Raw genomic sequence first — 72089 nt, 5'->3', positions numbered from 1 at the left:
AGAGCTGTGTTTGTAAAGATCGCTTGCATAGCGCAGAGAACATGATATCTAAGGCCATTCTTTGATAACTAACTTTGGCTTCTGAGTAATCTAAAAAATACCAGTTCATGCTAAGAATAGGGGTGGGAACAGTTGTATTTGGATTTTTTGGCCTTTTGTAGCTGGCAGGAGAAGGCTGAGCAAGAGGAGGTGTTGGCTGAGATGTCAGCAAAAACAGTGATGTCTTATTTGGATATCGCATGCTCCACTTGCAGTTGGCTGGGACCACTGGATAAAGATGCCTAGATTTTACTAATAAATCGATAGTGAAGGAAATTTTCAACCCTGAAAAAATCTACCAAGGAGAAATCAAAAACAATTCTGCACATGTTAAGAAGAACTGATTTGTTGTATTTGCTTCCAGCTGGATATACAGGAAAAGTGTTAAGGAATTGCTTACAATTGCCTAAAAATGGATTGCCTGTCAAATTTACAGGCTCACACAAATGCAGGTAGCATCTCATCCCAAAACTGGATGAAATATAGATAAAATTATGAATAAACCTTTTGAAAGCAATGGCAAAATTACTACTGACAAGAATGAGGCCTGAATTTCATCTGGTTTGTTTCTCTCTTACTTGTTGCAAAGAATTTTGTTAAAATAGCACCTTGCTTGCATGTTCTAAGACCAGCATCTTGAGATTTTGCAGAAGCTGTTGAAATTCCTCACTGAAAGCACCAGAAGTATCACAAACTTATTGTGAACTGTTCAAAGAGATATAAAAGATACGGATGCTGAAAAAGGCAAAAAGATGGATTAATTTAAAAGGAAGGGAAAAGAATCCAGTTGAAGTTCCCTTTTCTGAGAGCAGAAGTATTCAAATTCTGCTTTAAACAGTTGACAATGTGTCTTAAGAAATCTGAGCAAGCGTAAAAAGCAATCCAAAGCAGGAGGAAATTCTGATCAAGTCATACAGTGCCAGAGGGCTAGTAACATATGTTGTTGTGTGATGCCAAATATTTTACGAATTGTTTGTTTGTTGGTTTGTTTGTTTGTTTTAATAAATATTGTACACTGTTACTGACCTTCTGGATTTTGCTCTAACCCTGACAACTGTAGAGCATTTCGTGATATTGGATGACAGAGATCAACAAACTAAGTTCAACTGTATCATTTAAGGATCCATACTTGATATATACTGTTCTGCAGCCCTTTAAGATTCAAATTCATCCATGCAAATGCAAAACAAAGTTGACAATTTCTATTCTCTATTCCACTGCTAGACTGTTCTTGACTGATGAAGTACATCTTGATGATTACCAATAGAAAGATTCCGGATTTTTAAGGCTACAGGGAATTTTGACCCTACATAACCTTTTTGATATCTTCTGTCCACATTAGCCTGTATCTTGTAGCCACCCAGTTCTAATGGAAAGACTCCCAGTGATAGAGAATTGATGATATTTGTTTGCGATTTTTTTCAAATTATTAACTGCCTTCAGTGTTAAGTAGCCTGCATGTTATTTATAGCTTGATTTGGCTATAAGACTTTTGAGGCACAATTCTCTACAAAAAGGGTTAGGAGTGAAATTGTTGGTGAAATAGTACCATGAGACACAGCATGTTATCAACTCCAGACATGGAGGATAGCTTCTATACTCTTTGTAAAATTCATAACAGATTGTTTTGCCTAACAAGAAGTTAACTTAGGCTGCAATATGATTGCCCATTTATTTATGTTTGATTGATTTTGTCTGATTTTAATTAGGATATTTTTTCTTAATGTCTTTTTTTTTTCCCAATGTATACTTTCTTACACAAAATGCAAATTCTGACTGTATTAAAATAGTTTCTGATCACAAACTAGTTATAGCTTAAAAGTAGTTTCTTCTGCTTTAAATTTTACTGTTGCTCTTCTTGAGACTTTCTGGAAATATTAGTATTATTAATCAGCTCAACAGAGTTCAGGGAGCTCTATTAAAATAAAATGGTGTGGTTTTGCATGCATTCCCCTCAGAAATTTTGCCCAGTGAATTCATTTTCACCCTAAACTAAGTTTCTTTTTTAGATCGGGAATAAAACACATATAAAGGAATTTCATTTAGCTCTTTGGACAACATGAAAATTGAGAGTTTTGGGGGTTGGGATTTTTTTATATGTGCATAGCAAGATTTTCTGTTAGGTATGATACTTGATCTGTGATTTAACACTCTGGAATCTCATGGGCAAGAGACGTTGGTATTTCTGCTCATCAAAAAGCAGCATTGAATACTGAGAGGCACAGTGAGCTATTTTAGTGCAATAAACACTTTCTTGGACATTGAAAGTCCACCAGTACCAATTCAGGTCATTTTAACAGTGATCATGAAGAAAGTATTCTCCTACCACCTTTCATGACCCGAAGAAATTATCTGGGATCAGAGCAAAACTCCTGAAAGTATGTCTCTAACTCCACTACAGTGTTAAGACGCTACCTGAAGATAACATTAAGTGAGGTGTTGGGTCCATTCATCATTTCATGGTCCCAGTTTGGTCCCTAAGGGTTCAGTGTCCAACTCAGAGGCCTGAGTTCTCAGGAGCAATTCTTAGATGAGGAACAGCAATATGATGATATATCTATGTTGGTATTGTGGTTTAACCCCAGCCAGGAACTCAGCACCACACAGCCACTCACTCAGTTCCCCCCTGCCCAGTGGGATGGGGGAGACAATTGGAAAGAAAAAGTAAAACTAGTGGGTTGAGATAAGAACAGTTTAATAGGACAGAAAGGAAGAAAATAATAATGATAATAACAACAATAATGAAATGACAATAATATTAATAAAAGGATTGGAATATTCAAAACAAGTGATGCACAATGCAATTGCTCACACTTGCTGACCAATGCCCAGTTAGTTCCCGAGCAGCGATCCACCCCTGCCCAGCCAGCTCCCCTCAGTTCCTATACTAGATGTGACGTCACATGGTATGGAATACCCAATTGGCCACCTTGGGTCAGCTGCCCTGGCTGTGTCCCCTCCCAACATTTTGTGCTCCTCCAGTCTTCTTGCTGGCTGGGCATGAGAAGCTGAAAAATTCGTGACTTAGTCTAAACACTACTTAGCAACAACTGAAAACACCAGTGTGTTATCAACATTCTTCTCACACTCAATCCAAGACATAACATTATACCAGCTATGAGAAAGAAAATTAACTCTATCCCAGCCTAAACCAGGACAATTGGTTAATAAGCTCATGGTCATAGTAAACTCATAGTTCATGGATCTCTGCACCATGCTCTGTATTGTGGACTAAGCAGGTAGACCAACTGTTAACACTGACCAAACTTATTTCTTAGTTTTTTAGGCCTGAAAATCAAACCCTAAACATTATTATCCCCATCTTACATTTGAGATAGGAGCCAGAAATCCAATAAAGAAAGAAAGAAAGAACAATGTGCAAGATTTAAACATTCCTTGAGTACCCACAGTTTTCCTTGACTTCGCATCTGTCACAAGTTGAAGAAACACCCAAGGATGCAAGTCACAATTCTGCTAGGCTGTGAGTTCCCAAGATTTTTATAGCTGAATCTCAGTTATAAATCTATCTATTGCTTTAGTTCTCCCCTTCCTGTCTCCTTTTTGCTCTCTTTCATATAACTGGTTTCATCTGGAGTGTATTTACCTCTCGCTGGAAAGGCCTGTCTCATAGGTTAGGAGATAATTCTTAGGTTACACTTTTCCTAAGCAAGTCCATTACACCTTAGGAGTGACAAAAATGTGCATTATAGAGTATTTCCAATATTATAGTGTAGTATTTCTAACTACAGTAGCTAAAGTAATGCAATCAGTTGAGCTTTTCTACCCAAAAGTAGAAATCCTGTGCCAAACTTACAAGTATTAACATGTCTTTCTCTTTGGTGATGAAAGATCTTCTGAAGACCTAAACTGTCAGAAGATGTGGAGATGGATCTGTCATGTGAGGTAGAAATACGTACACCTTCTAGAAAAAAAAAAAAAGAAAAAAAATAGGCACTTTTGTCTACAATGCATAATGGCACTGTAACTTGCTTTGCATAAAGACAACTGCCTAAGGCACCTAGGAAATACAAAGACTCTTAAGAAGGCTTTGCCTATACTCTGTCTTCATTACAATAAAATGCATTGTTCAGAATTTTTAATGTTAAACTGCTCTGGCAAATCCCCTCACACATATTTTTAGACTGAGTCTAATAAGCTGCTGATCTTTAACAAGGAAATTTTCTCTTTACTCTGTATGTATGAACATTAGCACTTGTCTATACATAAGAGTTTTCTTGGTATAGATTCATTGGTAGCAATGTACCAGCAAGTCTTCTTACTGGAAAGATATTTTTTAAGATCTTAGCTCATTTCTTTCTGCTTAGATTAAGCTCTTAAAGAAAAATGAGGGGTTTGTCAGTATAACTGTAGCTGGGAAGCAAAAAAATATATATATACCTGTATCTGACTGTTGTCACTTTTGAGCATAGACAAGACCTGTTCATAAAAGCAAAAGGACAGAAAATTAGGGAACTTTTCTGTTCTCAGCTACAAAAATGTAAAAGTTAAGCACTTAGTACCAATATTTGTAGATGAGTCATGTTTTCAGAGATGCTGCAGCTCTGGCAAGAGGAATCTTTATGAGGCAATTATAGTAACAAGACATTTCATTTGCACATTGTTATTGCAGAGGTAAAATAGAGCTGGAAAACGGTCTTAACCATTGCTTGTCCTTAACAAGTTTTAGACCTCTTAAATTGTAGACTCAGTGTGACTACAAAAGATTCAGGCTTGGACGTCATTTGTGATATTTTGGGAAGAAAATAACAAAAAAAAAACCAAAAAACATAGGTAAAGTCAGAATGAAAAGGGGTGGGGAGGTTGGAGGGGCTTGGAGATGTCTCCTCATTCCAGATCTATGAATGACTTTCAGAATCTGTTCCTAGTCCTGCTTTTTTTATACATCTTGTATAGTCAGGTAGGTTAGAGGTGTCTGTGAAACACTCAGATATGCTTTCAGAATAGTACTCTCATAAGCACTTGCTATAGACCAGCTAGAAGTCCTTCCAGAAAAACAGAGCCTAACCTGTAACAGAATTGAATCTACATGTGGAAAGATCTTGGAAGTTTCAGGTAACATGTACTAGTAAACTAAGCAGTGCCAAGACTTTGGTGCTGGCCAAGTGGCACAGTTTGGCCACATCTGTATAATTAAGGTCTCAGCTTAAACTGTAACTCCACCCAGACTACCTCCTGGGAGTGGTCCCCCACCCATACCAACTCCTGCATATTGGCTAGGAATGCTTGGGAGGGGGCTAGCTGGAGTGGGTCACAGCCATGCCAGGGGCTATGCTAACAATTTGAAAGTACAGGGTTGAGTTTCAGTGTCTGGGCATGTTTCCAGGTAGTCTTTAACTTGCCATTATAGAGGCAGTTTCAGAGCTCCAGAAGTTGAGGTCTTTAGTCAGATGGTACCTGGCTAAACCTTCTCCCATATTTCCTCTTCTGGTAGGGTTTGTTCTGGACTACAGAGAGGGGAGAGGGAGAGGTTTAATTAACATTAAACTAACAATATTTTATATGATTGGCTGAAATTAATAGTAACAGAATACTTTTATGTCAAATATGCATGTATGCATATAGCTGGGACAAGTGTTCCTTTCTTGCTTTAGATGGTAGCAGCAGTTTCATCTCCTTTATTGTTCACAGGAAATCTAGAACGTTCAGTCATTATACCAAGAAGGTGTGCTGTTGCTGCTGGTGGTGGCGATGTGTTTCACCTAGAAATGTTAGGAATACTTTTTTCTACAGTTTTGTAGCTTTCACCGACTCTGCCTTCATAGGAGAATTGAAGCAGAATACAATCCTAATGTTAGCTATTTAAAAATTAACATTAACTAATATCATTTATTTTTAAATGACTGCTAATGTACTTCTGAAAGAAGAAAGAAGGAATACAAAGTGACGGATCCAAGATGCTCTCTAGCCATCAGGCTCAATATGATGGAAAATCCTACTTCTCTATTATTGAGGACTCCTAGCTTTCAAAGCATGGTGGTTGTGCCCAAACCAGTTACCGGGAGTAGTCCCAGTATTTTCAAACTCCCAGAGTGTGCCCAGGAATTGTTTAGGGAAATGCAAAATGACCCAGGCCAAAATGTCAGAGATGTTATACATCAGGCACCACATTATGAATCCAATATGATAGATGACTAAATTTCTGTGCTGGAAACATTATCTGGCATTGTTTAATTTACTAGTATAGATATAGCCAATAAGAGTGACATGTTTTAGAATTTTCATAACAGAAGAGTTACAATGCCAAAACTGAGAGGAGTTCAAAGAAGATGTAAGACATGAGTACTGGTAACACAAGGAGTATTGTGCCAAAACATACCAGCCTTCAACCCAGTAAGTAATTGCAATCCACTGGTTTAAACAGATGATTAAAGTTACAACTTGGACTCCTGCTTGGGAATAACTTATATGGGAAGCCTTAAAAGAGTTCAAACTCTAGATGCCTATTGTCCTCACCTTCCTTTCCTCCTCAGTACAAATATTAAGTTTCTTGTGAAAAAAACAACTGAACCGCTGTAATCTAAATTTTTAAGGCAAATTAAAATTGAAGCTAGGTTACCTTGTAATACTGGGCTCTAAACTGGAGCAGTGCAGATTTACTTCATAAACAAGTCTTCTTCCCATACAAGAGGGCAGGACAGGGTGTTCAATGTAGTAGTTTATGAGGTTTTCTACTATCCCCACTTGTGAATGAAAAACTTCGGTAGGTGGTACACATCTGTTGAATTGATGCCAGATGAATAGAGAAAGAAATAATCTCTGGAGCTGGATGGATGGGCACAGGAGCCTAAAGTGACTGCGTCATCATAGCAGTCATACCAAAAGCTCACCAGCTTGTGAGTGGTGACTGACTGGGTATGTGCTCCACTACACATTATAGTGTAAAGCATGTGACCCTAAACTGTCTTTGTGAGAACATACAACTCATTAGTCTTTTACCATAGTCACTCTATAACTTTCACTTATGTTTCCAAAGCTTCAAATGGAAGCTATATCTGTGAGACTTACTTTTAAATGGTGAGATAAAGCAATTGAGTCAGAAATATTTGTTGCAGCCAGTCAGAAGGGTGGATGGGAGAGGAGGGAAAGTCAGAGACAGAGGAGTAACCCAGGTAAGAAAATGCCAGGAGATGCATGTTTTCAGTAGTAACCATAGGAAAACAGGTGGGCATATCTGTTCTTTGTGACCAATCATCTGAAGTGTCATCCAGTATTTCCTGAATACTAACACGACTTATTCCTATTTCTGAAACAAATCTTCTAGTGTTGCTGTATGAAAATGCCTAAAAGCAGACAAAATCAAGAAAAGAAGATAGGAACTTGACTTGCTTGATGAGCACCTCCACAGAAAACACTGGTAGCTCTTATCAGGCTGGAAAGTCCACACCTTACTGAAGCTAAAAGCGATCGGCCTTAGCGATGACATAGACCTCCTTCTGCATTGAGCTATCTGCCTGAGCCATGCTGAGCCTTAGAACTGTTTACCGTAGCTGGATCTACAATGCGCTACACAGTAAGATGCTGGCACGGTGTTCACAGTCTGGTATGAACACTAGGAAGCCATAGCAATATTGGTCAGTCCTTCATAACTTCATTTCCCAAATGTTCATAATTAAACAGTTTTTATTTAAGTAATCAGCATGAAATCCTTAGCTTTGTTTTTGCAACCGGTATTGTGTTTATGGAGCCAAATATTGAAAACTTTGATACTGAATACCTTGTATGTGTTAATTTTGGCAACCTTTAAAGATTCTGTAGATGCCTTGCTATGTTACCACCACCCACTCTTCAACCCCCCTGGCCATCAGTCCCTCCAAACCACTGAGACATGTTTCTCTTTTAATACTTTCTTACAGTATTTCTCATGAAAATCACAGGGAATCGTGTGTGATTTCAGCAGAGTGAAACTTGATCTCAAAGTGTCTGTAGGACCAGAAGTTTTTAAAGAAAACATTTCTTAAATCTTGTGTTCACTGCTGCTTCAGCAGGCCAATTAGACTTGATGGGAATTCTAGAAAGCTGTCGCCAGGCATTGCAGCAGGAATAGCAAACAAGGCCCAAAGCAAATAAACGAATGGGTAAAGTGTGGCCATCCTCAGAACCTCCTTGCTGATGACCTTCTCATCTCTGCAAAGGGATGGTGGAGGTACTGGATGAAGGGACTCCAGGTTAATTAGGTTTGACATTAGTTAACAGCAGCAATTACTAGAGAGTAATTAATCAGGGAAAGTCTCCAAACAGAAGGAGAATAAATAAACGGGCAGTAACATTCTGATCCATTTACCCCCTTAGATAAGGACATGCCCCAGGTGTCAGGCTGAGGTGGGACTAATCTGTCTTGCTCAGTTTCTCCCTGGAACTTGGGTGACTCTTCACACATCCATCTTCCTTCACGTGGAGACAAACAAGCATTCGCTAAACCACTAACAGCACAATTCCGATAAAAATTCAGGATACAAACACATTAGAATTTCGCTTGCCTCCCCACCCATTTTCCTCAATCCCCCCTTTTTTTAAAGAGCTCTTCAACAAAGTTTTACTAGTGCAAGTGAAATCACCTTTCTATTTTCATTAAGCTAGAACAATTTCCATATTCTAATAGTAGTGGTTTCTTCATCCACAGCCAGCAGTTTTTCATTGCAGCCAATACCAAAGAGCTTCAGCTATCTAATCCACGAACAGCAAGTTCCCTGTTTTTTCTTTTCATGCAGGCCAATGGGGGCAAATCATGTGGCACATCCTGAAAAAATACAGTGAGCACCACCAAGTAATTTAGAAATCAACCATGGCTTTACCACAAGCACAGGGCATGATGCAGCAGGCGGTTGCCTTGCCCCAGAGGCAGCCCACCAGACTGTAACTCAGCTGTAATGCAGTCCCTGCTCCCCCTCCACCGATCAGCAAGAGTCCTCTACCTGGCACGAGTTATTTCCATTCCCATGCACAAGCTCAGTTCTGCTGGCTGGTGCAGCATGGGGATCCAATCCAAAGTTCAGAGCGGTCCCACTTAAATGGACCAGGATTAACACTACAGAGGGTGCTCTCCCCCATACAGCCAGTTAATAGATACAAATACTCCTTGCAAGAGAGAATTTCTAAGCCCTTTCTGCCTTGGTTGAGTATGAACTGTATTCCAGCCCCACTCTTTGAGTTAATAAGGACATTTTTTTGCCCCCAGCATATTTTTGAATGCAAAAGGACTGAAAAGAGAAGAATAATGTTCATACAATACTAAATTGTAATATTCACAGTCATATTCCATTCAGTTACTTTATTCAATAAGGCAGACTTTCTCCAGTTAGAATATTGTTAATGACGTTGGGCTATTTCTATGCAGATATCTACATCTTCACCATAAAAAAATCCCTGAAATATTGAAACAGAACAAAAATGCTGATATAGAAGTCTAATATTATGGACTATACAACTTTGATCTAATTCTGTACACTGCATATTCTGTTCAATATAGCTAGGCTTAAATAACCTAGCCTAATAACCCCTCCTAAATAACTACAGAAAATCACAATTAAATAAATATCACTTGATAGTTTAGCTTTTACTTAGCTGCCAACATGTTTGTGGGGAAGGAGCAAGTAAAATTTTAATTATAAAAGTATAATTGTTTCCAAATAGTTTACCGAAAGAAAGTAAGTTTATAAAACTCTACAGAAGTCACTAAAGACACTATGGAAAAGAAAAAAATAAGAAAGGAAGAAAGAACTTAGCTAAAAATAAACATAACAGACCAAGTTATGAAAATGAAGAGTAATACATCTAAATCACTGCACTGTGATTTGCAATTAGGTTTTAAGCATCCTTTCTACCACCAGATTAAAAATAAGCGATGTAGGCTTTTGCAAAATGAGAACATAATGCATAGAAAGTCTGCAGGTGAAAATCTGGCCCCGCTGAAGCCAAAGGCAAAGTTCACATTGACTGTAGCAATGCTGGAGTTTCCTCTATACATGCAAACTCCCATTGACCTACAGTACAGAAACTAGCCTGTAATCCCTTTTATCTTTTATATTTTTTCTTTTATAATATTTGCCATCATCAAAAACCTAGATTGTATGGTGAATAGTAATTTAGACAATGCGTATCAAAACAGTATGCAACACATGAAGATTCATTCAACAGTTCACTAGTATGCACTGAGTTTACACAATCTCCTGCCAAGGACTGCAATAGGGCAACTCAAGCTTTATTCATGTTCTGAACAAGTACAGGATTTGATCTGTATGCTGACACATCTTTAAAACCTGGCAGAAGCAAAGAAAGGGAGTGCTAATCTGAGGATGGGGCAATGTATTTGAAGCATTTAATTCAGCCTGGTATACTGTTTAAATTATTTAGGCATTGCTGTTCACTATGTCAATGGAAGGAAATGGGCAACTCAGAAGGTTTGAGTTAGATGTTTCAAGTTACATAAGGTGTATGTACACCTGCCTTGGACTTTCTGTGTGACAATAGGTACATCACTTAACTTTTCTGTGTCTCAATTCCTTGTTTGTAAAATGGACTAACAGCATTCTCTGCCTAAAGGGGAAGTTGGGTTAATGTCAATGTAGCAAAACATGTGAGGTTTTCAGAAGCCACAGTAATAAGGACTGTAAAAGTACAATAGAGGATAGCTTACTGTAGATGTCAAAGAGTTCTGTGTATATTGGTGGAGATGTGGAAGAGTGCAATGCAGTGACAGCCCTTCTGGTTTGCAGAGCAGATGACTGCATTTATGCAGAGCTGCATTGAGAGAATAAGATCTCAAACAACTTCAAAGAGGCTTGGTCACAGCAAGGCATGAATATGGCTGTCCTGGTTTTGGATTCCTGTCAATGTATCAGCAGGATGCTGATGCACAGAGAAACTTTACTGACTTCCATTTCCATGAGCATATTCGCTTCAGTCCACTGCAAATGTTGACATGCCCTTAGGTTTAAGGAATGAATGATCAGAGGGTCTAGGTGTAAAGCACCGTGAAAGAGAGGGTTTGGAGAATTCTTTGGGGTACTCATAAATACTGTAATATGATTTTTTAAACTATATTTAAGTGCACTGTAACAAAAGAAAAACCAACTTCCCTTTTCCTACAGCAGTGCAAGTTGACACTAAGCACAAATACAAAGCTTGGTTTGTTGTTATTTAACCTTCTTTAATCCTGACTACTGGTGCTTGTGGAGAAGGGAGGCATAGTTGGAGAGAAGCCATACTTTTTCAAATTGATTAAAAACACCTTTTGAACAGTAAATAACTTTAGTGGGCTGACCTCTAAATCAAATGATACTGCAAAGTTCTGCAGTATAAAATAAGATTCCTTTTCCCAGCATTTTTGAATGTTGGCTTGTCAAGTATTCTTTTTGACAAGCTTCCGGCTTAAAGATCTGCTATTTACTTCTTGCCAAACAAGTATGCTTCCAGTAGACTTTACAGGTTAAAAATATTCAAGAGAAAACAACATATCTTTGCTCAGTGTGGGTAACTTCGGTGCTGTTTGATCACATATAGATAGCACTGGAGAAATTGCTGGCATTGTTTCATGTCATCTGATAAAACAAGGCAATAAATTTACTGCAAGTTGGCAGCAGGAAGAGCTGCTGCAGGTCAGGTCTGAGGTGAGCACTACTTTTATAAGGATTGAAGGAGACAGTGAAAATAAGTCAAATTGCAGGAGCTGGAGAAAGCAGAGAGGATAAAGCCAAGGGGTTTGGACCCAGCTTTTTTTTTTTTTTTTCTGCAGAACTGGCTTATAAACTTGCAGTCAAAAGGAGACTGCATTTTTCTTGATTTGGCTCCATAACTGGTGCCATCCACATTCAATCCACAACATCTGTCAGTCATCATTACAAAAAATAGCTCAGAAAAGCTAAAAAAAAAAAGACAGAGTAACAAGAAAATGACATAAATGAACAAGGAAAAAGGCATCCCATATGAAGACACATTAGTTTACGCTATGAAAGAATCTCACTCCACAGGGATCTCACTTGCTTGAAAAGCTTGGCTGCCTAAATGAGGAGTCTACAAATGAAAAATATTGTTATTTTCACAAAAGTCCCCAGGCTTCAAGTGCTTACCTACTGTTAACCCAGCTGTCTACCCAACTCTGCTTGCTCCTTTTTTTTTCAGCTACACATAAACTGATATAAACTTCTCAGAAAAAAGTTTTGATGTTATTTCCCCTCAGTCCTAATGTATCAAGTTTCTAATTATTTTCCTCAAGGTCTGAGAAGACAGGACAGCTCAGTTCTCCAGCAAAAAGTTTGCTGAAGCCTTTGTGTTCCTCTTTAGATACTCCTTTAGCAGTTTCCATCACTAAATCTGCTGCAATTTAGGATGAGGGAAAGAAGGACTTTTTATGCTTTTTATGAGTTTCAAATTGTATATGAAAGCATCAGTCACAAGCTTAGTGTTGAGTTCAGTGTAACCAAGTCCCTCTCAGCTATAGCTGAAAACATTGGAGGCGCAAATGTCTTCCATGGGTTACCAGGTTCCACTGCAGTTTACAAAGAAAACACAAACATCATTAAAGCAAAGCAGTTTCTTCAAAACTGTTTATTCAAGCTCCCAAGAGTCCTTTTCAAGACGTGGCAGAGAATCTAAATTTCAAAGACAAAGCATGTGAATTCTAACCTAAGCATTCAAGTGCTGCAATAGGCCCATTGCTTCTTGTAAGAAATACAATTTCACAGAAATTGGAGAGTTTATTTTGCCTTTTAAATGGACATAACACTTACTAAATGTCAGCCAGAAACTTAGATTTTGTATCAGCTTTTGTCTGTGTGATGTGAAGCAGTAATGGATCAAGTCCAGAATGCTTAAAAGCTAATTGGTTATGCTACATAAATTGCATCTTCATACCTTGCAGTGAACGACAGCTTTACAGAGAAAAAGTAACTAAAAAGGAAGTATATCTGTAATTATTACAAACTTTGTCTGAATACGTTTTCTTTTCCTAATACCAGAGGATAACTAAACCCAAGCAAATGCAATGCATCTTAGAGTGCAACTCTACAGAAAATGGGGCATCCTTTTACTTACCACTCATAGTGCTGACACTGAACCCTTTCAGTCCTTGGCATAAACTCAAGCTTCTCTAAAGTTATGATTCATATCTTCTTTTATAGGTAGCTGGAGTACTTGAGATAGATACTCTGAAATCTGTTTAATTTCATTAACAAAAATTTTCAGCAGAACGGAATTACCAGCTACAAAAGGTAAAATGTTATACCATCACAGCATTTTTTTTATGAACAGGTCACTGTTCCACAAGGTTTAAAAACCACCATGGTCCCCCATAACTGTGTCTAGTATTATGCAGGCTTCACATCTGGCTACTTAACAGAATGCAAAAGACCAGGATCCTGGAAATTCAGGTGTGCAGTTTATTACACTGGGTATGTCCATTACACAAGAACAGTCTTCTGACAGCTCTTTACACCTACCTTAGATTTTGCCTTATGAAAAGAAAGAAAAAAAGAAAAAATAAAGGAGTAAGATCTTACTAATGTTGTTTGTTTTCTTTTAATACAATGTTCTAAAAAAAGAAAAAGTAAGAGTGATTTCTATTTTTTCAATATTAAAATTTTAGGTGCATTCTCAGTTCTCTTTAAAGATGTGCAGTAATAATCTGCAAAAATGGAATTTTTGCCAGGATGTTTTGAGTTTTAATCTGGGGGGGCATCAAAATAGCAAATTTCAATTAAAAATAGGAATACTTTGGGGGGTTAATTTTTTCTAAATTAAAACATTTCAGACTATTATTTCTAGAAAGTTTGTGCTTTGATAGAAATTCTGTCTCTAAAAATGTGACGTCTACTTCTGTCCGAACACTTGCAAAGCTAGTCAAAGCTCTGACACTGGACAATTAAAAATTGAACTTTAATTAAAAGTGGGGTTTTTTTAGAAAAATGACATATAAATCACTGCTATTTCAACCAGCTTTAGTCTTCACCTTCTTGAGCTAGAAAGCATTTTAATTCTGTTTCATAGTATAGGTGAGGCCATTCCTTCAGCCATGATTCAGGTCTATCAACATTAGACTAAAACAAGTTTAGTATAGCATTTGTAGAAGCAACTCACTTTTCTTTATTCTGCAGTGTTAATCTGAGGCGGCTCTAATTTGAATGTGAAAGAAATAATCATTTCAAATACAAAGAGAGGGTATTCACATCCATCTCCACTTGCATTGTCATCTACAAGGCCTGCTAACTAGAAGTAGACAAATTATTTATTAAGCGGAGTTTATTCAGTGGATTTGTCCACTTTTCCATTCTCAAACTGTGACTCAGCCACTTTAAAAAAAGGAGGATTGGACTTCTTCTACAGTTAGTTTTAATGACTGGAGGTTGTTTGTGTAACCCTTGAGAAACTCGCACTTTCAGGGTGATCAATCTATTGTTTGGTGACCCCGTGGCGAAGCGTTAGCCCAAGGTCAGTGAGGACCAGGAGGGCTGCCAAAAGCTCAACCGTTTTCTGCGGGCTGTGGGAAGCATCCAGAGAGGCAGCCCTGCTTCTCAGGAGCAGAAACAGTACGGTTTCCACCTCTGCCTCAGTGTTATCTTAATATTACCAACAGCTAGGAAAAGGGGGTTGCTTCAGTCATTGGGGGCTTCACTTCAATATTTGATTCAGCTCAGTTTTCATATCTGCAGAAAGAACAGTCCCAAATTCTACATGGCTTTTAGGAACATGATGAGATAGTAGATTTTGTTCACAGAGCTTTGAAAAATCTGGTTTTTAAGCTGTGCCTGCTCAAAGGTTTTTCTAGATGACCCAGTGGTGCTCTAGATGATACATGTGACACTCCATTTCTAACATACATAAGCTCAAAATGTGCCATTTTAAGACACTAAAAAACTGTCTCTAAGGTGGACAGAGTTTAACCTGTATAAAAATACTTGTATTGAAACATTTATTATCACTACAAGAACTTTTCCATGGTAAAACTGTAATTTTAGTGATGAATAGTTTTGTCTTTTTAAGGATACCACAAAAAAACCCTGCTTGAATAGCTCAAAGTCCCTATCTAACTTCACTATTTCTCAAATATCAGTAGCATGCATATTGTAATTAAATATAGAAACAAGATTTACTTTCTTACCAGGAAGAAAGAAAGGTCCTTAAAATTACCTTCCTATGAAATGAAATTCCCTGGGAATTATTTTCTAGAGCTGTTAAGTGTGTCTTCCAAAGAATAATTATTACAAGACTTTATAATTCAAAATAAATTTAAAAATAAGGAGCACTTTAAAAAATGAAATTATTCATTTAGAAAATAGCAAAAGGAATAGGCTTGATTTATCAAAATAGTTCTGTATTTTTCCTTTAAAAATAATTTCACTAAACACTGTTTCCTTCTGTAAAACACGTTGATTTTGGTGAATCAGCAATTTTCCAGTGAAAAAACATTCTGTGGGAAAATTTCCAAAAAGCTCTAGCTGTGGATATTATCAGTTTTGAGGTACCTGAACAAAACAGTATGCAGTAGGTGAGAGTATACATATAAACCTAAGTAATACACAACTTATCTTTCTTGCTTTAACCAGGACGTTGAGGGGAAACAAGTGTTTTGCTCATTTTTTTTCAATAGAATATTTGCATAATTAATGTATGTGATGTTCTGTTACCTACCAATATTTTTACATACATCTTTTTTTTTTTATATAATAATTATTGATGCATTTCTGGAGCCCATAGGCTACTACATGTTTATAAAAGTATTAGCAAAATATTTATTCATGTTTCCTGTGTTATGAGGTTGAGACTCATCCGTTCTCATAGACACACACATGCACAATCATGAATGAGTTCAGTAAGAAACCTCTGACAGCAAGTATATAATGAGCAATCTTTGGAAAACACACTGAGATCTACTTAGGCAAAGTATTATGTGATGACTTGTAGGCATCATAGTAATGGTCAAAATAAATAGCTCATGAGAAAAATAAATGGGTTGAAATGTATTTGCATGACAAACTTTTTTTTTTAAATAGTATCTTAAGACAAAGAAAAGAAGCAATGCATCAAATAACTTTTTTTCCCCCCCAAACAGGCCAGCCAGCTGCAACAAGCACCACCACATTTCTTTTCAAAGGGCCTTGCATGCCCTGCCCAGAGCAGCTAACAACTTTTGATCTCTACCAAATTGGAAGTACCTGAACTAGCTCCCTCCCACACCTCCAGCCCCATGAGCTTCCTGGTGTCTTTATTTTCTCCATTTTGTAAATCCTTTAAACATAAAAAAAAAAGAAATGAGGAAATGAGCCTAAAGATACGAGGAGAACACTGGGGGAAGGGAGGGGTTTTAACAGGTTTTTTGAGCCAGACATGTTACCACATGGTTCACATTACAGGCCAGTGTATTAAGAGTAGACCACCACAACACACAGGTGGAAGTGTGAGTCTGAGGGCCATTGAAGTCAGAACACTGAGAATTTTCCCAGTGTATCACAATTACAGAAACATCTGTGCTAAACAACTTTGTGCCAATCTGCTGTGAAAATTTGGTGTTCAACAGTCCTCAACATTTCTAATTTCTGACTTGTTGTGGGGTGGTCTCGTGTGACACATGGTGATCACTGGTTTCAGAGCCATGAAAAGGTTTCTTTTTCACACCTTCCTTTTATGTGTGTGCTTACCAATTCAGAATGCTTTCTGTTTTCGTATATAGCATGGTGTATATTTAAAAGAAAGTGAAAATTAGTTAGAAAAAAAAATCTATGCAAGGGAAAGATCTTGTGCTGGATTAAACATATTTACACTAGCTGAAAATATTAATTCCAGGGTTAGAAGCAAAACCATAGTTCTCAACTGACCTAGCACTGGCTAAGGCAGTCAATGTGAGAACAAAGATAAAAACTAACAGGTTTTTAAAGATAATATTCCTTAAGTTATAAAATATCATGAAGTGACCTCTGGTTTATAGCTGTGAGGAAATTAAAGGTGTTTATAAGTGATGGTTACCACTCACACCCAGAAACTTTTAAGTACACAATAAATAGCAATAACAGGACACCCCAGACTTCAGCAATTTCCACCTGAAGCGAGGAAGAAACAAAAAGAAAGTTTCTCTGAGACTCAGTATTCACAGAAGTTACTCCTAGGTGTGTGAAGCATACACAACTTCCTCACTCCTCACCTCTCCCATCCCAGGAACGCTTCTGTTAAGTGGCATAGACAAGTCCTGCTATTATTGTCACTGAAAAGCGATCATTTAATAAACTGCTGAATTCAAGCAGTAGGTTACTTCTGACTATTGCCGATAGCAGAGAAATTGCTCTGGGATTTGTCTCACCTGACTTTAGCAGTTTAAGAGTTAGGTGCCTGCAGCGATGCATGAAGATCTCTCTAAATTTCACGGAATAAAAAAAAGCACCTTCGGAGGACAGTTTATCCTGTATCACCACCATCACCTCCATCACCTAAAAGCTAGGATGCATCAACATCCAAAAGGACTGGTATTTATTTCTCTGCTGCCTACAGAATGAACTTCAGTAACTAGTTTAAACTAGTTAGATTCCTAACTTTTGAATGGTTAAAATCAGGTGTAAAGGATTTCACCATCAATAATGTTGATGGGTCAGAATTCATAGCAGTGACAGGTTTCCTTGAGGCACCGCTCAGCTTCTCTTCCAAATCTCTTCTTTACTGTGCTAGTCCTTAGCTGACAGGTGATTAGTAAAGCCTACAATCTACTCTCAGGATTAACTCTGATCTTTTCCTTCTGCAGACAACCAGTATGATCTTGCTCAATGATGGAAGCATGAAGACAGGAACAGCTCTTCTAAAATAAGTGATGCTAAGAATCTATCTGGGGAAAAATCAAACCATTTGGCTTGCTTGCTTACATTCCTTTCAAAAAGGGGATCTGATTATTTGCTCTGTATTTACAATTACATATTCGGTCAAATTGAACCCAGATGTCAATAAATGCCCAAATGCAGACTAAAGCAGAAAAAGGTAGCAGAAGTGGAAAATTCTACTAGTGGTGGTGAGTAAAATGTACTATGACCTTACATAATGAACTATCGGCCAAAAGAAAGCTGAGATTTCATGTGGATCTTGTCTCAAAAGTAGTGTTTGGGATTAAGATAGGTACCAAGCCAAAATTATGGTAATTTATATCTATTAGTATAAAATAAAAACATTAAATCAAGATCTAGGCTAAATTTCTGTTCTTAGTTTAGAGTATGTGCAAAATCTATGCAGTACTTAAACTCTGAAAGATCTAAAATGTGATCCACTGAGATGCAGCCACCCGTTCTTTTCAGAGATGTGTTTTAGTGATGTTGGATACTCTAGGTGTCAAAGCCTTGCTTACTTTATGAGTTTTGTGAAGGCAAAACTTTAGTTTAACCCACACAAATATCCAAAATGTTTCTCACTCCATGCACAGTTAGGTCATCAGTTCACCAACAGCTCATAGCTACATACAAGAAATCTGCTCTATATGAAGAGAGCTCAGTTGCCAAAGATTCACATTCTGGTCAAAATGCAGCCAATATTTACCAAATCACTTCCTCTCAAAAGAGACTATTTCCATGGCAAGTAATGTGCCAAATTTCCTGCACATGAAAATGACCACAAGTCCTGTTTTTCCTATCGACATTTCCCCATTTATACCAAAAAAGTATTTGGCTCTTCATCCTCCTCCTCAAGCTATTTTAATGAAAGCTGTTCATAAAAGACAGACTTTTTTAATTATTCTTTTTATGGGAAAAATAATGGTTTTGTGGGATTGTTTTGAGTTTTGTTTTGTAGGTTTTTTTATTCTCAAGAATTGCTGGAATACTTTTTACATAGATTTCCACAAAAAAAATCACTTTCAGACAGAAACTATGAATACAAACGTTGGGAATGGATAGTGATCAATTAAGAAAACTATGAGAGAATTAAAAAGAGGATAGAATGGAAGAGTTATGCAACTTTAATCATATTTGCCATTGCTTTTCCAGCTATCAGCATCACTAAGGAAAAGTAAATTATGAATCTTTTTAACATTAATTTGTATTATTGCTTCACACCATTCTTGTTTGGCTCAATGAAATAAAAAATAAATACATAAGAAACAGTTTGTGTTTGAAATATTAGTTATTTCAAACCAACATATTACTAACCCAAGAATATCCAGCCAATAGGGAAATTAATTTGATATTTAGAGTCATTAGCTTCACAATATCCATTTTGTCTAATAAGCATTCTGGAAATGTTCTAAAGGGATTTTTAGGACACAATATACAAAAGGGGACATAATAGGAGATTGAATGAACGATGGTAGGAAAATGCACAAGAGGACAAATGAAATCTAACTATGCTTTAGTGCTAACATTTCATTACCTTATATCTTACATACTAACTTATAGGATTAACTTGAAGGAAAAAAGTCAGCATGAAATGCACATCCTGACATGCAAATTCTGGACAAAGCACAAAACCAGCAAAATTATTTCAGAAATACAGAAGCAAAAAAAATTATCACAGAGAGCAAAAAAGCTGGTTTTCTTAGCCCTTCCCTAAGTTGGAGTGTGTGGTTATTTTTTTCTATAGTTTCAAGGACAGCAAGCAGTCTGACTTATGAAGAGTACTGCAGGGCTTTTCCTCGCCTTCCTCAGCGCAAGCAAAGAGTCAGTGGAATTGCCGTAGGGTAAAAACGCAATCTCACACCGATGAGAAATAACCCAAAGCTACAGAGAGAATCACTCGTGCAACCTTCATTGCAGAACCAGAGCCTAAAACAATGGTAATCTAAGCTGTTGCTAGGACAGAGGAGGGGGAAAAAAAAAAAAAAAAAAAGGAAAGGCAGATAGTGTGATTGCATCTCGTCAAGTAAATAGCACAGGCCAGGGCCGGGTCTCTGGCTATGGGCCAAAGGCCGTGCCATGGCTCGCACCCTCGCCACGTCAGGATGGCTGCACCCAGCTCGCTCGGGCAGTTCCCCAGACCTTGCCAGGCATTGTGCTGGGGCCAAAACTGTGCCAGGGACCATGCTAACGATTTGACAGCAATTGCATGCAAGCGCCCTGGCCCGTGCCCTCGCTCCATCTCATTCACCAGCACTGACATGGCCATGGGGAACTGATTTGAGGAGCAGTGGTGGAGTAAGGCTTGTGCAGAGAAAACCGATGCTGTGACTGTAAGGGGAGCTTACGTTCGTAAGCTTTTGTTATTCAGCTGACAAGCCTACTTCCAGAGCAAAGCTGTACACATTTCAATAGAATATCAAGTCTCACAAAGGGTTGCCCGAGTTCTTACTGTCTAATAAAGAGTCAGCAAATTTATGTTGTAGTAAAAACAATTGGGAGTAAAATTCCTTCAAAAAAAATACTCCATTCATCTGACTACAAAGTGAGTTGCAATAAATACAGTATTGAGAAACAGAGCGGCTTAGCGGGGTTTTAAGTAGTCTCTGCATTCTCGCTGCTGCTCCCACACACGCACACACACACAGGCTGCCACACTCTTCATCGTGCTGCTAAAAGCAAACAGTGGATATGACGGACAAACATTGTAAGCACAGATGTGTCCATTATAACCAGCATGAACTATGCTCACGAGGAGCGCTGTCACTTCTGAAAATCCGAGTGTCTCCGGCTGCGAAAAAGCAGTGGGGTGTGAGAACAAAAGAAAGAGATGTTGTGATTAAGGCAGGGCTAATGGTTCATTAACAATATCCAAGGCCTGGCTCTACAGCTTAGAAGTTAAGGATTTATTTCAAAATTACCTTTTGGCTTTCTTTTTTTTGTTGTTGTTGCTGTTCATTTCTTTTCTCTGCCTTTTGAAAAGGATTTGTAGCTTCCTCTCTTGCCCTTTTGTCTGATGGCTCCTAAAATATGAAGCAAATGAAAACACAGATCTAGTGAAAACAATATTTTTTTCCTTTCTCATCTCTTTTTTCAACTCTTTCTCTGATGTGTGAGTTTAAGGCAAGGGGAGAGGCAGCATTCCTTGCCTCAACAATGGCCCTACCCTGGCTTTTGGGGTCCAGCCTGGCAATCTGAGGGCAACCTTCAGAGCAGGTACGGTACTCACCTGAGCCAAAAGCACCACCGAAAACTTTCCAACAATTTAAGAGTAACGTGACTGTGTTCCGGTCCCCTTTTTGCCACTGGTTCATTTCCTATAGAGGCATGATGTTAGCTTGTGTCTACCCTGCTAGATGAAGGCGGCCAACGAGTGAACTTCGGTGCAGCAGGGCTGCTGTCAGATGCCCAGGGACAGCTGACAAATTAGCTTGTGCCAAAAACCTTTTTCCAGCTGGCACCGAGAGCAACACTGCATGAGACTGAGGGCCTTCTGCTCTCTGGCATTGTCCAGCATTGTCCTCAACCACCACCATCAGCCCCCACTCGTACCTCGGGCACATACTTTTATTTCAGCACTGCAAAGCACCTTGCTGGTGGGCTGCAGCACGGCCCTGAAATTGTTTCGGTCTGAACTAGGGAAAAACAAACACGCACACAATCAAAATTACACCGCAAGGCCAAGGGATTGTACGTGAAGTCTGGAGGAGCCACGGGCCCGAGTGCTATATGCTGGGAGGTCAGTCAGTCTGCTGCAGAGGGAGCCTTTCCCGGAGAACCAGTGCACGGGTGGGTGAGTGAGACATTGCTCTCTGCTGCAGTAAGCAGTACAGACAACTGTGGATGCTGGCTCTGGAGCTCCCAGAGCAGTTCTGGAGCACCCACTGGTACCTCCTAGCAATTCTGAAGGTTTCCTTGATTTGCACGCCTCTAAAATGTGCTTTTTAGTGTGTTGGAAGGGAGGAATCTTCCTGTCCTTCCTCAGCCACTGGTCCAGAAATGCCTTCAGCTATTTCCAGGTCTCCTCATTCCTGTCTTCCAGCCAAAGACATGTTGCATGTCACATGTTAGCTCTTCCTAATTGTGCTGGTAGTACAGAGTTGTAGACAGGAGAGTACAGAAGCACTGAAGAGCATTTCAGACATGATTTCAGACTCCTCTAGGCAACAGTGAATGTTGGTGAGGTCATATGCAAGCTTTAGTTTCATGTGCAAATTGCTACTATGCCCCCTTGCTGCTGCAATGAACCTGCTGTAAGTCAGGAGGGACCAAGTAGTAGAAGTTATTACCATGAGGAATTCATAGTCTTCAGTTAGATATTGCTGTTTCTTATATGATACCCAGTCTCCAGTAAGAAATAACAAGTGGAGCAGAGAAATCCTGAAGAACCACACATTCAACCTGGAAACTGCTTAAGTTGGGAAGCGTTATACACAAGGGCATGTCTTAAATCTCATGTTTTACTGTAATTCATCAGGATATTCCTTTATCTCGTCTTCTCATCCTGAACCTTCTCTGACTGTTGCCACCTACACATTTCTATCAGAAGTTTGGTGAAGGTGACTCCTTTAAACTATAGCTGGAATTAGAAGAGTGAGGTTTACCACAGGGGTTCAGATAGCTCCTGGAAGGACTTCTGGTGGATTAATCCTTTAGTTTGCACATTAACCTCTTACAGAGGTACAGGCTGGACACTGCCTGGCTGGAAAGCAGCTCTGCTGAAAAGGCCCTGGTGTCCTGGTGGGCACAAGCTGGTCATGATCCAGCAGTGCACCCTGGCAGCACCCTGGGCTGCATGAACAGGAGCAGAGCCAAAAGCTCAGTTAAAGGGACTTTCCGTTTTACTCAGCACTTATTAGACCACATCTAGGTATTGTGTCCAGTTTTGGACTCTCCACTTCAAGAAAGATATCAATAAACAAGTAAGTTCAGCAAAAAGCAACCAAAATGATTGGAGGACTTGCCCTCTAAGAAGTTGAGGGAGCTGACCCAGTTCAGCCTAGAGAAGAGACAGCTTCAGAAGGACCTAACAGCAGCCTGACAGTGCCTACAAGGAGATTACCAGAAAGATGGAGGCAGGTTTTCCATGGTGACACATGGCACAGGATGCCATATTGACAAATTACATAAAATGAAACAGAAGAGGTTCTGAATTTGTATAGGGGGAAACCTTTTCACTATTAGGACAGCTAGGTTTTGGAACAGGTTGCCCAGAGAAGTTGGGCAGCCTCCATTCTGAGAGATTTTCCAGACCTGACTGGATACAGCCCTGAGCAGCCTGGTCTGACCTCATAGCTTACCCTGCTGTGAGGAGGCTGGACTAGAGACCTTCTGAGATTCCCTCTGATCTGAATTATTCCATGATCTGAAAGTTGGATGAGTTGAGCCTGTGTCTTTGCAGGCTCTCTCCTCCTAGTCAGTGGAGGGAAACAAGCACCTCTAAAGTGCTATTCATTTGACCTAACCAAATGTCTAGCTAGAGTTGAGATGGCTTGCTGTGAAAGTTCTTGTTTCAATCCATAAATAGAACCTAAGGTAAGTAATTTAAACTTAGCCATCTAACATATAAATTGCTAAAATTTGGTGAGAAGTATCTCAATCTTGTATCCTATGCCTTCTTTTGCCTGCTGAGATTCAGACTTTCCTCTCTAGTGATCATGTCCTAGGATGCTCCTGGAGGATACCTTATGCAGAAAGCTGTTGTAAGATACCTGGGCAATGTTCGTATTAGCAAATAAAATGGAGAAAAGGAGCTAGCTAAAGCAGTGAACAATTGCATGTACTCTTTAACTGCTAACACCCTCTCTGTCACAGCTGTAACACCTGCCAGATGCCACTTTCAGACATAAATCTTGGCAGCATTTGGGGACTACCTTGTTTGGGAGAAGAGAGAAAGTCAAACTGTGTGGTTGCAAGCCATGTTGTCCCAGGCTGGGGTCAATCTCTAGCCCTGTAGTAGGCAGTCCTGCTGCCCTAACCATAACCAGTGGACAGTCCTGAGCAAAACTGGTAGGCGTATAATCCTTTCATGACCACCAAACTTCAGTTTATAAAACCTGTTTTATTTTCCTAATAACTAAATGACCTTCCTGTGCTAGCTTCATGACTGGAGATTAATACACTCTGGGATCACTGCCCAGTCACTTCTGCCAACACAGGAGCCATTCCAGGAGACATGTTCCTCCGACTCCCTGGTTAGATTTCAGTATATTTCAATTTTCCATTTGTAGATTATAATTTTTTCCAGCCCATGGTGTTCTGGTAATGTACTAGATCTATTGGAAAGTAGAATCAGCAGCACTTTCCCTTGCTAATTCATCTGCCACAGTGGCAGTATCTAAATGTCCACTTGAAATCTCTCTGGATAAATAAATCTTGCCCTATTGTAGTGAGCTATGCAGTAGTTTGCTCTTTGCATCTTCCTGCTTTAGATGTTTAGCAGTAAGGCTGATTGTTAGAGAAAAATTCTGTAGTAAAACTGTACAGTACAGTATTCAGCATCAAAAAACTGATCACAAATGTGAACAATGCATCACTATGAATCTGATCCTGCCCAATCCTTCATGTATTTCAACTTCAAGTTCCTGTGGGAATGCCTACAAGTTATTTTAAGACACTCCTCCAGAACAAATTAATAGCAGATACAGGCAGCAAATCTACAGGCACTTCCCAGGCATGACTGGAGGCCACCCTCTCAACTGAGCAGATCCCTTTAAGCTGTGGAGATGACACTGCTCAGTTTAAAGCAAGAAAACCACTAAGTGGTGTAATGGATTAGAAAATCTCTAGGCTTGCCTGGACATGAGGTATGTGGCTTTCTGAGCATACTTCCCTACCCCTCTTCTACTCCAGATGCCTTTTTACCAAATATATGGGTATATTCCCTATTAGTGGAGTATCAGACAAGTTTGGGATGCTAGTGGCATAGAAATCTTGCAAAATTAGGATCTTAGTCAGCACCTCAGAGACGATTCACTTCAATAGCAGTAATGATGCTAACTATAACTAAACTATTCATACAAGAAATTTGTCAATCGTGATACGTGGACCTTTAAAACTGTTTTGCCAGTGCTAGCATACAGTTCTTCCTGTGTGTAATATCTTACAAGGTCAGTGTTATAAGTGCCTCTCCAATCCTATGAGAAAGTGTAACCCTGCAGAGTAAGGAGCTGTGACTGTCACTGCCTTGGCATATAAACAAAACCAGAGCTGACTCTCTGAAGCTGCTGGCACTGATGCCCCATCCTGAAGTCTGTGAGAACTGCTCTTCTCAGAGCAAATTTAGCGCAGGCGTGTGGCAGGATAAGGTGGGGCGCATGGGACAGGGCTGGCAGCACTGGCCTGTACCCCAGAGGGTGTTAGGAGAACTAAATGAATATTTGTGGGCTAGAAGCTTAAACATGCTTGACAGAAAGCTCATCCACGTGAGGGACATGGGACTGGAGTCCTTGTATGAGGAACATAAAGAGGACATGGAGGTCAGAAGCCAGGACACCAGGAGCTGCTGCTATGCTGCTTCCGAGGGCAGACCTCAAACAAACTCAGTCTGAGAAACCCCTGGTTTATTTCACAGACTTCCCCCCACCGTTGTACGCAGACCAGAGCACCGATCTTGTGTATGCTCAACTGCAAATCTCGGAGAGATTTTGCTGCCAGCATGGGGGCTGACATGAGTGACATTAAACATGTGCATACAGTTTGGGTGCTACTGTGATATACATAATAAATAATAACAAGTATAAAAACAGACCTACCTTTTAGCAGCCATATCTCATCTATATTTTTAGATCCACAGCCATAAACGTTATAAATATAGCTGAAATCGTCCAATATGTATTGAATGCAGATATTCCAGGATGCCCATAAAACACATTGAAAAATGTGAATTGATTACATAAGCAGCTTTTTTAATGAATAAGGTCTATAGATTTTATAGTATTCCTCTCTCTCGAATCTTGTAAAATACATGGAAGTCTTAATTATAGTTGAAGATATCTGAACTATGTTGGCCTTTGATTTTATAATACAATATGTAATTCCTGCTGGCATAATAAACCAATAAATTCAGTATTTGTTATAAATGAGTTTAAATTTATAAGTCTATCAAAATACCTCCTGGTTCCTGTTAATGTTTAGGAAACATTTCAGAAATGTTTCAGGTTCCTGGCTGAAAGAATTGCCTCACTCTTTGCTGAGCTTCTGTTGAAACAACGTCTTGAAGTAATCAACAGTTACATATACTGTATGAGTAACACACACGCAAATGTTGTGTATGTAGGTAAGAGAGATACAGAAGGAAGAGAAGGAAAGTAGAAATAGTCGTTTATGTGTAAGTACTTCCTCCAGTAAGACTTTTGGATCTTAAAGGCTCATCCTGAGCCAGTTGTAAATCACATTTTGCTTTGGAAGGTATGAAATAGATGGGCTGCCTTTCAAATAGCACCCTCAAATCCGTGCAGGTCCTGGCCAGGGACACTCAGTTTGCTAGTAGACGGCCAGCTGGTGAAATTCATACAGTACCACTGCCACATGCTTGACTTTGTGGCTTTGTGCTGAGACTTCAACTCTTGCTTTTCAGTCACGTTCATATCAGTGCTCATGTAAAATGAGTTTCACTTCTCGCTCTGGAGATAATAATATCTGGGTCCCAGCAAAAGGTGCCAATAGTCAGGAGTTGTAGCTGAAGATGGTTAAAAATGTTCGCTCTCCTTCTATGAGTTGGTGCCCCTTGATGTGGCTCCTGAAGCTGCAAACAGCCAAACCCGTAGCAGGAAGGAAGGACAGTAAGAGATGATGAGACTTGTTTGCTGATATTATCAGGCTAAATACATAAAATGAAGAAGCATCTGATTCTACTTTTAAAACTCAAATTTAGAGCATGTACTAGCATAGTCTGGTAATGTTTGTGACAGAAAATCAGTAAAATTTTCATGTCAAAATACTAAATACCACATAAAGGAGTTACAGATGCTGTATTTAGGTAGATTAGCTAAAGCATGGCATGAACTGTAGTTTCTTGAAATTCTATCCCCAAGGCAAAACTAAAATGTTCAATGGTTGAGGGTTTGTTGTTGTTGTTGTTCCTCAACTAAAAACAGCTTTAAAAATATGATGCATATAAAGTGTTATACTTTCTAAATTATGCTGGCTTTTGGCTAGGTACATGTTTTCTATTGAAGTTCACACCATAATCTGAGACATGTTAATTTAGGGTAGGCGTCTACTCAGTCAGCTGTTCAATAGAACGTATAGACATATACATTCAAGGCCTTTCATTCCCTGGAAGTCTAAGGAGCATTTTGGATATTGCCTTTCAGCACTAAAACTGGTCAGCTTATGGTAGCATTTTCTCATTTCAGTTTCTGCAGGTCCAAACCACAACGATCCACAAGGGGATTAAAGCATATATTAATGAGCTTTTTAGCCCCTGTAGATTTTTCCTTCTAATTTGCCAGAACTTTATGTACCCCTTTCCTGACCCTAGAAGTGATATTTTCTTCCATCTGGAATGATTGTTTCATGTTAATATGTTGGTTTGAATATAAAACATAGGAATGTTGGTTAGCACAAAACCTAATGAAGGCTCTGGGGTTTTTAGCTTTTTTGGCTTTGTTTATTTTTTTCCTTAAAGAAACATCACTCATTTGTTCAGGCCAAGAATGTAAGGTTTCAGATGTTATTCATGCAAATCTAATGTAAAACACAAACATTAGACAGTAAATCCATATTTAAGCACCTAAATAAGCAGCCTGATTTGACACATTAGCATTCTGGTAAAAGCCTATGTTTTCTTCCCCGACCCCTGTCATCTGAATTCAGTCAGGCTTATTAAGAATTCAAACCCCATCTTATAAGAGGGACCCGTGTCTACTAACTGCTGTAAGTACCATTATGACAATTATACTGGAATAAGATCCCAGGGAAAGTAAGACTTGGACAAACAGACGACATTTTCTTTAGGTCTTTTGTCTTGGACTGCAGCTTCCATTTGAAATGGCCATTGTAAAATGGAACCGTACCTCCCACTGGATGAAAATCCAGCTTGTGCAGTTACCCATACGACTTCCCTCATAAAGGTTCTGGTAGCTGAGTACATTTTTGAGGGCAGAGTTTGGTTGCAATGTTCTCTCGTTGAGAATTTCCATTTGTTCGATTTTTTTTTTCTTTCTTCCATGTGTTCTACTTATTCCAAAGTAAAAGTGTGTTTTTTCTCTTGAGTTAATGAAAACTCAACAATCATTAGGCCCACTGAATTTTTAACTAAGCAGTTCTGCAAGAATGAGAAGGAAAAAAATATGCACATGGTAAACACAAAAGTGCTTAAGTAGATACCCATATATGGTAAAACGTACAAGTTAAATACTAACATATTTGGCAGAAATGCATGACAAGAATCCCTGTCCAGAGCCAAAGCCTCATAGACAAAGGGCAGAATTTACCACAAGCTTCCCTATCTCAGCTGCACGCAAAGCACGTTTCTTTTTTGGATGCATCTGGACGATTATCCATTATGCATTCCATATGACATACATCTCAATGGGGTTTACTTCACCTGCTTTCATGAAATGAACCTTATTCTTCTTGCTCTCATATAATAAGAACGTTTGCTACTGAATATTAAAATGTGTGCAACATGTGGCAGACATCTGTGGTGTGCTGCCATTGCACTTGACTTGCACAACAAAGTGAGGCATCTCACCTTCCAAAATCAACCCTGCCCCCCTTCAAAATACATCTTATTTCAGAAATGCAGGTGCAAAGCAACACACCTCAACAAACACTGAACACATAAAGAGCTTCAAAGAGGTTTTGTTCCACTGTGTTTTGCTTAGACGTGTCATGAAACAGCACATACGTAGGAATCAGGTTTCACTTGGTCTATTCCAGAAGTTTTCAGTCAGTTGGGCTTTGTTTTTTCTTGTGTTTTGCTTTCACTCATTCTTTTTCACCAAAATTTAAGATTATCCTTAAGAATCCAGGTCACTGTTAGTGGAAGGCAGTTTCATGGTTCCCATACACAGGGCACCACACTAAGCCACCCTCTGTCCATCAGCCAAAACATGGTAATGACTGGATAACTGGTAAACTCCATGGCGAGTGTGACGTAAAATGCATTAGCTTCATTTACAGTAAAAAAGATTTAAATGAATACATCTTACTTCACATTTCCAATGTCTTAAGTGCACGCACAAGCCGAAACTTTGGTAGCTTGTGTTCTTTTAGGAAGCAAAATAAGATAAATATAATTGACATCCTTTTCTTTTGAATGGTTTCCTTGAGCCTTTTAATTATGCTTAGCTAATCCACTTTAACAGCTAATTCACATTGCCTCTCCTGAGCATCCTTGTGTCATCATGTTCTGGCTTGCAGATATGGAAAGTCGAAAATCTTCTGCTGCTTTTAGACTGCACCCACAGAAGATGTATGTGCAAATGTCAAGCCTCTAATGCCCAAATGTCAGCATGTGCTGTCTCTGCTCACATAGCTCTGGAGTAATCATTTACACCTGTGCCATATGAGTTCAAAACTCAGGGATTTCACTCTTATTTTACTGTCTGGCAATGTAAGAACTTGAAATTACGTTTTCTTTAAGATCATTCTAATATACCAGGTAGTATAAGAGCATATTAAAATAAGGGCTCTCTCTCATACATCACCTACCACAGTGGTGGACAATTACACTTGCTTTGTACTTAGCTAGTCACCGACCCGAGGTGCAAGAACGTGGAAAACTAGACCCATTTCGTGCAGAAGCTGAACATTTGTCTTGTGTTACTTTCTTATGTAGTATTGCATCAGAAATGCTTCCCCTGATCAGATATTAATATGTAAATGAAAAGGTATTCAAAATTTATTCATCTTGCGTGAGAATGAAAGAGATCATGAAAGAAATTCAAACCAGACTGAGGATTTTTTGGAATAAATCTCTCAAAAGTAAAATAAAAAAACTCCAACACATAAGGAATTTCTAGAAGCAGGTAAGGGGTCATTCACATCTTCTATCTGAAGTGGGCCACTTGGACAAATACACTGCTCCAGGATAACTGCAGCTGTACTACCACCACCTTACTGTAACCCTGTGTAACCTTTGTTACTGCAAGAAGAGGTGATGGTCTGAGTATTCACAGACAGGAATAGGAGCCACCTGTGTGAGTACTGAGTGCCACAAGGTCTGTTTCAATACCAAAGACTGACGCACATAGACGCATATGCAGAAATATATGTACCCTTTGAAAAACTACTGAAGGAATTTCTGGCATTCACCACTATACCTGGCTCTGCAAGGATTACAACTGTGAGTCATGTCATAGCTGTTGCAGGCATGGAACATTTGCAATGTATCAAGAGAGCATATTGCCATTATTAAATGAATACAGCCATTCAAAGCAATTTTGACTGAAAAGGCCTCATTTTAATTTACAGTTAGGGCTCTTTCACCACCCCTGCAGTATAAAAGTGCCTTAAAATGGATATAAGCAATCCTAATCAATCCCACTCTAAGGCACATTTATGCTGCTTTAGTGCAAAAATGAAAGTCCAGGCTCTCAAGGATTATGTGTGTAAAGCACTTACTGTATTGGACCCATTGCTACCTTTTCATTGATGGCAACACTTCAGGGTAAAGTACAGAATCACAGCTTCATCATATCAAACTCTACATAGAAATAGGAACACGCTTCCTAGAGAGGTGGTTGATGCCCCAAGCCTGTCAGTGTTTAAGAGGCATTTGAACAATGCCCTTAATAACGTGCTTTAACTTCTGGTCAGCCCTGGAGTGGTCAGGCAGTTGGACTAGATGACCGTTGTAGGTCCCTTCCAACTGAAATATTCTATTCTATTCTATTCTATTCTATTCTATTCTATTCTATTCTATGTAGAAAAATGATAAATCAATGGAAGATACATATGGCCAGATCCAGACTCATGCTACAGTAAAGAAGTTCTAAGTCCACCTTAAAAGCATGGTAAGAATCAGAACAAATATTTAAGATAATCTGAGGCTTTATGATATCTGATATCACAATATTGATTTATAATAATTTGATTTCATGCGGGAACTACTTTCTGAAGGCTCGAGCATGTGGCTTCAGGCATCTCTGCATTGTGTTTTCAGGTGAATCCTAAGTTATTTTTTTCCTAAGGTGCTGTAAATTTCTGCACACTTTGTGCTTGCCACAGTGTGAGTGTAAGAAACCAGTGCTTGGCTATTATTTCCCTGTAAGCCTGCACTGCACTTTGCAGTAGCCAGGTAGGCAGCATGGACACAGCCGTTGGCTGTGCTCGGTGAGAGAGCTTGTCTTGGTGGCCGTGAGCTGTGCCACTTGGCTGCAGGGCCACAGGCCAGCCCCTGGGTCAATATTAGGTGTCTGCAGTTCGATGGGCAGCGGTTGGGCCGTAGTACACAACAGATGCGATGTGGCTTCCCTTGGAGCAAGCTACCCTGCACAGAGGCACGCACATCTCACGGCAACATCCACAGAGCATGGGGGGGCTAGTACAACGCAAATTCAAACTCCAGCATACCACACACCAATCTGCTGCTTTGGGCAAACCCTTATTCCTTCTGGACTATTAGGATGGAGAACTCTTCAAGGCAGAGACTTTTACTGGATGTTCATTCACCACTTAAGTTATTTGAGCCAGCTGTGTTTGAGAGTCTCTGTCAGTAAGTGATTAAGACCAAACTCGTGTTTGCATCCACGGTGCAATCTCTGCTATGATCACATGGTCACAAGAAGGAAATAAAAACCCAAGCACCGACTTAAGGAAGGAGGATGGGTCAGTGGTCAGGGTAGTGGTCCCTGCTGTTGGCATGCCTGGGAGTAAGCCTTTGTCCTCTTACAGTCTCCGGATGTGACAAACTGCATTGTCTCCATTCATAGTAATGGACACGGGAATATTCCCTACCCCTTCAGGTGTGTTAAGCTTAAATCCAATAAAGAGGTTGATATAAATATGAGCATGGGTATCTGAAAGGAAGCATGGTGTAGGCAGGGCACTTCTGTAAGTCCTTGTACTGCCACACACAGCAGAGCCGAGCAAGGCATGGCAAGGCTTTGCAGGGAAAATCATGTGGAAGTTGGAAGCAGCAGAGCCATGTTAGCACATCACTGCACCTGAACTAGTAATACTGGCACCTGAACTAACAGTGCCATGCTGAGGTGATCACATACTGAAGCAGGCAGAGCTAGCTTAGTAACTCTTCATTACGCTTTGTGGTGTATTTGTGCCACAAGCTGCCCTTCCTCAGAAAAGTCATCATAACATGGCCAGCTACAAGCTTAGAGAGGGATACTTTGGCTTTTATCTGACTAAGCAAGGAAGATGCCGTGTGACTGTGTTGAAGGCACAGTTGTAGATGGTGTTACCCATACCTGAATAAATGAGGAATAGCTTCCCTGGAGACATCAGAGTCAGTCAGACAGAGAAATAGGGGAAGTGAGATGTGAATTCAGCTCAAGAGTTCAGTTTCATTCATTTTTTTCCTGTCCCAACTGATGTGTGCAGAAAGTGAATGATCCTTGGCAGCAGACCAGAATGAAGGATATCGAGATCAAAGAAGTACCAGCAGAGCACTGTGCTTCACAGAGTAGTGTGTATTTGGCACAGAAACACGTCCGATAAGCATTAAAAATATCTTTTTAATGGATATTTTATTCTCTTGACAAAGGCTATTTAAGATTTGAAAGTGACACAAAAGTAATTTATCCTCACATGTAAAAATGCACTCTCCAGATAGAGATACCACATTAATTTTACTCATTCATGTAACACTCTGAAAACTAATCTTGGGTTCCTCCCTCAACACTGTGGAAAGCAAAAATTAATTTACTTGGGTACAAGGAAAGGAATGAATCTGCACTTGCTTTACTCTAAGATTCTGCTTTCAGAGTAGCAAACCTAGGTCATCTGCAAGCAATCATTCGTTTTCTACTACAAATTCTGCTTCATAATGTGTTTAATATGTCATTTGCTTATTAGCACCTTTTTTCATTAATATCTGTTTCACAACACAGTCTACAGTCCATCATGTTTTTAATTCCTCCAGTCATCCGACACACAGTACATAATGTGGTCATAGTTGAATGAGAATGATTTTATATTTATACGCTGCCTATAAACCAGAAAAATCCCAGAGCAGGTTCATAAACTATCTTCTGTGAATAGGTTTATAAACAATGGTTTAGGGCAAATGTCATTATGGATCTGTTATACCTTTGTATACATCTTTCCAACTGTTCTTTTTTAACTAGACATGTATTGCAGATCTGCCATAATATTGGCCATCTAATCCTTATTTTTCTTGCTAATCAGGAAGTTTCTTCTCCTCTTGTCCACTTTGAACTTTCTCTTGGTTACCTCTGGTGTTCTTATCAGGATTCTGAGGCATGGAAAAATTTAGCAAGAAATTGCAAAATAATCAAAACCGACAGTGAAGACTACAAGAGAGAACACTGAGTGCTTTCTTTGCAGGACTTCATTGCACCAAAACCAAAATGGAGGCCTGTTTTTGAAAGCAGAAGTCTCCTTGAAGGAAGTAAATTACAGTTCAGCGATAACAAAGACAGAAGGGTATTAGAACTGCATATCTCCCATGGGCCAAATTTCAAGAGCTATTTACACAGCACTATGAATTACCCGTCTCATGGATCAGAGAGGAGACTCTCTATAATGTATACCCTAGCCTTAAAGACACTCAGACCCAGACCATAAAACAGTATATTTTTGTGAGCTCCAGAAAGGACAGTTCTACCATGTGGAGAAAACACAACTTTGCTTAGAAGTGAGATTAGCAGCTACAGTTCAGTGTTAGATTCATTTATATATAAAGCAATTGAGGTAAGTACATTTCCCATATTTCTGTACAGGCATGCTTACACATGGGACAGCTTTTTTGGGGACAAGATTATATAAAATACATTCTCTCTGAAGTGAAGAGAAAAATATTTTGGAGAGAGGATTTCTCTTAGAAAATGTTAATGAAAGCAAAAATTTTTCATCTAATTTTTCAAGGAAATCAAGTAGTCAGAAACAAAATTAAATTTTAGAAAAAAATGCCTCTGAAATGCTTTTTGGGGGCTCAAAAACCTGCAGTTCTGATGCTGCCTGCCTTCCACCTTCTCAGGCTCCAAAAACAGGCTACGTTTTTTGGTATAGCCCTTTATTTCCTCTTCTTGATGAGCTGTTGTGTTGCAGTATGGGAGTCTGTGATCATTGTGTTTTTAAATGATAATGCCTTTCTGAGTAATCTAGCTCCCAGAGAAGAATAAAGACTTGAGACTCCTAACCTCCCAGAAATACCTCAGTAACATTTAACAATATTTTTCTCTGTTTCCTGAGCTACTCTTTAAACAAAAATCCATCATTTCATATGGAAAGCCAACACTTTCTCTTTACAGGACTACATTTAGAGACTAAAGGCTTGAAAGTATTAGTCTAGGAGATTTTTGAAGAACCATGCAGGCTGGTGAAGTTTCATCAGAATTAACCAAGCTTTTCCCTACTTAACTTTGGGCCATATTCTCTGAGCCAATCAGTCACCCAGCAGCTAGTCAGCTGGAGATAAGTCACACACACTCTTTCCTTTACTAGTATCACTACCAGTATATAGGCTGCATAGATTAAAGTCCTTGTCCATGAACTTCATCTGCATTACTGATAAAACAGGGCCAGGTACAGGAACAAGTGCTGTCCTGCGGTTGTCCCTGCCGTTGAATTGCCAGGGCACTCCAAGGCACAGCTTTGGATGCGATGACTCGCGGTGCATGAACACAGCTTGGAAACAGCACAAAGCAAGAAAAGGTCCCAGCCAGCCCCCTGCACAAGCCACCCTCTTTGAGGGGACAAACCAGGTTGGACACATGGACAGGAATCATGTTCTGCCACTTAGCTTCAGGGCCAGACAAGCAGCCCTGGCTTATTTTACTTAAGAATATGGATGCAGTCATAGTGGTTAAATGGTTGACCCCACAGGAGTATCCTCCCACTTCACCTGCTCTTCTATTCAGGTGCTGAGAACTCTCTCCAGCAAACACACAGTTAGAAAGTGTGCTGAACTGATAGCCAAATGACCAACTGTATTTTACGGTTTCCCCAAAGTTTTTACATCACAGCTCACAATAATTACCCTGCGAGTCTGATAGATTTTTAGGTGGCAGTTTTTCATTCTCCAAGATAGACTACATGTCTCCATGGTACATATATTATTGGTGGATGTGAGTCTATTATTAACTCATGCTAGAAAGTGTAGGCTCTTCACTTCATATTTTTAGCTCTGGAGGTCCTCAATTTAATCCATGGTGCATCAGGCAGCATCACAGCTGTACATTAGTACATTAATCTTCAACTGCTGATCTTACACCACTGTTAATTGGTGAGACAGAGTGTCCCAGCTCTCTAATCTAACAAGGATCTGATTTCTCGATAAGCAGTTTATGAGATATTCACGTGCATATGCATCTTATAAATAAAATTATCACAAAATGTTATTTAATGACACTGTTACTTACCTGAAGTTACTTGGCTATTTAAAATTAGTCACTTGTAAATTACTTCATTGCATATGAAAGTATCCTTTCTACACCAAAATGCCCTGAAATGCAGTAAAGGTTTATGTGTAGATTAAGGTTAGGTGAGATTCATCATGCATGCATTGAACATAGAAGGCTCACTGTCTTCCATGGTATTTCAATGCGACTTGGACCATTGCTTCAAGTGAAACTTATTCTGAAGTGTTTTTCTGAGCAGAAATGGACTTATGTACATCCTTCATTGGTCTGCTGAACCAGCAATTCTAACACTAATTAGTATCAGCACTAAAACCCCCACCAAGACATGATACTGAAATTCAGTGAAGGCTGGATAAAATTGCAGCTTGCATTCTTTAAATATTTATACAGTACATCAAAACAAATGAAACTGGAGATTCCATTTCCAGCATGAGCTGCAACATTGCTAGAATGGGGTCTACTGTGTCATGCCACTTATTTTCATTTCTTTGATTTTTTTTTTATGACACTTCTGCTGAATTAGTAATCAGGGACAAGGGACAGAGTCATACTGTTTTAAATCTTCAGTATTCCTAAGAGTAAACAGATATCCAGTGAAGCAAGTTAGAGAGACCTTTAACTCTATGAATTATTTTGAGAGTATGAAAGTCACTTTCACAGATCAAGTTTATCACAGCACCGAAAAGATGTAAGTATTTGTACTAAAGTCTGTACACTTCAAAGAACACCTAAGAAAAATCTGTCCTTTTAATATAAAATCCTCATTTAGTTAATCAGGTCTGAGTGTCTCAGGCCTGAGATACACAGATTCTCATGGAGGTTGATATTTTCTGTACAGAAAAAAAAATGGTTGTAGAGTTTGATAGTAAGAACTATTTGTCTATTACTTTTTTCTCTGTTGTGGTGCAACATGAATGCAGTAGCAGATCATCTGTAGTATCCGTGACTTCCAAGTGACAATGACATTTACCAAATGTTTGGTGAGGTATTTAAATAACACGTAGAACAGTAAAGACTACTCCTGCCACTCTGCTCTTTCGCAAGCTCCTGAACATTGTGGTTACACAGAGCCCTGGAATCAAATCCAAAGCTGTGGTTTGCATGGGCGAAGCACTGCACACGCACAAGTCTCTGCTATTGTTATTACTTTTTATATAGATTTTTTCATCACTTACATGACATATATTTTCTTTTACTAAAGATGGAATGGAGTAACCAGAGTAAGGTTTGATCCCAAATGTGAACTAGGACTTAGTCCACAAAATAAAAGACTGGAAGAAGGACATAAAAACTTATAAAAGACTACAGACAAGAAAATGGGAAAAATACACTTCCTGTTGAGCCTGAACTGACCAAAAAATAGTATGATGAAAATGAAACATGGAAGACTCATGTTGGGCCTTTGGAAATCACATTCTAACAGAAGTAAAATATCTGGGGAAGCTGTAAACTCTCCATCATTGAAGGTCTCTAAAATAGATAAGAACTACTTCTGTCAGAAATTACAGAAATAAAGCACTTGGAAACACAGGCAGAAGAAATGTAGGTGATTTCTTGAGATGCCTCCAACTCTGTGATTCTGTAAGCAGTTAATATATTGGTGCTTGGAGGAATAAATGGGATGCTCTGAGTTTCCCTCTTACAATGGTGTCTGTAAAGTTTGTCTAGCTGCATATTGGAGAAAATGTCATTATCAGTTTTCATTAAAGAAAGCAGCAATGTTTTGGCCAAGTTGTTTGGGGTTTTTTTTTCTCAGTTCCCTGAAAGCATAGGACCAGAGCACTGTCACCCAGCATTTTGCATAGTGATGCTTTCTACATGAAAACAACCACTGTACCAAGTCCACCAAACATCCAGCTAGTCCAGTATATGGACTCCAGTAGTGCCCAGTAGGGACATGGCCATAGAAGAACAGGGAGAGCACAGTGAACAGTCATTCTGTTTTCACTTTTTCCTTGCTTCACAAGATTTTACAGACCTTTTCCTGTCCATTTAGTTTCTTTCACTGTAATGCACCATGCAGCCTCACGTTGAAATCCATTTTGGGGAAGATGGACAGGGGAGAAATGATGGCCCAAATCTCTCATCCTTTTTTGGTAGGAACTGAGCACTTTCAGTGACAGTATGACAGTTAACTGTAGTGATCTAACATCCCTTACTAAATGTTTGAAATCTTTTACACTGAGACCCAGCAGCCCTGGCTCTCATTATTTCTTTGCATGGGGAGGGCAGCCTTAGAAAGTCTAGAAATCAGGATATGCAGTGGGGGAGGACTGGTACCTACCTTACAAATCCCATATATGAGCGGCCATATTTTAGGCCTATATTAAAAAAAAGATTAAATTTCTTGTAGCTTATGACAGTGAAAGCAAATACTGTCTTGTAATTTTGTTGATAGAGTTACAGTCCACACACAAACTATCCAGACTTATGCTGAGCTGGAAATAAAATTTCAGAATCACCTCCCACATCAACTGCATTTTCCCAACAAGAATGTCTCATGTAGATCTGGTCTCAGTGCACTGAAACCAAAAGCTCTGAACTCCACTCCAGTGTAAATTCAATCAAAATGCATTTGTGCCATTCCAAAAACTTATGAACTTGCACAGAGTTTTTGCAGGCCCTTGTTAGTTCAGCCACTTATAGGCCTGAGCTTCAAAGAGTTTAAACTTCCAGAAACCTGCCCCTGCAAACTCAGAGCTAAACCAAATCCACCAGCTGAATCTCATTTGTTTATGTTTGTGTATTTATTTATGTATGTGTTTCATTGATTCATTTATTGGTCCTAGAATAGAAGGGGTATGAAATCCCCTGCCTGCTACTGGGTTTTGTTAAACACCGTCTGCTTGAGCCAGGCTTACTGAAAGAATTGCTAAGGTTCTGATGAACCTTCTTCAGTTCATTACAGCGACGGCCAAAGGCTATTTCTTTCTTTTCTCCATTTTCTCTCCCCAGCCTTGCAATAGTACATTATAGCGAACTCGCAGTGTCTCCCTCTGCCCATGATCTGTGCACGCTCATGAAGTTCTTCAGCTCTCAAGTTCCTAAAGAAAATTCTGATTTGGCACAGTCTCAAGTTCTTCTTTTAAACACAAACACTATCTTCCTTGCTTTGGCACTCTCCTTGTTTTTCCTGTCAGCCTTTTCCCCTCCCTTCTTCTTTGCTATGTCTACCTTCCCTCTATCTCTCACTCAATTCCTCAGTGAAGAAAGCTAACACTCTTAGAAAAATCCATGTTTATATGGTGATTGTCTTAGCTTAGAGCAACGCTACTGGGCAACATCATAAATAAAATATTTTTCTGGGGCATTGTTAGATAATCTCTATCTCACACTTTCCAAAACTTTCATGTGCTTCACTCATTTGGAAAATTGTTTCACTTCATGTCAACGTTCCCATCCATTCTAATTTTGTCAGTTTGTAGTAATGATGCTGCTTAAGGCTTTGCCTCACTTTTGCATTGACTTTAGGGAAACTTTAGAACTTGAGCCTGAGAGCTGCGATCTCCAGCAAGAAGAAAGTACTTTGGAATGACCTAAATCTTTCTGTGGTAACTAGGTGCTCAGAAGAAACATCAGTATCAACATCAGGAACATCAGCGCAGAAAGACCAGGAGCTGCTGAAGGATACTTCAGGCAGTCCCAGTCCTAACTGGAAGCAGTATGTGACAAATCTCCTGGAAGAACTCTGAATACAGCTTTTGCATCTTCAAGCCTCTGGATACAATGGAGGTGAATAACTGATGTAGGTGAACTTTGCCAACCTGTTACACAAAGGTCATGAAAGAAGGAGGTTATTTTGCACTTTCACAGTCTTTCTTATGTGTACACGGCCACACATAATGACCTCTTACTTAGTGAAAATGAAATATTCCAGTCCTTACACAAAGGAATCTTTGCCTGGTAAAAATAAGGCTGGGAAAAATTGCTGCTCTGTTGATTTCCATAGTAATTTTGCAATTGATCTCAACTGCATGGAGATTTTCCTCCTTAGTTAAGATAAATGAGGCCTGCATAAAGTTCTCTGAAGGTGATAGACATTTTATGGACAAAACAGAACTTGCAGAACATATTTGGTCTTTTCGGTTATTTTTTTGACATGCGTATTCATTTACTAGATTAAACCACATTAAATATAAATCTGTCCATATGTATATTAATGTTACTTTTTAAATAGTGTATTTCCATATATTAAATTACAAATATATCCTTCTTGTGCTTTTTTTCCTTTGGGAAAAACATCAACTACTTACCATGGTTTCTTTAGAGTTTTCAGCCTTTCATCTACATTTGTATTTAGTGTCTTTCATAGGAGCAACTGATTGCTGCATTCATAGTGATTTATGTGGAAAGGGAAGCATATTCATATTAAGCATATAATGAGAGCCCTGGAACGTTAGTTTACATTTTGCTGGCAATCACAGTGGCTTTGGCAATGGGTTTTAGATGACCTTAACATTCACGTCTAAAACATATGCGATAACTAGCCTCAGCCTTCACCCTACCGTTGATCTTTTAAAACAGTGAACATAAGATAAAGATCTGTTGTGGTTCTCTTCTCAGCTCTCCATAACATTTCATAAATAGGTCAGTTTTAGCATGTTTATATAAATTGATTCCCCTTCTGGGAATGCTGGGCTGTGATAAACAGTTCTTTCCAATTAGTTTGTTTTTTTAAAAAAAGTTAGGGATTACTATTACAGCTAAAAATATTTTAAATATAAGTATCTTCTAAGTCAAGAAAATGTTTTCTGTCTGTTACTTACAGATGAACTGCAAATGCCTGCTCCTGTTCCCTTTAAAATCAATATTGCCGTCTCTATGCATGTGGACTTCTTCTTTTTGACAATACACAGCAAAAGGAAGATCTAGTCCTGCAACACAGTGCCCACTACTACAAGCCATTTTAACCATAAGGAAGGAACGATTGAGGCCAATGAGACTTCCTTGGTTTGTAATCCTTGTGCTTAACAGACATCTACAGGATCAATTCTGTTTTGTCATATTTGCTTTAGAAGACATTCTGTTGGCTTACAGATTTGTACATTCCTTTAGGTGCCAACTGTCCTTTTAATTCTCATTAATCATCCATTTTATTTGATTTTGTTGTCAGGTCCATTTCTAGAAACAATTTGCATGGTAAGTGAGGTCAACTGGTGAATCAGTTGCCCAGTAACCTCCCTCAGCAGTGAGTAGCACTAGATGCATCAGAAGAAGATGTAAGAAATGGTAAGAAAGAATTACTTCTTTTTTTTTGCCATTAGTACTCATCTTGATGATCATACCTTTCTTCAGAATACTTGGCAGAATGATGGTGACAAATCTTGTGCCTTGACTTCCACTTTTTCATATCATTGCAGCTTTGGGGGAGAGACCAAGGCTCTGAGTGAGCCTAGCTCTGCTGCTCACTTTGTGGTAGGTTAGATCTGACAGCAGATGGAATCCCTGAGGCATGTCAATTTAATTTTAGGTTGTGTGTATAATGCACATGTTGCCAATTACAGTGGTGTATGATGTCTCTCTAGGAAGGAGGTCTTTCTCTCTCCCACTGGGTGAACATGCTAAGGATAAATTTTGCAAAAGTTATTAAATCTAGGCTCAGTCATGTCTTAATAGCTTGCATGAGCAGGAGAATGTAATTCAAAGGTTATTTCTGACTCTCTAGAAAAAAAGATTCCTCTCCTACTACTCTCTTAGCTACTCTGTTAGCAGTAGTGCATTCAAACTCCCAGGAAACAGAGAAAAAGCTCCAGGTTTCAGATGGACTTCAGTGTCGATGTGGTTATACCATTTCAGTTGAGCAAGGGACTTCAAACTTTCTTTTGTTAGAACCCTATGACCACAGTTCTGAGGAAACTGGAAAATCCCAAAACAGGCTCTCAAACAAGTGTTAAGACAGGTAGATTAATGGCATCAGCTACCTAGCTCATCAGTAGAGAAAAATACAGAAGAGATAGGTAGCTAAGATTAGTGTCCAAGTCGATCTAAAACCACTGTTAGATGCAGGAGTGCTTCAGACAGCAAATTTGCCTGGGAAGGAGGAGGAAGTGATGTTTCTCTAATCCATTTCTTCTTGTTGTCAGGAGCAGTGTAAGAGAGCTCTGCCTAGCAGAGCAAGGCAAAGCCTTTTCCAGATAATCTGTGGTGATTCTCTAACTGCTGGGTGATTTGTTCTTTCAGCGAATGTCATACCTATTGCTTGTTTTATGTTCTCTGTTCTAAAAAGACTTTCCCTGTTTTCCTCTATCCCATCACTTATGGAAGCCTCCATTCCAGCGTACTGCATTGGCCTAGCTCCACAACCACACGAGTCTCATCACAGATGAGACTTCCAAGATGAAACTTCCACCAGGCTTCCTTTTAGCATGAGGCTGTAAAAGTCGGGATTATTATCTTTCTGATTAATATAATCATGATACGATTTTAAACAGTGTCCTACAATATCACAAAAAGTTGAAATAATTGCATCCCTAACCCTGGTGGGTTTTTAACAGCAAGTGAGATAAGACATCTTCTTTGTACAAATGTAAACTTTAATTGTTCGTTTTAAATGTATATTCATAAGTTCCAGTTGGTCTCACAGTCAGAGAGCAGCCCCTGACCCACTTCACAAACTGGCACAGATGTAGCTTCGGAAGCATGTTATCTAAAGAGCTAACACTCTATCAGTCATGAGCCGTTCAGATGTTACCCTTTAGCCATATATGGTGCCTGTGGTTCTGGCCAATGCGTGACATTGAATCTAGGCTCTCTAGAGCTCAAAGCTATAGTTTGACCTTTGCAATAGGGAAAAACAATAAATTCATATGTGCAACATGTAACTCATACTCCAGCCAGCCTACACAGACATTATGGCTACAGAATTCCAATAAAAAATAAAGCAGAACAATTTGTATTTGCATATAATATAGACGAACTTTTGAAAATATCTATACATAAAAACATAAAAACTTATATTGAAAATTCCATCAATATTAAAGCATTTTATCCCTTATTTTCAAACTGGTTTGCGAAAAAAAAGCCTGGGTGCCGACATTGACTCAAAAACAAATTCTGAAACGTTCAGACTTGACTGTAAACCCTTCAGCAGGATCATGATTTTTGCTTCTGAATACATGGATATTTGTTTGACCCTTGAAAGACACTCACTGCTCTGTGTCTGGAAATAAAGAAAAAGAGTAAGACATCTGTCTTCCGATTTGCTGACATGAGAGGAGCAACCAAGCACCATTTAGCCACCATACGAATACAATAAGTTAAGATTCACCACTGCTGCAAAGCCTAACTCTAAACACTACACTTCCTCCTGCCAAAAGACCCCTTTCCACAAGTTCCCAAGTTTCACAAGAAAAAGGGCAAGATGCAAACTATGTTCAAGTCCAACTTGAATCTGACCCAGTTGGAATAAGAGAAGAGAATAAACTGCCACCCACACACAGTTTGCAAGCAGGAAATAAAATTCAATTGTCTTATTTATGTATATTTATTTCTTTATAAGTATCTGCATTGTCTATCACGAGAGAACGGGTGTCTGCGTGTTAGTCTGGGGAAAATAGTGCAATTTATTTTGAATAGAAATATCCTTTTGCCTTTTTCATTAATTAAAATCTTCAAACCGCAATTTCCATGAATTTTGCTGGCACAAAGGATTCAGATGCCAGATTTGAAGGATGGATATGTGAGTATTTGTGGAACCTAGAATTGCAAAAAAATTCATTGGAAGTACTACTCACACATCAGGAAAAAGGAATACTGCCAGGCAGCCAGTCCAACCAGTGATAGTTTGAAAAGCAAGTATTGGCTGTCCACAAACAATTTACATAGCAAAGATCATCTGGACAACATAAACACTGTAATACTTTCATATAGCAAATATTTGTTCATTAACTTGACTAATTTTGTATTATGCTTTAAACAAACATTCTGAATATATTTTTATTTTCTCAACTTTTGCCAAACTCAGTTACAGATTGGTGTATCTAAGTTACAGATGTAAACACTAAGCCAAATTGTGTGTGGCTTGATACACTGTGGGTACGGAAACTAGAAACATCAGTGATAAGTAAAAACAGTGGTCGGTTTGAATAAAGGGGTTTGATTCATTTTCTAATTCATCCTAGATCACAAGTGCTATTGATTTTGGTATCTCTGCAAGACACTGTATCTAGAACACTGCCTTCAAGTGGGCAGATATGTGACTGCTAAGTTGTCACTGTGAACTGTTTCCATGACAAAGAGATTGAAAATAAAAGAAAACAAGATAAGGTCTCAATTTGAAATATTGTGAGGTGGCCTACACTATAAAGTGGTCAGACAAGTCTTCAGTACAACCAACTCCCTATTTTAAAGGCAGCTCCCATTTTGCAGCAAATTCCCCTTCAGCAAATCAATCCTTACTTCACATCAGCAGAAAAGGTGGAAGAGTTAAATCTCAAATTACTTCCCTCAACTAGTTTGTCAGCATTTTGAGGGATTAATCCTTCCCAAACCGAAAAAATCATTCAACTATCCCTTAGATCGTTGAGAAAAACTGTAAGCTCTACCATCTAGACCAGGAGTTCCCCACAGGTCACAAAATGGTACATGAACGCAGCCAAGGAGTCATGCATACACCTCTTCTTACGTGCGTATTCAGGCAGGAATTACTGTCCTCAGCAATGCCCATTTCAAGGATGGCACATACTCTCAACAGGACTTGGTAGTTCTTGTTCCTGACAGCAGCAACATAAAAAACCCCAAAAGATGGATACATACTATTTTGGAAATCAAGAGCCAGACTTAGCATGTCTTAACCACCTTTCAGTGTCCAATAATTTTTTAATTTGGTTTTAGTCAAAAATACAAAGAGACAGGTTATAAATTCAGGATAGGTCAATTTAAAAGTCCTTTGTATGCCTATAGGAAGAAATACTACAGTATTCTAAATACCGCTCAAATCTCTGTATGATGTGAATAATTTCACCATAGCTACATATTTAAACTATCTTTCTGCATATGCTTTTTTCATTTCTGTAATGTATTTTTGTTTATATAAATACACAAATTGTTCATGCAAAAATATTTCAGTATTTGAACTTTTTGTAAACTGTTCCCTTTCAATATGTTATTTAAAATTTCTTACCGGTGTTCCAAGAAGTTATTCTGCAATGAGTTTTTGGCTCTGAATCAGGAAAGCAGCCTTTGTTAGGACCAAAGCTAAGGTATTCATGGCTATATTAAATCAACTGGTTTTAAATGCACGTTTTTCTGCTTTCATATCTAGATACCAAAAAAAAAAAAAAAATAAGGGGTGGGGGTGGGGAGGGAATCTCCCGTGAAGATCTCCACCCACCACATGGGAAATAAAATACTATTTATATTAAGTGCTACTATCAGTTTGTGGTCCACTGAGATTTTCAGTAACCAGTTTAAATTGACTCCTTCCTCAAAGCAAGAGACAGCACATGGAGAAAACAGCATCTGTGATCTTTCTTTGAATTCTGCAACTAGTTCCACTATTGATGACATTACTGAAGAGTACAAGTGAATACATCAGTATTGTAATGACAGTGAGATACAAAGCTTTCCAAATCTCAGTCTGACCTCCCAGTCTTTTATCAGTGTAAAATCCAAATGTAGGAACTTAAAATGCCATTTACATGACTTCTCTTACCCCCACTAGAAACTGGGGCTAATCGATGTTTTGTGATACTGCAGCTTTCTTTCTCTATAGTTAGGTTTTCATTTCAGCAGTTGTGTTACATTGACTCATAGGGCTGAATATCTGTATCAGGATTAGAGCCAAATACAAGAGTCGCTGTGCCACAGCTCCCTCAGCAGAGCAGCGAATGATGCTGAATGCCCGGACACTTTAATATTAGTGAATCTGTGGCATTCATTTATTCATAACAAGACTGTGCTGCTGACCTAGTTTGCTTGTTAAATTAATGGAAGTTGGAGAAACTAAAAAGAAAATCCTAGAGGGGTTTCATTTCTGTGCCTACTTGGTTGGATCAGTAATTCCTTTTATTTTCATTTCTTTTCTCCTGGCTGTATAACTGGATGAATTTGGTTTAGATTATTTTCCTATTAACTAAAATTTCCCAGAGGTTCCTGGTATTTGCATTCAGCTATTTCAGTAGCAGATATAACATTGCACTGAATACACCATCTACTGAAACAATGATGTCGTAAGGAAATCAGACACATGTTCCCTACAGATGTTTGACCTAAGGCATATTGGAGTTGCCAAATCCACCTTTGGGTCACACTCTTCTCCATCTGGAGATCTACAAACATTGGGCCAAATACAAGGAGTGATTTATAAACTGGGTAGCCCTACTAAAGTCAACTAGCAATCTTGAATTTAAGTGCCAAAGTCAATGCTGTAAGTACTAAGAACTTGCAGCCAACAAAGACTTCAGTTGGGACTTTCTGGCACTCTGTATGTCTGAAAATTGGGACACCATGAGTTTGGTCCTTACATGTTAAGTTTAGAAGTTTGGTTTTGAAGTTTTGACTTTCAAATCCATATTGACACCTCCAGGTTTAGACAAACCTCTCTTGACCTTTTGTCTTCCATATTCTCCACAGGGGCAGGAATGGGTCAGAGAAACGTGCCAGTGCTGGACAGACTTGTATCAAGCATATCTGCTTCACTGCTTGGCCATGGGATTGCACACAAACCAGCATGCCTAGCAGATGGGCTTGTTCTCGTTCACTGTTCAGTCCCTTCTGATGCATCTCATTGCTCTCATAGGACTGCCAGAAGTAATTAGACCTTTGCCCTTACGACCAACTTTATCCATGTTCATTTTACTTTAGCAAGATCACCACTGAAAGGAACCTACCCGCTGCATCCCAGGGGAATAGGATATTATGTGCCATCCACCTAGGACTGAAAAGTCTGTCTCATTAAAATCGCAAGTGACTATATAATAGACATTTACCCCAAACTCCGAAGACACAAAATCCCTACCTTGTAAGTAATACAAGATCTCAGTAAAAAAGACAAAAAGTCTTAAACTATTATGTGCCAGAGGAAAAAAAGCAAGAGACTTCATGGATCACAGGGATTCTAAGTAAATGGCACTAAGCACTGAGTCCTCCTTGCCGACTATTTTATACTGAGTGAAATCTTTGCAGGAAGTTAGTGTTATTTCCATAATGTGATAATCGGGCTGATATCAGTTTAGTGGAAAGGTTGTGTTCAGGGATATTAACAACTCCATCTGCTTTCCCCTTCCATTTTCCCCAACTGATGCAATTGCTTTTATTATGTTTTATATAGTTTATGTATTTGATTAGGTACATTGGAAAGTTAAGGAAACTCTGAGCCATTCATTTAAACATTTACTTTGTGGTGCAGGAAAAAAGGAGTTTGATGAAAACACTGTGTCACTATGAATTTTCTTCCTTCCCCATTTTGAAAATCTAGTTTTCCTTTTTGCAGCACTTTGAAATAGGCTTATTAATCCACTGAGGGAAATAAACAGCTGGAAGTAAACATTTCCCAACTGCTGGAGAAACACTAACTGTTTCCTAAGCCATATCCAAGTGGTCACCAAATAAATGCATAAGGGAAAACCGGTTCTTGGCCTGGATCTATGCCTGTGCTAATGAAGAAATCAACAGTAGAGGGCTAGCTGAGTCATTCTTCTTTAAGGATCATCAAATATGCAGCTTCTTAATTATTTATTGGTTGCTAGGACCAGCAGCCAACACTGTGCTTAGAGCTGTACAGGGCAGCCTTCACCACAGTCTAAATTTGGCATACCAACAGTATCCAGCAACTCACTGGATGCTCAGTAGATATCCAGCAATGCACCTGATGGGTAGTGAAAGCCAAAGCTGTTTGTAAAGTGCTAGAGAAGTCATTTTCCAAGAGAAGTGCATTTTAAGGAAGAACACCAAAAGGAGTACACAATAGGTACCAAAAGAATTGACTGACAGTTTGAAGGAAAGTGGTGGAAAGTAGCACATTCTTGAAGGTCTGTGATTTCTCCTTCTGCCACAGACAACGTTATTTTTCATGTTCTTTTCAAGAACGCTTACATAAACAAATTTTCATATGTGTAAAGAAATAGTTAAGGAGAAGAACCTGTAAGCCCATAGCCAATATATTTTTACTCATAATACAAAATTTCCAGTCTGAATTGGAAAAAAATCATCTTGGGTGCAATAAGGAATTCTGGTAAAGTTCAGATCAAACAGTTCTGAAACAAAAATAAAGGTGTGTAATTAGCTGTCCTGTCACCATGCTCAGTTAAAATGAAACTCACCCCACAGGAAAAAATCCATCCTTAAGACCTCCTGACAGTATGGCCAGCCACATTAACCCATGAGCACATCCCAGTGAGACCAGATGAGTGTCAGACTGGAAGAGTCCCCAGCATGAGGCTGCAGGTGGTCTCTGTACACAGCAGAGACAACCAGCAGAGAAGAAAACCTGCAGGACAGAGGTGGCTGTGCCTGGAGCACTAAGGTGGCCTCAGCAGCCTGTGTAAGTTAGGGAAGAAACATGGGGGGTTGTTATTAGTGAGGTTTGAGAGTTCAACTAATAAGGGATGGAAGAGCCTGAAAAAGACTTTTTCTGAGAAGAGGAAGAGTCCCACGGCCCTATATAGCTGTGCATCACTGATGTCCTGCTTTGTTCTCTGAAATGCAGTACAGTCCTTCCTCTGACATATGTCTCACCAGCCTCACTGGCTACAGCAGGGGAGGAAGGACTACAGCAGGATCATGAACATACTCATCAGTATGTAGTTATTCCCTAAGGGTAGCAGCACACAGACCCCTCCTACCTAATATCACTTTAGATGAAATCTGCTTTTACTTACTTCAGTATTTCCTTATTGGAAAATTTTCTCCTCTGTTGTCTGAAAATGTACCTGAGACTTTTCTGTAGCCTGGTGCTGAAGTCCTGGAGAATAAATAGATAAAGAAACAGCCTCAAAAGAATGTAGAAGACATATATAAACTGAAATATCTTCACATACATTTGGAAGAAAGCCATCCTGTGTCTGGACAACTCTTGATGGAAAAAAAGTTGTTAAATTGATTAATCATTCACCCATAACATGTGATTTGAGCAGCCCCAGTTAGAAGCCAAAAGGCCAGAAAGAGAAAAGGTGTCATGATGAGAGAAGGGTGGTAATTATGTGGTTGTTTGAAACAAGCAAAGGAAGCAAGAGGATAAAGAGATTAATGAATTCGGAGACTCAGAGAAAGACAGATTTGTGGTGAGTTTCACTCCGGAAGACACTAACTTGAACTTGATGCAGAAGGCCGAAAGGTAGCTAAAAAAAGGCCAGACTGAAACAGAGTCAACAGGTCCAGTGACGTGACAAGTATAATTAGTTGCAGCAACAAGTAGACAAACTAAAATGGTGCTGAATAAGAGGCAGAAATACAAACAGAAATGATGGGCAGGGCAAGAACTCTAGCAACACTGATGTCGCGAAAAGAAGACAGGAAGAAGTATTAACACGGGGCGGGGGGGGGGGGGGGGGAGGAATATTGCCTGAGAAATAAAGATAAAAGCAGAAAAAGAAGAGGAAAGTGGGTGTCGTCAGGTCTCTGGTACAAGCTGATAAACCTGATGAAAAGCCAGTAACAATGTCTTTTTTTTTTTTCTCCTCAATTTACCCTAGTATGAAATACAGACAAATAGGGCCAGAAGACAAAGTGGTAAAATAAAACTTAGGAAAATTAAATTTAAACAAAAAGTGATAGTGGGTCTTAGCAATGTGGATTTTGTGGCTGCCGCAAAACCATCAGTAGGCCTAACTCTCTTCTCACAACTTCTCCTGTAAAACCTGAACAGCTCCACTTGATTCAGCCAAGTCAAATTGCTGTAAAAGAGATGAACAAGCCCATAAACTCAGATTTCATTATTCCACACGTATAATGTAAAAATATTGAAAATCAAATGCAAGTCCATCACCAAAGATCTAGTAAAGACAGAAGGCAAGTTAAAAATCAGGAAAGAAGTTATGGCACTCATCCCTTGGAAAATAGTTGTGGTGCCTCATATGACCAGAGCACACATTGTGCTACTCAAACTTAGCAGTACAGTTCCCTAACTGTTCAAGTTGACTCGCTCCTTAAAAGATACAATAAGAATGCAGAATCAATAGACCTTGCAAATAATTTAACTGATTAGTGGTGACAAGCTCCGTGGGCAAACTTCTGATAATCACTGCCACTGATCAAATTGTTGTTTCGTTTTATTTCTCAATAGCTACTGTGTCAGGAACTATAATGCTAGTATAAATATTTTTATATGTTTGGTGGAGTATCAGACGCCAGTAAAGCACAAACATAAGGCATAGGGGGAATTGGCACCAGCAGCTAAGGCACAGGTGGAGGAAGGAACACCTCCTTTTAGTGATTTACCACGTTCTCATCAGGTATCAATGGCAGTGGAACTACAGCCCCAGAGAGCAGTCTAAAGGGAGATGTGAGCTGGAAGTGGCAGAGACGTATGAGCACAACAGGGATTCTGGAACAGCTAGGCCTAATAAAAGGCCGAGCCAAACAGCTCCGGCACAGCACCATGCTGAAGCCGCCGTTCAGCTTGCAGGCCTCATGCCAATATTGCTGCAGGGTGCTGCCCTGTGTCATGTAAACATGTCTGCTGGGTATCCATGGCACGGTGCTGCACTGAGCGGTACAGACAAATACAAACTTTCATCGAAAGCTATGAACGTTTGGGGGCAGCTGGGTGTTTGGGGTTTTTTTAAAGTTCTGCTGGATGCTGAGCACACTTCAGCGGCAACTTGAGTTTAAATAAGGTAAACCTGACTGTGTAAAACAGGTCAATGCCTTAGCCTGTGTCTCCCAGACTCAGAAGTGATTCTTTCTAAGGCAAGGAAAGCTTTCTTCACTGCTGCAGCTCTCTGAGCAGTTAAATATGCATGTGGCCAAACTCAATCCTCGTAAAACCCAATTGACTTGATTCAAAAAACTCCTATAAAGATGACTGATGTCATTGGAGTCCCACCAGGGATGAATTTGGCCCATGCCATTCCTCCTGTTTAGTCATTGGATAGGAATGTAGAGAAGAAATGCATGCTGGGCTCTAGGACTCCATCTCTCAACAAAACTGCCAGGGCTGAAAAAGAATTACACGTGAGTATAAATTTGTCTTGCACACTCCATTAGATCTCCCAGATCAGCCACTGCTTTCAGCTGCCCAGGTACGAATCGGAGTATCTCCTTTCACTACTGAGGGCTGAGCAGGAGTTTCTACACGAGTGTGCCAGGCCTCTTGGGAGCAAAAGCAGCAGCATTATCCCCAGTTTACAGATGAAGAAACCCAAACAGGGAGCTGAAGTGATTTGCTTCCGCTCACATGTGGTGACAGAGGTAGAAGAGGTATTGAAACTTAAGTACTTATGGCTCCTCGCCACTTAGGCCGTGTATTCCTGTGATATATCTTTTTAATTTCCCTCTCCTTTCCCCATCTCCCTTCTCCCCTGCCCCCAACCCCATCAACATTGTCTGTAGCCACACAACTGGGAAGCTGGGATTAATCCATCCCTAGGGAAACTGGGATTAATATACAACTCATGCGGAACCTTTAAAAACCCAATGATTTGTGGTCCCCTTTTCAGAGGCACATGTAATCCACAGCTGAAAAGTAACTATTTGCTGTTCCAGTGCACATTCTGAGAGAGGCTTTTGCTCTATTTCATCAACGTACACTGAAGACCCCATCTGACAAGATTTCTTCCTGCATCCAACAAAAAAACAGGCTGAGTAGGCTGTGCAGAATCAGGCTCTTGCGGAGTAGTAACAGTTTATGGGCAGAAAAAGAATGACTGGAATGCAAAGGGGGAAAAAAAGAGAGTGAGAGATGTGCCAAGACATCTTTACATTTTCTCCAGTAACTGGAAATGGTTAAAAAAAAGACAAAAAAAATCTGTGTTTCCCTTGTAAATCTTGCAGGAAGAGACAACTAGTGTCAGGTGCCCTGGTTTTTACTCTTGCAAACTCCCATTCAGTGATGTTTTTATGATGAAAATGCAAAATTTAAAGCAACTGTGAAAACAGAATCAGCTCTCGATTGGCAGACAGAGGCCTAAGCAAGTTTTATTCACTGTGTGAATGTCAGATTAAAACACATGCAAAGAGAGAAAAGAAAAAGAAAGAAAGGGGAGGTAATTAATCTTTTAAATTATTTGTGATCCTGATTCAAAAGGCACATTTCCCATCTAATTCCTTTCATTTATTTTGCGGGTTAGTACAACTTATCTCTTCTGACTGTCATGATTTCATCTCTTCTTTGCTTTCCTTGGAATCACTGAACTGATACTGCCTAGCAAAATTCAAAACACTGGAGGGAACAGGCAAACTGTTCACCAGTGCAGCTGAGAGCATGACCAGAGAGATAGCCTTTGTTTGCACAAGGTCGAAAGCGGCCTTCTGGGAAGAGGAAATACACACACGTATATGTGTCGTACAAATGACATTAAGAGGCCGCGTGTGCATCCTGTGCTCGGTATGCCCACGTAGTTTTAATACATCTGTAATTCTGATTATGTCAATTCTGGGGATTTTGGGGTTTAATTGCACATAAAAATACATGTCCAAGGAAATTCTTGGCAGGAAGATCACCAGGCTTCAGCCTTACAAATGAAACGCTTCTCATGCCCAGCTGGGAGGAGTGGTTTCTCCACCTTCGCGACCCCGCAGTTATAATGGTTCCCAGGAACCAGTAACTGACACGGTTTCTTACCTCGCCACGGGTGTTTCGGTATCCCGGTGTTAAGGAGGTGGTGGAGCGACCGTGGGAAAGGCTCAGTGGAGTGACCCTCCCTGCATCCCTTCCTCCCTCCCTTCGGACCCAACTCGGATTTCTGCCTCGTAGTCACGACCCCTGAAAAACGACCGGCTGCAAGCGACAGAGCCCTCCACTTTCTCCCTCTGCGACAGGACTCCGGGAGCATCCCTGCTCCTTCACTCTGTGCCACGAACGACACAAGAGCGACGCGGGAAGTCGATCAGGGATTTTCTCTCTGAATCTCCCTTTAGAAGAAATGCCGGGGGGGGAGGGGGGCGGGGGCAATGAGCCACCCAGCCCTTAGGGCTGACAGTTAACGCCGTGTCCGTGCTGGGGGTGCAGGTCCCTTCTCGGAGAGGTGCGGGCTGCGGTGCCCCAGGCCGGGCGGCGGGGCAGGCCGGCGGGCAGCCGGGGACGGCCCGGGGCGCGGGCGGGGGAGGGTGGCGTTTCCCGAGGAGAGCTCCGCAGGCAGCGACCCGCGCGGGGCGAGGCGGCCGCTCCCGCTGGGCTTGCGCAAGGCGATGCAGCTAAACCCCAGCGGAGGAGCGGGGGGGAGTGGGGAGGGACACCTCCAGAGCCAGCGCGAATTGCCCCCGAGAGACGCTGCAGAGAAAACGCAGCCCGATCCGGCTCGGCAACGCGAGGCCGGGGCAGCAAAGGGATTCATTCTCCTTTCTGCCGCCGGGCTCCGCGCAAAAGGCTGCTCCGCGCTCATCCCACGGTGGCGGCTACACGCTGTGGAAGCGCGGGGGGGGGGGGGCAGCCCAGGCGTCCTGCAGGGTTGGGGGATTTCACCCCCGCCGCTCCTCGCTTGTCCCGAGCGGTGGGTTTTCGGATGCCTTTTAAGACGAACCCAAAAGCGGTGTGGAAAGCGAGTGGCGGGTGGGAAGCAAAGCAAAAGCGAGCCGGCTTCAAAGCTCTGCCCGTTCTCCCAGCCCCCGGAGCTGGATGCACCCAGCGCTGCCCGCGGGTCTTCCCACGCTGAGGGCGGACTCCGCCGCCCCACCAGCAAGTGCCCTTCCATTCGTTACCATGAGCTCGGAGCGGTGTCCAGTAAAAAAGAGGGGGCGAGAGGTTTCTCCCCCCACCACCCCTTACATTAAATAAGTTACAACTGCAACTTTTTCCCTGTCCTTGATGGGATTCCTTGCCCAAATAAAGAAATATTTTCTAAGGAAAGGAACCGCTTCGGACCGAGCGGCTTGCGGCGGCAGAGCATCCCCGCTCCGGCAGCGCAGGAGCCGCCGGGGCAGGGCCGGGGTCACCGCGGACGTCATTTAATGTTAATTTGCAGGAGGCTTTTCTTATAGCGGGGGGGACACACACACTGGCTTGTGACGGGGGGAAGAGGGTTTAAGGTTTTCCGAGGAAGGACGGCAAGAGGCCCTTCAAAGGCTCAGGCGGATCCCCCAGCTCGGAGCTCGCTCTCCCCCGTCTCGATCCAGAGCCGTTCCTCAGCGGAGTAAACATCTCTGATCTAAGACAGCTGCCGGGAATCAAAGGCCGCCCCAATCAGCGCTGAACCGGCCGAAGATGAGGCTGAAAAATACCCGCTCCTGACAGGCGAAGGGAAGGGCGTGCGAAGGCGGCCCTCCCCGCAGCGCCTTCGGGCTGTGAAAGCAGCAACAGTTCGCCCATTATTCATCTGATTTGTTTTATAACACTTCTGACACCTAATCTTATCAGCTAATACCCAAGATTTAGTTACCCAAGGCGATTTTTTTTTTCTTCCACACTAGCAGCAAAATTATTCGACTCCCTGCAGATCTGTTTACTTTTGTCAGCCTTAAAAAAAAAAAAAAAGAAAAGAAAAAAAGAAAGGAAAAAAAAAAAGAAAGGAAGGGGGGGGGGGGAGAAAATTAGGAGAGGGAGAGCTTATGCGTGAAGGAAAGATCCAATCTTTCCAAGGCTCGTAGAAACAAGCACTGAGGAAATACCGAGTTAACTCAAAGAAAAAAAAAAAAAGTTCTGAATATTGACGGAGAGGGTTTGCTAGGGAAGAGACCAGAAACCAAATGAACACATATGTAGTCCATGCAGACTTGCCTGTAAAATAACGATTTATTTTAATACTTAAAAAACACACACAATCCAGTGATAAATGTCAATTACCAATAATCAGCATAAAGTGCCAAACAGCCATACAACTTTTTTTTTTTTTTTAATAAACAAAACTTATTGGAATGTCTCTTAATTTGAATACACTGTTCAGAAAGCCAGCATTTAAAAAAATATGCTCTCAGGTTGAGATTTGTTCTCTCTCATCAGGACACACGAAGACTTTAAAGTACCACTAAAACCACGTTGTGCATACCATCAGTTTGACATATTGCCATCTTTCTTTCCTTCAGGTTTTTTAAAATAAGTCCACAAGTTACAAACCTCCTCACAGCACACTAGACCACAAGGCAAAAAAAAAAGGTCTCCATGTCCCATGAACACTGATTTGTCCTGAACACCGGGGACCCGCAGGTCTAAGATCTGGATGCATTTTCTAGCACATGATAGGACTCCCCACTTCAGAGATATAGGTCATTTCCAAACATTAATTTTCTTCTCCTTTTAGGAAAACAAACTAGCAAATGAGATTTGCAAGTTGCCCTTCTCCTTGTCCTAATGGTGCTGTGATGAGAAACCACCATTTCAGTTCTTAATCGTCTTCCGGAATTCTCTGTATTTCCTGAAGTGTAAAAATAAGAAGCTTTATACAGTCAAAAAAAAAGGATAAAATAAGAGGTTGGGGTTTCTTTTTTTTTTTTTTAAGTAATACTTTTGGAAGCTACAGTTTTGGGTTTTTTTGTTGGGATTGGGGGGGGGGTTGCTTGTGGGTTTTTGTTTGGTTTTAAAGAGATTCCTGTCCAACACGTGAGCACCACCTTTTGGCATAAAGTTTATCAAAGCCACACAAGTCAGCTAGCACTCTCTGCATCATTCATGTATATTTTAAATGCAAAATAATCTTTTCACCCACGACTTAGGAAGTTAGTTGCTTGGGTAGGGGGAGGTGGGGTGTGGATTTTGCTCTTTTTAAAGTACAAACAAAAACAAAACACAAAGTTCAGTGCTCCCATCCTGAAAGTTTTGTTTCTGCTCTGGTTTTGGTGTAAAGTCTGAAGGGGAGGAAAAGTTCATAGAAGTTGGAGATTCAGCACTTAAGTTTGGCAGGTTTCAGTTCCTTTACTTGCGTGTGCAGTGTCTTGTGGACAGCTAGCGTTCTGGACTGGCAAAATCCTTTCCCGCATTCTTGACACTTAAAAGGCTTTTCTTTAGAATGGATATATCTAGGGAAAGAAAAAGAATTGAGATGTCAGAAATAACTGGCCTAAACTCAGCAGTGAGCTACCTGATGGAGAACATGCTAGAGCTTTTTACACCTACTGCTGAGACCGAGTGCTGGAGTGCGGCACTCGGGCGATCGTCCATATGTGTGTTTGTAAGAAGAGAGAGGGGTGTCGGAGGCTTACAAGGGTGCCTTTCTTAGGGTTAAAGAGCTCCTCTCTAACTTCGGCGTCATCAGGCTGCGTGTCTTTGTGACACTTCTGAATGACCGCAAAAGCAGAAAACACAAGACAATGCAAACGGAGGATGAAAACATCTGTGGAAGCTAAGAAGGAGGCCGTGCAAGTCATTTTTGCAGAGTGAGTGAGTACAACAGGCCTCTTTTCCAAAGCGAGTTATCTGGGCTCCTCCACCAGCAGTGGGCAGAGGAAAACCTAGAGGGAACACTGCCAGCTGGCCAGGGACATGACTTTTCTTACAAGCACCTTCATGAACATAGGAGAGTAACCGGGGGAGTACAGATACACAAAGAAAAAAGGACAGGAGAAGAGTTGTTACCTGTGATCCCTCAGGTGGTCCTGTCTTCTGAAGGCCTTGTGGCAAATGTCACATGTGTAGGGTCGTTCGTCGGTGTGGGTTCTTTCATGGATCAAAAGGTTGTAGGACTTGGTGAAGTGCCTGCCACAGAATTTACACACGAACTCCTTCTTGGTTTTGGACGGTAACCTTCCCCGCGTGGGTTTCTTCTCTGGAGAGAGTTTAGTCACCTCAAGCAAAGACCCCAGCCCTGGGGGTGAGCCCTGGCTGTCTGCCTGTCCCAGTTTAGAGTGGTCCTCTTGTGTGGCGGCCACTGCTAAGTTGGCAAAGTCGAAACGTGGTTTGGCTTTGAGGGTCACATTGGTGGCCTCTTGCTTGGGTTGGATGACGTGTGGGAAGAGCGGGAAGGTCGGCAGCTGGAACCGTGCATCCACCAGGCTTGACACGCTGGGCACTTTGGAGAAGGAGGAGCGGGGCAGATGCATGGCTGGGTACCCCAAAGTCCACTGGTGCAGGTGTACGGCGTGCAGGGCACTGAACCCATAGAGGTTGGAGAGGTGGTCAGAGGGCACGGCGGGCAGCCCGTTAAATGCTTGCAGGAAGGAGTAGTTGGTGAGCTGGAGAGAAGGATGGATAGGCACTGGGGCCGGCAGGGTCTTACTTCCCATGGTGGCCGCTCGGGAGGAGGATCTTGGGAACAGGGGAGGAAAAGATCTGGAAAATAAAGGTGGAGGGGAGAAGAGGGAGAGGTGGATTTATATGAAGATAAAAGCAGAGGTAATTTCTCACCTCACCCCTTATTAACGCCCTTCTCCAAAGCCACAGAAGGAGGCTACCTCGGACTTGGAGAGGCCTGACCAGCTCTTGGCTGCAAGTCTATCCCCACAGGTCTCCAGACTCTCCGTCATCCCATCCCTCGCACACAAATGTTGTACCCCATCCACAGTCATTCACCTCCCAACAGCATCCCTGTGCTAGGTAGACCTCCGATGATCCTCTGCAGAGGGACAGCACAGAGATGCCATTTTGGCCCACAAAGCTCAGGCTTCTCCCACGTAATTTAAAATCCCTTCCTGGGCACCCTCAGCCTTTAGAAAATAGTGGGATACTGCCCACTATGTCTGTCCACAAAAACCGCCTCTAGCCCTGACCCTTGAGGCGACACGGGGAGGGGGTGCAGTGAGCTCACTGCCCCTGGGTCGCTCAGCTCCCTGCGGTCTGGCATCAGCCAAGCTTCTGTCTCTGGGGTGGTGGAGGCAGTTCCGTGCTCAGAACTGCATGTCCTGCCTCATTCAAACAAAGAAAATCCTCGAAAATTTTTTTGGGGAAAATACCAGCCAACAGCCCTCCCTCTTACGTACTGCAAAAATAAATGGGAAAATGCTGAGTTTGGGTGACAAATCTGAAGTGCCATTTGCTCTCCCCAGGGGGAAGTGCCTGGCTTCAAGCCCACATCCTAATCTAGGCAATCGCTTAATTAGAACCCTTCAAAAGGCAAAAAGCCAAGGGCTGGAGGGACCCTTCCCGTGGGGACACCCAGCCCACCAGCTGCAGGGCCACAGGGCCGCAGCCCTTCCCTGGGATGGGTGCCACCACTTTGCTCTGTGTTTCAGGGTCCCGCCAAGCCCCCAGCCTCTCCTCTGGGCCAGATCCCTACCCATTCCACCCCACAAGGAGGAGGGAAAAATGCTACCAGGCAGCAGCACAAAGGCGTATCTGGCCCTGCCTGCAAATTCAGCCCCGGCTGCTGTCAACCATTTGGCAGGACATGCCTCCTGAGGGTTGGTGTTGGGGAGGGGTGGTTAGTAGCTTCCCCTCTTTGTGGGTGCGAGAAAGCACCCATGGCTTTTAGAGGCATCGCATCCCTGCAGCCCAGGGAGTCTCCTTCTTACTCTGCAGCCTATAGCTGATGCTCTCTTTCCCGCCAGCGAACTCCAGGAGTTGCCCTCAGTAGGGCTGGTTTCCAGCAGGATCCCCATAGGGTCCCTGTAGAGTCCCCACAGGATGCTCGTAAGATCCCCACAGGTTTGCTGCAGGGTTCCTACCGGACCCACATAGGGTTCCCATAAGATCCCCTATAGGGTTCCTGCTGAGTCGCTGTAGGATCCCCACAAGATCCCCACAGGGTCCCGGCAGAATCCTCACGGCACTCAGCCCGGAGGGTCAGTTCATGCCCACCTGAAGAGTAAAGCCGCTTTGGGGAGAAGGAAGCAGCAAAGTGCTGCAGAGCAGTAATTGTCCCTCGGGGCTGGAGGGCTGGGGGGGTGGAAACTGGTGGCGGAAGAGGTCTAAAGACCAGGGAAACAAATCTGATTTATATGTGGGCTGTTGCCTGGACCAAGGAGCTGCGGCTGGGAGGGTGTGAGAGGGAGAAGCTTACTCTGAGCAGCTCTATACGCCGGGTCCACCTTTCACACCGCTTTACATAAATCAGCAGCAGGAAGAGACACCCAAACCTTGGAGGAATTCCATCGCAATGACCCAGAATAAGAGATTGTGACATTTTGCCTTTTTTAATTGGATACATTTCGGGTAGTGGCTGATTGAAAAATGCATACATTACATTCTCATCCCTCTCCTTTTTTTTTTCTTTTTTTTTTTTTTTTAACTGTTTATGGCCGATGAACCAAGCAGACTGTTCTGTTGTTCAGCTGGGGAAATACTTTTTATTTTGTTAGTGCTGCCCATACGCTAGGCGTGTCCACTTCGCAGCACAAATGCCTCAATCGATGACCCCGAGAACAAAGTGCACGGAAAACACTTGTCTGGGTACCTGAAATGTCTTTTTCTGTCTGTCACAACGGCTCCGTGTCTATTTTCCTGTCTAGGTAGCCCTAGATCTCTCAAGCATGAAACATGCTATTGCAAACTGAGTTAATTTCTGGGCTTATCCCTCTTTCTTTCTTCGTATCCTTAGAAAACATTTCATATGGAATACATAAGCAAAAATCTACTATGTCAATTTGGGTAAATTCTCGCTCGATAACATTTTAAAAATTCTCTTTCGATTTCCCAAACGAAGAAGGGGGCAGAAAACAAGGAGTAATAGAGTTGGGTCATAATAGCATCCATTGCGGCCGCGGTTTTTTGCTAGAGCAGTTCTATTATTTTTCAAAAAAAGAAAAAGAAAAGAAAAAGAAAGAAAGCAAAGGAAAAAGGAAAAGAAGAAAAAAAAGAGGAGAAAAAAAAAAGAAGAAGAAAAGAGGAGGTGGGAGCAGAGTGTTCACGTTACTACAAGTTTCTTGGCAGTTTTCCAGAAATGTAAGCTACACTTTTGCTCTATGCGACCGGGATAGTCAAAAATATAGATGAAGATCAGAGTATTTCATAAAGAAGTCCCCTCTCTCCGGGACATCAAAGCGAACGTGTTTCACAGCGCAGTAACTCCCCGCTCTCCCGCTTGCCCGCAGAGAGATCAATGTTTCTTTGATTTCGGTGTCACCTCTACCTTTAATTCTGTTTCATGTAAACAGATCGTTATCGGGGCTTCTTTTCTATTTTTATTTTTTTAAAGAAGAAGACCCCGCGAGTTCTCTGCTTGAATTCCCCCATCACAATAAAACTGTGCGGGGTTTTCTTTTTTAACACAAACTACCTCGGTGAGTAATTAAGAACAAACCACTTGTGTTCTGACTGAAACAAAAACCACTCATGCCAAGATAAATTTACCCTGCAAAATACGATCATAAACTTGAAAGACTACATCTGTCTCCAGCTTTCTTACCCTTTGTCCTGTTTGAAGATACGGTAATGCTATTGTCCAGTTGCCATTGTTTTAAGACCATTATAATCTTAACCCTCCAGATTAAATTCTACCTCCCCTATACGCCAAAAAAAGAAAAAGAAAAATCCACCCGGCTTTTTGCTGGTAGCATAGCAAGGGGCGAAATTAAATGGATTTCTAAGTAATCTTGTGGCTAGTCGGTATTTTTCCTTTCTACCTTGAATTATCAATTTCCGATGTGTCCTTTGAAAGGGATATTTGTTACATTAAATACCTGACTCATAAATAATGAGGTTTGCTAATTAGTTCCACATGGAAGAATGGAGGAGGTAAATTACCCTGAGAACGTTGCTTATTTTTACAAACATGATAAAGTAGCGGGCATAAAATGCTGCATTCTTGCGACAGCCTCAAACTACAGCAATCAGGTTCATCTGTCAAAAAAAGTCCCCCTGTTTTGCCTGAATCCTTTAAAGCCTGGCAGCTCTGTCCTTTCGGCTGCACAGCATAGGTGTGCAGTATTTTGCCACCAGGTCGGCTACTTATTTTGTCCCCTTTGAGGGGAACGAGATTTTCCCTTCCTATCAGTTTAAGCGAGGAAATAGAGCTTACAATTTATCTGTGTTTGGGAAACTAACTGGAAAGAGAATAAAATTGCCCTTTCGCTCCGCATTATTCGAGCGTGGTGCTCTTGAGGAATAAAGCGCATTGTTCAGCACAGATTTATTCAAAATATTAATGAAGTGTGCAGAATCTATTAAAGCAGGTTTATTCGGGGCTAATTGAGCGTGAAAGAGTTAATTGCTAACATTAATGAGGACTGGAAGGACTCAGTCAGCATGTGCCTTGGATATCTCCGCTCAATCCTTATAAAATCATCATTCACATTTTATCACGAAATCGGTGTTGACAAGTTTCTCCAGACCACCATTGCGAACGCGGATGAACGCGGTGGATTTTAGTCTCTCAGTAATAATAAATAATAATAATAATAATAACGGGGCTCCGACTGCACCAGCGATCGCTACACTTCCCGGGGCAGCCTTTACCCAAAACAACAACAACAACAACCAAATCCCCGGGTCCGGATCCCGGTGGGACGGTGGCTACGAGGGCCAGGGGCGGGAGGCGGCCGCGGGTGGGTGCCGGCGGGGCGGCCGCAGGGGCCAGGCTCCTTAATTTTCTCCCTGCTGTAGGTTTTAGGTTGGTTCGGAGGATTTTTTTTTTTTTTTTTGAGGGGCTGGTGGTGTTTAATCCCCTCGGGTGCAGGCAGGCCCCCAGCACAAGACTCATTCTCGCTTTTCTCCCTAGAGAAACGGCCGGTGCCTCCCTCCCCTGCGCACGAATAAATCGTCCTTCCTCTCTCCCGGCGGCAGGGAGGATTCCTTCCCTCTGTCCTCCTCGCTTCCCACGGCCACAGCACGCACAGCCACGGGTGGGGGGGAGGGAGGGCAAAACCTTTTCGGGGCACACCGGGCACCGAGCCGCACGCCCGGGCCCGGCCCGCCGAGGCGGTGCCGTCCCCGGGCTCCCGGCGCGGAGCTGCGCGGCGCGGTGCCACCACGCCGTGGGGTCCCGAGCCCAGCGCTGGTTTGGGGGTTGGCCCTCTTTCCTCACTTGGCTTCGGACTTACTAAACCGGACCTAGTGTGCACCTGTCCGGGACACGGCTCTCGCCCTCTTGCCCCGCTCGCTTTTTGTCGGACGAGCCCCGCAGCGCTACGGTCATCTCCAAACCGCTCGGTTTTTATAGTTTCCCTCCCAAAAGCCAACTATAACAACTATACCCTAATCCTCGGCTTTGCACTGACACTTTATAGGCTCGGCCTCGGGAGAAGCTCAGTCGCTCCCTGCGCTGAACTTGTTTCGAACCATTCAGACAAATACAAACATCAGAGTCCTTTCTGCTGTGGCCTTGGGAGGAAACAGAGGCAGCTTCTCGGACCCTAAAGCACTAAAAATGGAGTAGGAAAGAAAGAAGGGAAGGAAGAAAGTAAGAAGGAAAGAAAGAACAGAAAAGGAAAGAAGAGAGAGCAGAGAAGCTGAACGTTCAAGCCCATAAAGGACGTCCAGGCTTCTGTTTTGCAGCTCGTATGTGTAATTTTTAGCTCGGGTTAGAAACACAGCTCCTCCGCAAGGGGGGATAAACAACTTTGAAAGGGGAAGACAAATCCTTAAATAGCATCAAAATATCCGAGCCCCGTGTGAAGGCTTCCCCCCAGCCCTCCGCCCGCCCCAAGGAGAACAGTCCTCCTCACGTGAACCACTATTTCCCCACTTGGTCTGCACCGTCCAGGGAATGGTGGGAGGGGATGGGGGGGGGGGGAAGGAAGAAAGGAGGGAGAGAAAAGGAGGTGTTTGGATCGATATCCCCCACCCCCGAGGCTTGGCAAAACAAAAATCAAACAAAATGTTGTTCTTTTTATTTACCTAATCCCGATCTGTGCTCCACCGCTGGCAGCAGTTAAAAGATCCTGGGCTAAATTGGAGCTGGCAAAATAAAATAATAGGAAAAAAAATAATAGGAAAAAAAAAAGAAAAAGGAGAGGTTGGGCTAGGTCAGTGTCTCTGCTGGCCCTGGGGGGCACAGCTCTCTCCCCACCCCACCCCACTGCTCCTCCAGCGGGTACAGGCAGATCCGAGCGAGCAGCGGGGCCAGGTGTCCAGGTGCTCCGGCTGATGGAGCCGGAGGTGCTCTCCCTCCTCCTGCTCCCGGCGCCGTCTGCGTGTGCCGGACTGCAAACGCGCCCGGGAGCAGCCGAGCTCACACTGAACCGATCCCTTCCCTCCAGCCTCCTCCTTATTTCAACCCCCCCCTCCCAGCTCCCCCCCTCAACCTCCCACCACACTCCGGGCATGCGCACGCGGGGAGAAAGTTTCTGGCTGGGAAGAACCAACTTTTCAACCCGCTTCTCCTGCAGGCGCAGCAGCCCGGGGCTCGCAGCCCGCAAACGTGTGATCTCGCCCCCCCTCCCCTCCCCGCTCCCCGCAGCCTCCCCCGGGGCATCTCCCCGGGGCCGGCTACGCGCGGCCCCCCGCGGCGGAGCGGCTTTCCCGGGGCGGGGGGGGGGTATGGTGGGTGGTGGGGGGATTCCCCCCCCCCGTCCAGCTCCGCGCTGCGCCACGGCGGAGGGCTGCGCGCTCCCCCGGCGGCGCTGCGCGGCCGCGCTGCCTTGCGCCGGTCCGGCCCGCCGCTCCGCGCAGCTCCGCTCCTGGCCGGCCTCGCTGCGCCCCCTCCCCGCCGAGCCGCGGGACGGGACTCACCGGGACCTGCCCAGGGAGGGAGGGGGAGAAAGGCAGAAAGAAAGGGGGGGGGGGGGAAGAAAGAAAAAAAAAAGGTGGGGGGAGGATGGAGGGAGGGATCTGATCCCTCTGGGAGGATTTTGGGATCGCGAGTTGTTCTCCCTCTTTGAGGAGATCCTCCGAGAGGATCCCGGGAGCCGCTTACCTGCGAGGGGTCCACCCCCGGTTCGAGCCGCTTCCTCCCCCCGGCCCAGCATCCCTCCTGGCCCCCGCTTTCCGCCCCAGCGCCCCTGACCTCGGTGCCTTCCTCCCGTCCCTCCTCCCCCGGGCCGCGACGGTCTCTCTCCGCAGCCCCGGAGGGGTTCCGCGGCGCGCGAAGTCCCGCGGATCCCCCTCGGACCGGGAGCCGCAGAGCCCTGCTTGGGTCTGAGGGGAGTCAGACTACCCGGGCGAGAAGCAGGCAAAGCAAAACAACCCTCGAAAGAAAAAGGTTAAATGTGCTTTATAATTAATCCTGAGGCCATAATCTCCTTGCTTATTTGTTTTTCTATTCATCCATCTATTCACACTCCTTTAGATCCGTGAAGGGGGAAAAATTGCTTGGGTGTATTACATTGTCCCGAGGAACCAGGGTAACATAATACGCTAGCGAAGACAGATCCGTCAGGATAACATGGTACCGTGCTCAGGGACACGCATGTGGTTTTTTATTGTTCATGTCACTACCGTTGTTACACTGATTTTTGCCCATCTCCGAAGGAAAAACAAACAAACAAATACAAAAAAAAAAATCAACAAAACGGCAACCAGCAATCACTACGTTATCATCCTGCAGAATAAGCGTTGATGAACACGACAGTAGGGTGGCGAAGTAAGCCCTAGCCCTGCCATTTCATGCCCCAAACATCTCTATTTCTGGGGAGAGTCTGGGGTCCAATACTGCTCACTGCTCTGGGCAGGCGAAGAGATTTTCGTTCCCTCCTTTTGTAAACGAGTGGCATTTTTATGAGGCAGAAGCGAAGCAAAGACGTTCCCTCATCCCGGCTTCTTCAGTTCTCTCTTATTTCGTGCTGTTATTTTCTTTCTTTCTCTCTTTCTTTCTTATTACTTCCCCCCCCCCCCAAAAAAAAAATCCTAAACCCCAAACCTAGCACTTTTATTCCTGTTCTGGGGGTCGAAATGTCGAGAGTGTGATCCTGTGCCCGATGCTGTAAGTTGATGCCTTCGAATAAGTTTGCATTTTCAAAAATAGTTTTCAAGTCCTGTTGTCACAACACGAATGTAAGATCCCCAAGTGTCCCCAAACCAAGAAACAGACCGGAGATATGCTCTTCTAACTGCAGATTTCTCTTTTCCCAGAGGAATAATGTTGGTATAGCTGGGGGTGGGTGCGTGCATTAGTAAAACAAAAATCGCAATTCTCTCTAGAGAAGTAGCAGATTAGTTGAGATGGTAAACACAACAGCAATGATACCTGCACGTGCTGCCTTTAAGGGAACAAAAAAAAAAAAAATCACTTCCAGTTACAGAAACCATCATTCCGAAATAAATACTTAAACATCGAAATAAAAGGCAGTAGAAGATCTCAGTGACTAGGGGGGAGGGAGACACAGAAATTTATTCCCACGCGAAAATAGTTTTTAATCAAAGCGGGTCGTTGGGATATTATTCTATCGCAGAGTATAAGCTGTAGCTTATAAGCTGTAGCTGAAAGCTGCCTGGATAACGTATAGTCTGATATTTACGTATTTGTTAAAAAATAGAAATATTTGGACTTGTCAACCCACTGGCGATTGACCTGAAGTTTCAGGTTAACTGTCTTGTTAAGTGCATTTGGTTTAAATATCTGGTGTTTAAGTTATGAAGGGTATGCTGTTCCAAAACCTTTATTCTCGGATGGATTTTTATGATGTCCCTTGCTAATTTGCATTATGTCAACTTGTAACGGTGGGGAACCTAATACCGGGAACGGGATACAAAACCACTATTAGCACTGACACGCAGGGAATACGCTGCGCTTTTCCACAGCGAAGATCTGCTGTCGATTAGGAATGTTACAACTTCAAGAGACTCGTAAAAAGTGAAGGCATCTGCTCCCAAAGCCAGCCACGTTTGTAGGATTTAGACGTGACAGGGAAACCCAATTCGTTTCAAGAGAAATCCGTGGGGTGACTGGAGAGACCGGAGCCCCGATCCCTCTTTCCCACCTGTACCCGCTTCCCAAAACCATCCCCGCCCCCATCCTGCCCCACGTATCTGCAAGGCGAAGCCCCCCCCGCCCCCGCCCCGGGCTGTGGCCCCCTTTTTTGGGGGGGGAGCAGCATCCCGGACAGCAGCATCCCGCCACCCCACCGGGGCTGCCTCCCAGCTCCGCTCCCGCAGCGCCGGGGCCGGCGCCGAGCGCTGCCGCCTCGCCTCGCCGCTGCCGGGGCCGGGGCCGGGGGCCGGGGCCGGAGCTCCGTGCCCCACCTGCGGAGCAGACTTAGGGGGCACGGGGAGCGCACCTGAGGGCATTTCTCCTTCCCTCCCGGAGGGCGCCCGCTGCGCTTGTCACCTCGTCTCCAACGAGTTCGGGGTTCGAGGGCTAATCCTGCGCAGCGCAGGTACTGGGGATCGCTCCTCCTCTGGTTTAAGCTCCTGGGGATGCCGGGCATCCCTGGATGCACCGACACGTGTGCTGGGAGAGGGCTGCGCAGCCTGGCTGGTGTTCCTTCTCCCTCCCTCAGCCGGGGCACCCGGCTTCACCTTCGGGACCCACTTAACCTTTGCAAGAATAACGATTCCCGGCCCCATCCCGTCGCCATGGGCGGGATAAAACTCCCTTTTGCTTCCGTGGGACATTCTCCCCACCGGGGAACGGCGCTTGTCCCTTGAAAAATCTTTTACCGCGGAGAAACAACCGTGCCACTTGCGAAGCATCAGCCGCAGGCGCCTCGCTGGGCTTGCGAGGAGGAGCGGGTCCGGCGGGGCAGGGTGGGGATATTTGTTTGCTCGGCGGGTTTCAAGGGCTGCATCGCCGCCCGGAGTCCAGCAAACATCTCGCCCCCCGCAACGCGGCAGTGTTAGAGGGGGGGCAGCCGGTCAAAGCTGCCTCCGGTCGGCAGCCCTGCAGTTCCCAAACCTCCCGGGGGAAGGGAGCGGGGAGCAGGGCAGAGCAGCCGGCTGTGCTCGGCGGCGTTTTCCAAAAGCCTCTCCGCGCCCGGAGCCTCCTCGCTGGGAGGGACGGAGCCAGCCCCGGCGGCAGACACGCAGGGAAGAGCAGGCACAAGTGCACGGCAGCGTCCCCCCCTCGCCCTCATGCCTCCCCGGGCAAGGTGTCCCCCTCCAGACAGCCCCCCTGCTTATCAGTGGCACCTGGGGGCTATATTCATATATATATATTGTTGTTTGGGGGGTTTTGTTGTTGTTGGCTTTTTTTTAATTTTTTTTAAATATTTTTTTCCCCCTGCTTTCCTTCGCTTTGCCTGGTTTTTCCTCTTCCTGCGGTTTTGGTGTTGACCGCAGTGAAGGATTAGAGTGTGCGGGCTCTGACCGCCCCCCCTCGGGATGAACCGGACTCGGATGGAAACGGGAGAGCCCAGAAAGGGCCCGGGGAGGGAAACGAGCCCGTCGGAGCTGAGCCCGGAGCGCGCCGGAGCGCGGACGGGGAGCGCGGGCTCTCCCGCACCCCCTTTCCGAAACTGGTCCCCTCCTCTCTCCCGGCCCCCAGTTCGCTCCTCAGGTCCCATGTAGCCTTATTATTTTAATAGCTGCTAATGACAAGACGCGGAAGAATAGCGGGGAAAAAAACACGCGGGTGGAAACTGCTCCCGCCGTGCGGGTAAATGCTCTTCTGATAGCAACGCCCGCCCCCATCCCCCAAAACCCAAATCGGCACAGAGATGGATAGAACATTGTTCTGCCAACTTTTGCCTTAAAAAAAAAAAAAAAAAAAAAAAAAGAAACAACTTCTACTTCTAGGACTCCCTGAAACTAAAAGCCAAACTATGGAGCATCTCCATTTTGTTAGTAAGGGGGAAATCGTTCGCTTGATTTTTAGCGCGGTGCTGAGATTGTGACCCGGCGCCTTAATATACCGCTGTCCTTGGCTAGCGAGCTACTGCAGAGGGGGAGCGATCCGCCGGCGTGGAAGCACAGCCCCCCCTGTGCCCACGCGAGGAGTCACGGCATGGCACGGCCCCGTGCCCCCGCCACGGCATGGGCTGCTCACCCAGCAGGGACAGACCCCTGCCAGCAACTTCTGCCGACCGGGAAAGAAAATCCAGAGCACGGAACAGAGCGATAGGGGATTTGTCTTCTTCAAGAATCACAATGGATTTTGCAAGCAGCTAATTAAGTGCAAGCTCTATCCCCCCCCCTCCCTACACACACACCCCTTGTTTGCAAAGTGGTGTGAAGTCGGTTGTGTAAATGATTCCACTTTAACTTCCAGCCCCTTTAGATCACTAATAATGCCGTGGTGGTGCTGCTCACACTGCTGCAGTGAGAGTCAGCATTTCCATTATAATTTCCTATTTTCAGGAGTTTTTACAGTGGTCATAAAAATTCAATCCAGGCTCAAACTTGGCATCCCAGGGCTCCTCCCAGGAGTCATTTCTTTTTGTTGTATTTGAAAGAGGAAACCATTTATCTGTTTTTACATTACAAGAGAGCAACAAAAGGAAGCGAAAGCAGGGTTTGGAGAACATTTTTGTATTTTACATTGCTTGCTTTTCCTCAGCTTCACCCTATCTGCCGTAGATGTTAAAGAAGTGCAGTACACAATAATTAATAACACGTGAAAACCCATCAGGTTACAGAGAAGCCAGAGTCCGCAATCAGAACGGGTCATATAAAATACCCTTTATCATTCTAAAACCCTTTGCTTTTTTAAACTGATAATTTGCTAGCAATACATCCAAAATGTAATTTGATGCTGGGGGTCACTTTGATTTAAAATGAACTGATCATTTTGGAAATCTGAGAAAGTTTATGTATGTGCTCATATTTAAGAAGAATTTCCTAAAAGTACAGATGTTTTCACTGCAGATTTGAGGGGTCTATCCTCCAGCCCCCTTTGTGCAAGTATATGTATAACAGTCAAATAATCTTTGGATTTAGGTGTCCCTAAGTATTCATTTATATGATGGATTGTAATGGCTATATGGTTCCCTTGAAACCATTATATTCTATCAGGTCAAAACCATCTTCTTACAAAAAGTTCATTTAATACAAGGGTGGCTGGAATGATTTGTGTACATTGCATTTGTTCATATACAATTCCCATATCTGCTGGAAATTGAGTAAGGATTTAATGACCCCACAGGAACTGAAGGTTTTGGTGACATGAGCTCAGAATGGGCCTATGAGACAAAGACCAGTGTGAATTGGGATGCTCAAGTGGAATGCCAGCAAAACCTGGACATCACATCATTTTGCTGTGGATTATGCCTATGCCACATGTTTTACAGAGAAGTCCTTTCTCTACTGCTATAAAATATACATTTCTACTAGCCTGGAAAATTAGTAGGGGTATCCTCCAACACATTCAGCTCAGGTTTGGCTAGGAAAAAGGATCACAAAGAATGATATCTCACAGAGGTGAAAGAATTATTTCTAGGTAGCAGAAAAAGGGTATGTATGGAATTAGAGGTACATATGTATACATATGTATACCTAGAAAAGGAAATTACCTTTGTATGTATATGTAGACATAGAGAGAGATTAAGACAGACGGGCTTACGGTATGCACGGTAGAATTAGAGGTACAAGTATATTGATTCAAAGAATGTCACCCACCTTTATCTTTTGAAATTTTTGGAATAACATGTATTTGATAAGGCTTATATTTACTATAGCTAACGATTAAAGGAGGACTCCATAACTTTCAGGGAATGAAGGCAACATTTGCTTGGTCTGTCAAACACAGGACTGGAATCAGGATTCCACAAGATTTATCTTCCCTTGAAGGATTTCATCACAGTGACGTTGGGCTAGTAACCTCCAGTGGATCCAGCACTTCCCAAAAGCAAAGGAAATTCACTCTCTGACCTCACTATACCCGTAACTCAGCCCAGACATGTTACTTTTCCAATTAAACTGTTGTACCTAATTTAGGAGTATTGGCTCCCAGATTCTTCAGATAGTGGAGGTAAATCCAACCCACATTGAGATCCGATTCACATTTCAGAGAAACCTTTTGGGTTTTTGATTGACCTTATGCCAGCACATACACAGAGCCAATGGTCCCTATTTTTGGCATCTCAATTAATTGCCTGAAAGTGGAATGGGTATAAGTGTTTTCTATTTCTGCATTTTTATCAGGCTTTATCTTCAGTAGTTAATAAAGTACATATCTGCAGCAGTTGATAGATCATACACCTACATGACAAGAATCTTGTTACAACTGAAAAACGAAACCTTTTTTTTTTGTGCAAGAAGTGGTTGGAAAAGCTTTTCCTAGCACTTATCACAGCAACACTTCATGACATCAATTCAGCATCTCCTTTGGGCTTAGCAGGACTGAAGACAGCAATACAAACAGAAGTCCAGGTTTTATATCATAATTATTTGGGATCTTGTTCTGGCTTTGTTTGCTGCATAAATCCTGGGATAAGTAATGAAACAAGGCTTTAAGTTCAGTCAGTTGCCAATACTCGTATCTCCTCACCCTGATAGACTGGGCACCGGAGCCCAAGGGCACATTCAGTCCACGTGCAGTAGCACGAAGGGAAATTTGTCCTGTGTTTGTGCCACAGAACTCCGACCCTCTTCCCAGAGCTGTGAACACTGAGGCATTTCATTTCCATTCCTTTGATGCACCAACTGCCATGCCGGTTCGGCAGAGAAAGCAGAGTGAAGAGGCGCTGAAGATTGTGGAGACCCTGTGCAGATCCCCTCTGCAGCCTTGGGCAGGCTCCTGGGGCAGCTCTGCCAGGTCAGAGCTGTTGACTCACGACCTACAGCTCAGAAATACAGGTGGTATTTTAAATATCCTGTGCCTGGGCCTTGGAAAGCCTTCAAGGGAGGTCAGAGCCTGGCTCAGTAGTCAATGGGGGTCAACTTTAAAAAACAGGTTTGGGATATTCACCATTCCAGTGAATATTTAGGACTGCCGCTATTTCAGCTCCTGTACAGTGACAGGGGAATCCACTACAGGACTAAAGGCTCAGGGACTGAGGTCACCTTCCCTGCTGCACACAAAGGCGTTGTCGATAGCTGGTGACCCCAGCACCACTTCCCCTTCAGCTGGCTGCAGCTAATTGACCAGCACTGCTGGCAGACGCAATGGCCAACCCTCCCCAGGGGGCAAGGACATTTTTAATTCAATGACATCAGTCCCCAGTCCTCTAAATCACATGTATGCCCCCTCGCTTCTATAATATGCTGATTGCCAGAGGCCAGTTGATCCCTAGCTGTATACACTGCTAACACGACTGCATGACTTTGAAGCAGTTGTGGGGTTCCAGTTTTCTTCCAGAGAAACCTAGATGAGTTTTTACCATTGACTTCAATGACAGGATTATCTAACAACTGCAGTAGTGTGTCACTGCGGATTCAATTTCTTGGCTTGTACTCAGTGGAAAGGTGTTATTTTAACACAAAGTATTATTGTTACTAATACAGAACTAGTACCTGGCTAAAGTACATAGAAATACTGATCTGGCAAGAATGTTATTATTTAGAACAACCCTAAAATGAGGTTTACTGAGGATAACATATAAGAAATCAGAATTTTAGTTGTATAATCACTCACAATGTCTTTCCTGTTTTTAGCAGCTTCTAAATATATACCAGCACTATAGAAAAAATGGTATTCCTTTTGTTTTTTGGGTTTTTTTTTGTCTTTTTTTTTGTGTTAGCTTTCAAAAAGGATATAAATTCCCACTGAAACTACATGGAAATAAAGCCGGGGGATCAGCTAAAAGTCACAAAAGCAAAGGAAGTTAAGAGTCAAGTTGGAAAGACAATTTGCTATCATACACAGCTATGCTGAAGTGTTAGAGATAAAGGTCATCTAACAGGGGGGGCTTTGTGCCATCAGGTGATCCTAACTACCAAATATGCTGTAATACCTCGGCCCAAGGGGAAGGTTAAGCACTGACAGAGTTTCAACCCTAACTGAGAACTTCCTGCTATTTGTGGTTTGGGGTCAGAACCTTAAGGTTATTTTGAGATAGGCTTTTGTATGTAAAACTAGGAATAATACAGTCAGGGCATTATTGAACAGACGGGACCATAAAAATTTTTTCTTGAAAGTGCAATTCTGAAGAAAACTCGCCACCTGCTGGCCAGTCCCCTCCCGGGGCTCTGCTCCAACCCCCCTGCGCTCAAGGCAGTTTTTTCTCCGTTTGCAGCAGCTGAAATCGTCCCCAGTTCACGGTTTCTCTCCAGTTAAAACATGCATTTGGGGAGCTTCTGCCTTAAAGGAAAATATAATTTTCATCTGGAAATCTCTGTGTGACACTGTTTTGCACTGGCGTTTGAAAATAACGCTCATCAAATATTTCAACATGAATAATAGTCTCTCGAGGCTTAAATGTTTTTGTATGGGTGAGTTTTGTTAAATGCTATTTTAAAATGTATATATCCTCTTTCTTTCCCTTATGATTATAGCAGGAATCTTTGTGGTTTCTTTTGTGATATTTGTGTTGCCACAGAGTCTTTTATTTGCTGTTACTACTTTTATTTACTGTTACCAAACAGTAACTGGAGATTTTGACATCTCAGTAGAAATAGTTCTCATTCCTGTAATGGGAAAGGAAACACCTCTCAATGTTAAAGCTCACCATATTACGACCTACCTTTTTGCATGTAGACACTTTGGTAGGCAACACTAGACTATTTAGTAGAGATAACAGAGATTTTTTAGTCAATTAAGTAAATCAGGTACATAATGTTGCCTTTTTTTCTTAGTGTCTGCACTACAGTCAGCTAAACTAGATGACAGATCCCATTGATTCCAATCCGCTTTGGGTAGACCATCACACAATAACCCAAAACACAACGTGTACATTCTTCAGAGCTAAAATTTACAATTTCTTGGTGGGGACTGTGAATGCATAAGCTGCAGAAAAAAGCTTCACAGCCAGCAGATTCTGTACTCAGCAAGGCAGAAGGCAGTGAAGGCTGAGTTCATCCAGACTCAGTGACCAAGTGTCCCATGAAAGGAGGCAGCACTCCTGTGTGAGGCCAGGGTGTAGC

The 72089-nt window shown here is 42.2% G+C and overlaps 1 protein-coding gene and 1 long non-coding RNA gene across 2 annotated transcripts; both read right to left on the bottom strand.

Annotated features, from left to right (window-relative positions):
- Positions 1-20790: 20790 nt before the first annotated feature.
- On the bottom strand, positions 20791-52198 carry LOC142041123 (uncharacterized). Its single transcript, XR_012653361.1, has 3 exons — positions 52080-52198; positions 48178-48260; positions 20791-20872 (listed from the first exon to the last, which is right to left on the bottom strand). It is a non-coding gene; the product is annotated as an uncharacterized LOC142041123 (long non-coding RNA).
- Positions 52199-54166: 1968 nt separating this feature from the next.
- On the bottom strand, positions 54167-62480 carry OSR1 (odd-skipped related transcription factor 1). The gene is made up of 3 exons (XM_075049074.1): positions 62094-62480; positions 55962-56654; positions 54167-55405 (listed from the first exon to the last, which is right to left on the bottom strand). Exons 2-3 carry the CDS (start codon positions 56606-56608, stop codon positions 55270-55272), a joined length of 783 nt encoding a protein of 260 aa, XP_074905175.1. The 5' UTR covers positions 56609-56654; positions 62094-62480; the 3' UTR covers positions 54167-55269.
- Positions 62481-72089: the final 9609 nt, after the last annotated feature.

The sequence above is a fragment of the Buteo buteo genome, chromosome 17 (assembly GCF_964188355.1).
Source record: "Buteo buteo chromosome 17, bButBut1.hap1.1, whole genome shotgun sequence".
In the NCBI taxonomy this organism is placed as follows: domain Eukaryota; kingdom Metazoa; phylum Chordata; class Aves; order Accipitriformes; family Accipitridae; genus Buteo; species Buteo buteo.
This window is presented reverse-complemented; position numbering and strand designations above follow the sequence as displayed.

Coding starts and splice junctions, on each gene's coding strand:
- OSR1 (XM_075049074.1), bottom strand. CDS start 56,608: ATGGGAAGTAAGACCCTGCCGGCCCCAGTGCCTATCCATCCTTCTCTC. Junction 55,406..55,961: donor GACCACCTGAGGGATCACAG/GTAACAACTCTT, acceptor TTCTTTCCCTAG/ATATATCCATTCTAAAGAAA.